This window comes from Triplophysa rosa, linkage group LG7 (assembly GCF_024868665.1).
Source record: "Triplophysa rosa linkage group LG7, Trosa_1v2, whole genome shotgun sequence".
In the NCBI taxonomy this organism is placed as follows: domain Eukaryota; kingdom Metazoa; phylum Chordata; class Actinopteri; order Cypriniformes; family Nemacheilidae; genus Triplophysa; species Triplophysa rosa.
The window spans coordinates 12,875,905-12,947,993 of NC_079896.1; the positions used below are offsets into that span (position 1 = coordinate 12,875,905).

The 72,089-nt window shown below is 39.5% G+C and overlaps 1 protein-coding gene across 2 annotated transcripts; it reads left to right on the forward strand.

The window, feature by feature from the left end:
* The first annotated feature begins 411 nt into the window (after positions 1 to 411).
* gabrb3 (gamma-aminobutyric acid type A receptor subunit beta3) lies at positions 412 to 48,464 on the forward strand. Of its 2 annotated transcripts, XM_057338144.1 has the most exons (10): positions 414 to 1,105; positions 1,195 to 1,286; positions 1,401 to 1,468; positions 19,513 to 19,733; positions 23,459 to 23,541; positions 24,390 to 24,527; positions 34,607 to 34,759; positions 43,015 to 43,259; positions 45,089 to 45,169; positions 46,404 to 48,464. In XM_057338144.1, exons 1-10 carry the CDS (start codon positions 1,026 to 1,028, stop codon positions 46,752 to 46,754), a joined length of 1,512 nt encoding a protein of 503 aa, XP_057194127.1. In that variant the 5' UTR covers positions 414 to 1,025; the 3' UTR covers positions 46,755 to 48,464. The 2 variants fall into 2 exon arrangements, with proteins under 2 accessions (XP_057194128.1, XP_057194127.1); XM_057338145.1 differs by lacking the exon at positions 34,607 to 34,759 and having other exon boundaries at positions 412 to 1,105.
* The last annotated feature ends 23,625 nt before the right edge of the window (positions 48,465 to 72,089 follow it).

Below are 72,089 nucleotides of genomic sequence, written 5' to 3' on the forward strand. Positions count from 1 at the left end.
GCATTCACGTAAAATACCACAGATATGACGCTAGTGTGTGAAGTAACATCTCTTAAAATGCCTACATTTCTTATAACATAAGAAAGTCGTGACTGTACTGCGGAGTTGTTGGCTGCTTTTTCCTCAGCGCTTTGAATTTATGTACACAGGTTGAATTAAAGTTCTGCACTAACAGCACAAAAATGGTACCCTTTTCTGAATGCCGTCGATCTCTTGAATACAAAGCTGAATCAAGCCACGACTAAAACGCAAACTTCTGCTCTTAAACTTAAACACACACATACTTTTTTCTTTTTTTCTCAATTTTGCTGACACCACAACAATTTCTCATGTGGGTGTGTCCTGCTTTTACTATTATAATGTTGACTAAAAGTAAACTCGGCGCTGTCCATAAAACTGCGTTCGCGCCATAGCTCGTGGAACATCAAGTCACGTGAACGCTTATAGCGAAACCCTCGTGCTCATATGCCAATTTCATCACACTCCTGGCTTGCGTGGTTATAGGTTACTGTTGCCGAACTCAATTTTCGAACTTTCAGTTTCAGTTTGGAATTCTCACGTTTTCCCGGAGTCATCAGTGAATTTAAAGAAAAACTAAAAATACGTCTATAATGTTGCGCAATATCCAGTTTGCCTAATCAACTAGTCAGACCTTCCTTTGCTTATAGCTCAAATCAAAAAGAGGCGTAAGACTGTGACTTCAACAGAGGGTGTAGATTCGGCACAGCGCAGCACCGGGCGTTATTATCGAAGGATGGAGATCTGGCTGAGCCCCAAACACCGACTCCCCTGCTGCAAGCTCCGGTAGTGTCTTGGGCAAAATGCATTGTATTTACCGAGAACCTATCCAAATAACACAGTCTCCGCGAGAGAGCGAAAACCCGGATTGCGGCGATTTGTTTCCGCGTGTTTGACAGTAATTGGGAGTCATCAATGACTTCTTTAGCAAAGACCTACTGATGGAATAACGTAACCTGTTACCTACGCTTTTGTCGCTCGATTCCTTTTCCGAAAGAGTTTAAGGAATGTTTGGGAAACAGAAACGAAGGCTGTTTGGTGTTCTTTCATTACCGGTAATTGTGGCAGTGATGTGCTGTGCTCAAAGGTAAGAAGAGCTGGCGGAGACGCGCGCGAGCATGGACCTCCCGGGCTCTCTAATATGATGGAATAACCGTCTTTATTGTTTCTTTTCAGCGCCAATGGACCAGGAAATATGTCTTTTGTCAAGGAGACGGTAGACAAGCTGTTGAAAGGGTACGACATTCGTCTGCGACCTGACTTTGGAGGTAAGATGTTGCTACTTTATTATAGCCTACCTAATTTTCAACGTTACGTAATACTTTAAAGATCCTAATATGCGGTCTCGGTGAACTTGAGGTTTAAGTTTTCTGTCGTTAAAGGTGCACCGGTGGCAGTTGGGATGAGCATCGATGTGGCGAGCATAGACATGGTGTCTGAGGTCAACATGGTATGTCTTCCTTCTTACTGTTTAATTGTTTTGTAAACTAATTAATTTGTAGTATATGTGCGCTCGTGCAGACCTGTTGAGAAACTTGATGGGGCTCATATAAAGTAGTGAAATGCTAACATGATTTATATTGTTGATGTGTTTATTAATCTGTGCTGGTCTTATCATGTTGCTGAAAAAACATAGTTTATTGTCTTTTACCTGATAGCAGAAGACTGAGTCTGCTCAATCAATGTAATAGACGATGTAAAATATTTGATTAGAAGATTCCTGTCAGTGGTGGAAGTTGTGTTTTCTCATCATGTCAGTGCTCTGGCAGTGCAGATCAGCACCAGCAAATCAAATTCAAAATTAGGTGATAGTGATTTCTCATGATCATGATGTGAAAACAAGTCGGGCTATTTCCCGCTTGTTTAGGGTTAGAAGTCCTTTTATTCAAAAGTTTGTAGGACTGGAGTAATAACTGCTATCTGAAGTGGTGTCAAAGAAAATGGGTTCACAACCGAATAGTGGATAGTTAGTATATGAATGTGTCTTTCACGACTGTTTTCATGTTTCTCACACAAGAAAAGTTTGATTTGGAGCATTACTTATTGTGTCACATTTGTCTATTCTATGTTTGCTGGCTGTGGAAGTCCTGTCAGATATGTAGCATCGAAAGTCATCAATGGTCAGTGTCCACATCAGCATATGAGACTGAGCTGTCTCCATGGTGACCGTGTCCATTTCACAGTCATGAATATGCAGATGGGTTAGCCCTCTCACCTGGGCACTGAATAGAGGATGCTCTCATCTTAGAGCCCCTCTTAGTAAACGAGGGGATGGACACATACGCTAAGGACACACAGCGAAGCCTATTAACTGTGACACAGGAGGTCACCAGGACCTGCATTTATTCCGATGACAGGCTGTTTAAGCCAATCATAAAGTTGACGCACATTGACATGATAACATTTGTCTGGTGTACGTCTTGATAGAGTGATAGAATTGATCTCAAACAAAATGAAAAATGTAGTTATAAAACGTAGTATTTTTGTGATTTTTGTGATTTTGATGCAGGGACCACGCAGAGATTAGACGTATACTGTATCACTTGTGGTCTTAGTTTTAAAGGTGCGAGTTAAACAAGGTGACTTAATACTGGATTACCCCCAGACACACCTATGCTCAGAAAAAATAAAGTAACAAAAATCATCTTAAAAATCAAACAAGCTAGAAATTGAATGTTGCCCACATCTGGCATAGTTTCTCATCTCAAATATTTGTCCCTGTTATCCAGGTCAACCTGTTACCGTGTTAATGAGCATTTTTGTGTCACTCAGTTTCGAAGTAGTTTTATTGCTGGGAAGAAAACTCCAGAACCATTATTACATCATTCTGATTGGAGCTGTCTGTAATGTTATACCACTCAGCTCAGCTGTTCCGCCCACATCTTTCACTCGCTTCTCCCACTCGCTGTAGTGATGCATCGATCAGCGCATTTTTGCAATATTAACATCATTAATAATTAAGCACAGCCACACTTAGTCTTATCAGGTATGTTAATTATTCACTATAGCCACATTTAATGTTTTTTCTCCCGTGGAGTAAAACTGACCCCATCAGCATGAAATATTAACTTAGTTTATAGCAGAAATCAACACCGCTGCAGATACAAGCCATTTGGTGGGGTTAGTCATGTGACTGAAGTCGGAGTGCCTGCACAGGAAGTCGAATGGTAAGGTAATCAAGCAGGCGCTAACAGGATTTTCCAGCCTAAGAATGGTGTTTGCTCTTTACAGATTAGTTATTTCTGTATAATGGATTTTCTTTCTTTAGAGGTACAAATTAGGATTACTTGGCCGGGTTGACCCATATTGTTAATAGCAGTGATCCAGGCGGAGGGAGGAAGCGAACGTGTGTGAGACGGGGAGGCTCAGTTCGGCAAAGCTCTGAGCGCAGTGGGGATATCAGGGAAACCTCTGTGCACAGTAGGGATTACAGTAGCCAATGTGATTATTATTCTGTGAGACAGTTAAGCATCCAGGGAATGACAAAAATAGAGAGCTATATGAAACATTACCAACACAGTCATATCCGTGCACACACACACAAATCTATAGCCTCTTTATATATGAACAAATGGTTCTAGTGGCTCATATCTCTTGAGATTATCTTTAAAGACTTTGGGATATAAGCGTGTTTTTGTGTATGGTAAAATGAAAATAAGAGTGTCTACGTATATGTATAAAAGTTGGATGACAAACTGTTTAGACCAGTAGTTCTCAAACTGGGGGCTCCCGAGATGGATCCAGGGGGGCCACAGATTTTGTGGGATTTTATGAAATATATAAATTGATCATAGATTTTATGCAATCAAACATCAGAAAAATAAGACCACCAGACAAAAGAATTGATGTTTCATCATTGCATAACCGAATATGTTTTTGTTTAAGTAAAAATGTTAAATTTAAGATTATAAGTCTTTATTTGGGGGACCGCAAAGCGATGCACTCTATACAAAGGGGGCCTTACAACGAAAAAGTTTGAGAACCGCTGGTTTAGGCAGTGCTTGTGTCGCTGTCCTTGGTCCTGAAAACCTGATTTTCATTGTATTTGTTTTAGCTTCAGAATATTGACTTGATTTGTTTGAACAATGTCACCATTTGGAATTTACTTCCAAAGATAACCGTGTCTCACACATGCTTGTGACAAAAACTGGTCATATTGTGCAGATTTGCTTCCTACAAACTTTAAGCAACACAAGGGGCAAACAACTCTCTGCTGGTCATTGAGGCTAATATGGCTATTATGGCACATAATACTGGTCAATGTAAACACAAAATATCTATATGGAAGTTATGTTTACCTGATATTTAACATACTAGTTAGGGTAAATGCTCACACAGCACATGTTTACAGCATGTCACTCTTAGCTGCACGTTACTCAATTTACCACATGAGATGTCCATGTTAATCTAATTTTACTATACACTCACCTAAAGGATTATTAGGAACACCATACTAATACGGTGTTTGACCCCCTTTCGCCTTCAGAACTGCCTTAATTCTACGTGGCATTGATTCAACAAGGTGCTGAAAGCATTCTTTAGAAATGTTGGCCCATATTGATAGGATAGCATCTTGCAGTTGATGGAGATTTGTGGGATGCACATCCAGGGCACGAAGCTCCCGTTCCACCACATCCCAAAGATGTTCTATCGGGTTGAGATCTGGTGACTGTGGGGGCCATTCTAGTACAGTGAACTCATTGTCATGTTCAAGAAACCAATTTGAAATGATTCGAGCTTTGTGACATGGTGCATTATCCTGCTGGAAGTAGCCATTAGAGGATGGGTACATGGTGGTCATAAAGGGATGGACATGGTCAGAAACAATGCTCAGGTAGGCCGTGGCATTTAAACGATGCCCAATTGGCACTAAGGGGCCTAAAGTGTGCCAAGAAAACATCCCCCACACCATTACACCACCACCACCAGCCTGCACAGTGGTAACAAGGCATGATGGATCCATGTTCTCATTCTGTTTACGCCAAATTCTGACTCTACCATTTGAATGTCTCAACAGAAATCGAGACTCATCAGACCAGGCAACATTTTTCCAGTCTTCAACTGTCCAATTTTGGTGAGCTCGTGCAAATTGTAGCCTCTTTTTCCTATTTGTAGTGGAGATGAGTGGTACCCGGTGGGGTCTTCTGCTGTTGTAGCCCATCTGCCTCAAGGTTGTGCGTGTTGTGGCTTCACAAATGCTTTGCTGCATACCTCGGTTGTAACGAGTGGTTATTTCAGTCAAAGTTGCTCTTCTATCAGCTTGAATCAGTCGGCCCATTCTCCTCTGACCTCTAGCATCAACAAGGCATTTTCGCCCACAGGACTGCCGCATACTGGATGTTTTTCCCTTTTCACACCATTCTTTGTAAACCCTAGAAATGGTTGTGCGTGAAAATCCCAGTAACTGAGCAGATTGTGAAATACTCAGACCGGCCCGTCTGGCACCAACAACCATGCCACGCTCAAAATTGCTTAAATCACCTTTCTTTCCCATTCTGACATTCAGTTTGGAGTTCAGGAGATTGTCTTGACCAGGACCACACCCCTAAATGCATTGAAGCAACTGCCATGTGATTGGTTGATTAGATAATTGCATTAATGAGAAATTGAACAGGTGTTCCTAATAATCCTTTAGGTGAGTGTATATACTAAACTCTACTGTTTGTTACTCTGATATATATAAAAGGGGACACGCATACACACATAGGAGGACCTAAAGCTGTCAATATGTCACACCGAGTGGCCTTCACTTTGTGTTTGGTTAATTCCAGTAAAAGGCCCCTGGAGTGTTGAATACAGGTTTTCCTGTAAGTGTTGCTGACAACACAAAAGTCTTTAAGAATTTAAATTATTTACAATTTCCTCGACCCCAGGTTGCCTTCAAAGGGTATTTGTTCTTAACATCCCTGCTTGAATAGGACTTTTGTATCAGAGCAGAGCTTTTTCAAACGTTTAAAGAAGTCTGAATGTGAAATAACTGCATTTAATGTTTGCTGACCTAAGCTGATGTTTGTGCCAAGTCTGGACTGAAGTGTAAAAGCATGTGATCCTAAAACAACTGTGGACAAAAATCTTGTGTGTAGATCTGAAGCTATATCACCCCCCAGAAATGTCATACCAGATTATAGCTAGTTATAAAATATTGCCTAAAATATATTAAAATAAATATACTTTGTAAATCATAAATTAATAAATGAAACATGCATGTTGGTTAGATCATTTTCAGCTTTTAAATGTGTTGTAATTTAATTGATACTGATTTAACAAACTTGAAGCATTTTTGCATCGCATATCATATGTCAAATTATTTACATGTAGCAGGTTATCCCGTATCGCATTTTTCATTAATATGATGCAACCCTACTGTCATCATTAGGAAAGAATGGTGAACCTCATTTTAACAAAGCGGTGGATGCTGTCTGTGTTGGATTATGTGTCTGTTTGGCACAATTCAGACTGCGAATTAGTAAAATGATGCAGGTTTTACAAAGAAACTCTTATTGAAAGATGGTGCAGTTAAAAACTATTGGACTTAAGAAGTAACCTGTTTAATTCTAGTGATTAATCTACTGATGACTATGATAATTATGGTTTAGGGTATTTGGGAGTGCACAGACTTTGATGAGTTTCCTCATTGTTATTTCAGAAGTGTTATGCTTAGGGTGTAGTATTCTTTGTGGTTGTGGTGCTGGTTCATTGTGTTTGGATTCTAGATCAGACTGTGGATCAAACATTATTGGGCCATTATTCTCAGTTGTGCATTTTTTTAAGGGGGGCAATTTCCATGTTAGCCAATTATAACAGTGGGTGTTTACATTGAAATCTTAAAGGGATACGTCACCCAAAAATGAAAAATCATTTACTTACATTCGAGTTGTTCCAAATCTGTAGAAATGTCTTTGGTCTGCTGAACACAGAGAAAGGTATTTGGAAGAATGCTTATAACAAGACAGATTTTACCCCCCATTGACTACCACAGTAGGAAAAAATAAAATGATAGTCAAAAGTGCCCCAGTACTGTTTGCTGTCCTACATTCTTCAAAATGTCTTCTTTTGTGTTCAACAGAACATAAAAATGTATAAGGTAATTTTTCCTATGGGAGTCAACGGGGGGCAAAATCTGTCTGGTTATAAGCATTCTTCCAAATATCTTTCTCTGTGTTCATCAGAACAAAGAAATTCATACAGATTTGGAACAACTCGAAAAATATTCCGAAATCAAGATTTTTTGAGAAAAGTCACACAGTCATACAGGCTTGGATTGATATGAGAGTGAGAAAATGATTAATTTAAATGAAAAATATTGCATGTCACAGGCCTGTGTTGTGTGTGATAGATTGATAGACGTAATATAATGACAGAATTGCACATACAGATGCCTGGTCCATCCTTGATGAGTCCAGCCTGTTAACTCTGGCCATTAGCCAGGGAGTCACAGAAAAATATGTCCTGATTGATTGACAGATCCTCGGCTTTTCTTACACCCCTGTTGACTGTGACAGGGCCTGATTGTGCGGCGTAGTGTATAAATAGCCAGCTACCATGGCAATGAGCCTCGCTCTAACAGAGTGTCAGGTGGGCAGGCAGCGTGTGCTTGTGTCTATGTGTGTATGCGTGTGTGTCAGACATTAAACTGTGGTACCTCATTAGCCAGACTGACGTGTCAGAGACAGACATGAAACACAATTGAGTTTTTGGTTAATGCGTATGTTTATAAAACCAAGAAGTGCAAGATCAATAGAGTATGTTTTCAGAACGACTTGCTGTCATATTATGTGACGAAAGTAGCGGTCCCAGAGGTTCTGTGGTGACATAGGTAGAAATTACAGGAGAATTTGAGCTTTTCCCACAGCAATCGAGTGCACAGGCTGAGACAAGACCGTTACACTGAGATGCACTTCAGATTTTTACCCCAGAGGGGGTTTCCTAGGAAAAAATGCCATAGTTTTTTGGTTGGTTGAATGAGTCATTGTCTTGAATTTACCTGTACACACTACCATTATTTTGTGCATTTAGTTTGTGAAAATTGTTTGCCATAATGTGTTGGAAGTTTTTAAAATAAGTCAGGTACATTTTACATTGCTTAATGTACATTGTTTGAAAACAAATTGTCTTTTAAAACAATTTTGAGAGAGAATGAGAAAAAATTTGGATGTTTATTTTGGTGTCTCTCATCGGACACTTAAATAGTAAGTGTATTACTGTAAACACTACTTTTTTATTTGTTTTAACACATAGAATGATGAGTGGAAAATGTTCAGCGGTAATCAGCATGTGATGGATGTTGTCAATAGAGCTTAATTTATATTGAGCCCTGAGCAATTACTTTAGTTGCTTTTTTGTACAAATACCTTCACATTAGCATTATTGTGGGATTCATAAACTGAATTATATTACATCATATCCACAATGATTCAGCTTTGATAGTTCACCCCAACAATGGAAATTCTGTCATCATTTACTCACCCTCTTGTCGGAAAAAAGAAAGTCACTGATGACAGAATTGTCCTTTTGGGGTGAACTATCACTTTAAAATGAGATACAAGTTTTCAGTATAATGTTATGTTCTGATATCAATGCAGGGGCGTAGCAAGAACTTTTTTTAGAGGTGGCCAGGTAAGACCCAGTGATTTTAGTAGGGTGACCAAAAAATCCTTACAGACAGAAATTCTTTAACTTCTACTGTAATTTACACCAGTTCTTCATTACACATAGTTTGCTGGTCAAAAACATACACAAAGAACGTAAAGTAAACAATTTATTTGCTATGCTTTCATGTGCTAACATTATTTTAAAATAATTTGCTAGCTATCATTTGCAGTAAGTTAGCATTGTTTCTAGAAAATAAACATTGCAGTACCCCAACTTAAACTTTCGCGAAAATGTAATTAATGAATGAAATCCAGTTAAACAAGACTGATTTTACTGACTCGATCCTTCTGCTCGCGATGAACTTCCATGGTACACAGACAGTACATTCTCACGAAGTGGTTAGCAACTGTTCAGCTATAGCGCTCGGACTGTTTGTGTCAGTGCGTCTGCGTATGATATCATATTAACGCGAGAGTAATGTTCTCGCGTTACTTTCAGTGCATACGCTAAATGATCTGCGCAGCACTCCGTTTAAACTCCGACACACATCTTAAAACGGCTTCGCACAACAGAGGTGGCCAGATAGGTGGCCATCCATCATTCAGGGGTAGCCGTGGCCACCCATGGCCATCATGTAGCTACGCCCCTGTGTCAATGCATATTACTGTCCATAAAACATAACACACAGAGGAAATGTCACTGTTTACTTTTATCCACATTGCTTGATTATTGGCTAAGACAGAGTATCTGAGTTGAGAACAACACTCTTTAAAAAAAGGTGCTTCAAAAGGTTCTTCGATGCCATAGAAGAACCTTTCGGTTCCATAAAGAACCTTTAACATCTTCTTATATTTATCATCTTCTTTATAGAACTTTTGGCTGAATGGTTCTTTGTGGAACCAAAAATGGTTCTTTGTGGAACCAAAAATGGTTCTTTGTGGAACCAAAAATGGTTCTTCTATGGCATCCATCGCTGCAAAGAACCTTTTAAGCACCTTTATTTTTAAGAGTGAATGTTACACACACACATTTTGACTCACAGAGATGAGCAGTAACACAAGAATTATGGCATGAAATCTCATTTCAGGAAAAGTGTGCAAGTTGTTGAAAATTTAACGCTCTTTCATAAAAATGAATTAAATACAATCTGCATCTAACGGACCATGCTGCTTACACAGCCAATCCTGATAGGGGCCCAGCACAGGCAATATTAAATTACACTGTCAAAATGTGCTGTTAGCGAGCAGAATAGTTCTCAGAAATCAGGAGCATGCAAACATAATCAATATACCGCTGCTGTTTTTTTCTACGCAGGGGAGGGAAACCTGTCGAGATCATATCCTAGTCAACAGTATTTCAGCACAAAATCGAAATTTCGAAATTTATTTCCCTAAAAAAACATCCTATTAAGCCTATTATATATATATATATATATATATATATATATATATATATATATAATATATATATATATATGATTTGTGTGACAATTATGCATGCCAGATTTCATTATATCTTAATGCAAAAAACATAATCTTAAAGGAATAGTTCACCAAAAAATGAAAATTCTGTCATCATTTACTCACCCCCTTGTCATTTTAAAACTTGTGTGACTGACTTTTATCTGCAAAACACAAAATAAGATATTTTGAAGAATGTTGGTAACCAAAAACCATTGGTCCACATTGACTTCTATTGTATGGACACAAAACCAATGCAAGTCAACATTTTTTTATATCTTCTTTTGTGTTCTGCAGAAGAAAGAAAGCCATAGAGGTTTGAAATGACAAGAGGGCGTGTATAATGTCAGAGATTAAATTTTTGGGGTAAATATCACTTTAAGAATATACTTTGTGGTAATATTTGCCTTTAATTAATATGCTGATTCAAGTAAACATCCTTGTATTACAGTATTTTTTATAGTAATGAGAATGTAATGAGAATTACCATTGAGCTTAATAGAAATGATCATATTCTGTAAAGTAATGAAGCTGCTGATATTCTCTCTGCCTGAAAGAGACTTTTTCTTGACAGCAGCTGAAGTCAGGGAACATTTCATAACTGCTACTGACGCAGAGGACTGAAATTCTCAAGTCTGAAATTCTGTCTGTGCACAAACACAAAAGCGAAACATATTCAGTGTGAGCTCTGCATGGATACACAGCAGATGATCGCTCTGGCACAATGTGTGTGGCAAGTATAAGTGGTTGCCCTGGAAACCAATATCATCTTTAGTCAGGATTTGAAGATGTTTGTGGTACTTACCCAGGTGAACAGCGAGGTGGGGGTGGTTTTATGAAATTACTGTTTTTAAAGCATGAAACGCTGAAAATATAATCATATCTACAAAAGGCTCCAGTCGTGCCTGCTGTGCTTCGGTCAAGCTGTATGTTTAAGAAAATGCCTAAATGATCTATTGATCTATGTGGCTTGGAACTCAAAGAAGCTTTCAGAAACATTATTTGGTTATTGATGATGAATGATGGTGATTTCCTTTAACTCAAAACATGACCGTTGAGTCGCATGCTCGTTTTTTTACAGAACCTTCTAAGTACAGTAAAAGAAGAAAAAGCACTGAAAATGAAGGCAGAAGCCTGAGAAACCTTAGAATCGCACAAGGTATCGGCCCAAATCTCAGCACGCCTGTGTGGGCGTTCTGCAGAGAGAGAAAGCGTTGTCAAGGAGACTGGAATTATTAATATATTTAGTCTTTTGTTTGCTCTCACCCCCTTTATTTTTAGCCTGATAGTCGGCTTTGTGGCCTGTAATTGTTCAATCAGGCATAATATCAGTGTATAGAAGTGTTAACTCTAAACTTCAGTAAGTGCCTATTATCTCCACCTTTGGGATAAATAGGTGTGCTTGCCTTTCAGTGGCTGGTGTCTGTTGGAATGACCTGGAGGCAAATGGAGCAGGGAACTCTCTAACCCAGAGTGGAATTTTATTTCTCAAAGATTGCTCTTTAATAACTCCGAAGACTTGAGTCCTGCATTGTGTCTCATGAAGAATCAAATTTGTCTCAGATGTTTCAGTTAGGCTATATTTTCTAGGATGAAATAGAAGGGCAGTTCCAGCGTTATGGATGTGACATTTGCAGTCAAAACTTGAAATATAATCTTTCAGAGAATGTATTTTTTAGCAATATATTGAAGCATCGGTTTATAATTTTCTAAATGGTTGTTGGTTGAGTCCAGGCACTTTAGAAAAAAATCACTCTATATGCATATGTTTTCTGTTTAATATTAGGGAAATATTCATGAGTTATGGATGTGACAACAAAGACACAACTTATGAGTGATGACATTGTAGGATTTCTGTGAATTAAAATGTACAAATCAGAATACCCAAAAAATGGATAAGGGATGGCTCTTCATAATTATTATATTTGAATTGTTATGTGCCTATTTATTAATCAGTATGGATGTGGCAATTCTGATAGTGACTATGGAAAAACACCATTCTTTTTTTAAAGCATAAGGTTTGCAATTTCCCAGAAATAGATGTTTAAGTTTAGTAAAATTCTGGTGACACTTTACAATAAGTACTATAAGTGAACATTTGTAAATGCATTTGCAAACATTATCTAACAATGAACAATTTAGTTTTTCAGCATTTATTAATCCTTGACAGTGTTAGTTCATGTCAATACAGTTATTGTCACGACTGGCGTGCAAGAACCCAAGCGCAGGCAGGCAGTGAAGAGGTTAACTCAACAAAAGATATTTATTACAATCAAACACAAAACAAAGACCCACGGTGGGGTATAACAAGACAAGCGGGGTAATGACAGGACATAGACTAACTATCACTAAACTGAAATAAACAACATTTGACATAAACTAGACTGAAAAAACTTACTAACATGACTGGGGTTTTCACAGCAAACAGGAACACAGCAGTACACAGGAACTTCACACACCAACACATACAAACGTAATCCACGAACACAAGACAAAGAAACAAGAGGGTATTTATAGAGAGAGACAAACGAGGGATAATGACACGGGGCAGGTGTGGGTAATTAAACACTCAGGGGAAGATAACGAGGAAACGAGAGGAATGGGGTGAATGACAAGACACTGGAGAGAACGTATATTATTGTCAAACGGACAATAATATGTTTCTCTCCACACATAACCAAAAGCTTTGCCATGGCTCTGCTACAGGACCAAGAAAAACATGACTAAGGAAGCAGAGCCATGACAGTTATTCATATTAGTTCATGGTGCATTAACGAATGTTAATATGTCACCTTAACAGTGACAACATTTGATTTTAATAATCTATTAGTAAATGCTGAAATTAACATGAATTAATATTAATTAATGCTGTAGAAGTATTGTTCATTGTTAGTTCATGTTAGCTAATGCATTAACTAATTGTTAACAAATAGCACCTTATTGTAAAGTGTTACCAAAATTATAAAGGTATAAAATTAGAGATGCACCACCGATAGCCGATTATACAGAGTGATATCTGCCGATACCAAAGTTTATATTTCTTAATGAAAGAAACCCATAGAGTCATTGATGTCATTGATTCATATAATGACTATTAATATTGAACATCAAACTGGTGATGTTTCTATACATTTTGTATATATAGAGCACAAATTCACTGCTTTTTCCTGTCCTATTTTGATTTACAGGATATCGGCCCTGACCATCGTATGCTTTCAACCATCGGTAGCCGATAGTGTGAAAAATTGCTTTTATCGACTGATTCCGATTATTGTCGACATATCGTTGCATCATAATGAATGTGGAGAGTATAGCGCAGATAATTTAGTCTGTTGAGATTTAAATACTGATTCTAAAACTCTTCAGGGGCCACATGTGAGATTATCACAGGCTGTTTTAAAGGAGAAAAACAGGAGCTTTCCATCTACTCATTGTTATCCAAGAGAAACTATTGAGACATTCAAGAGATCCTATTTGTGTTTTTTCACTCCTGTGGGAAGTGCCTTCCAAAACTGGGTAAACTATGAGGTGACATCCAGCTCCACTTCAATTATAGACGGAACCCTGTGTTAAGAGGACATCCCACTGTTGAAATCATGCCAAAATGCCCTGTGGGATACTGTCAAGCTCCTGTTGAAAGTCTTAGTAGGCGCAATAGACACGGGAACATTTGCACACACACATACACAATACGCCGCAAAGCCCCTGGGCTTATCCCCGCAGAGCACTCGCAGGCAGCGGAGACGACAACCAGCAAGTTCACGCTGTGACATCAGCCTCTTTGAACACCATGTTAACTACAGCCTGTTGCGTTTCAGAGCTCCGGATATGAGCATCTCTCTCCGCTCCCCGGAATTCATCCGCTGTTACCAGGAAGTTTTTCCTATGCTCTACAGTAGCTGTTTCTCCCAGCGCACTTGTTTGCATGGGAAGAAGCACGTTGGTGTCAGGAGAAAAATCTATATAAAATGAAAGAATTTTTTAAGTGTTGTACGCTTTGGATAAAGCCCTACAGCAAAATAGTCTGTATTTTATATTTGTTTTTAGTTCAGTGTTCAAAGTAGACGTTATGCAAGTAAGTTGATATAAATGCTCTTTGACTGGCATACATCTTTGTGTGAGAGCATATGCCCCCCGACCACCAGTGGATCTAATTGATTGATTTTTCAGACATTTTGACACTCATATTTTTCTGTTTTTGATCCTCATCATGACTGGAAAATAATAAAATACAAAAAAACAAAAAAACAATTAAAAGACCCAAATTATTACAAATTAAAATATTCAAAATGAATGATTCCTATTCAATTCTATCCAATCAAAAAGGATGTGGGGGCTGTGTTGGAAATACAGTAGCATACTTCCATAGTATGTCAGTATGTAGTACGTGTTCAAGCACAGTTGCAAATTAATCTGCATTGATTGTGTTGTATACTATAAAGCACACTGCACATATTGACCAGCAGTGTATTCAATTTGTGTCAACATACCCAAACGTTATACCAGCCACAATGTTTAAAATATCTTACCTGATTCATGGTTTAGTCAGGCTGGTTAAGACCTTTTCTCACTACGTTATAAAAATGTTGCATATCACTTCTGTTCTTCTGAAACCTTGTATCACCAACCATATTTAGTGATGTTTATTTTTTGCCATAAATCACTATTATTAGTCACCCTTGATGAGTTTTGCAAATATCTAACCTATAAAAAGTATTATAAAGTGATTGTCAACTTTGACAACACAGAATGTAATCATTTAAAAAGTACTGTGTTTTTCACATTTCCTGAAAAACAGCGAATTTGGACATACAAGGTTTCAGAAGAACAGCGACGATATTAAGCATATTACTATTAAATAACATGTATTGTGTCATTTTTTTACAATTAATACATTTAAAAACAACAAGCAGCATACAGCAATACACTGGTAATCCGTTTTGAACACAGCCGCTCGACCTGATTTTGCCAAGTCGTTGATGTCCTCAGGACAACATTTTTATAAATAAGACCTAAACCCACACCAAACCCCAACCCTAACCATAAGTTACCCCTAAAATTAGAGGGAAATGATAAGTGAAAAACAATGGTCTAGAAGCACCTAATCCTGGTTGGAAGATTAAATTTAAAATAAACTGTAAACTTATTTCTGAAATCTGATTGGTTGATTTAAATGTTGTCCCAGGGCAGAGCATGTGAGCGGAGCTGAGCGGTGAGAATTTCTGCTCCCCGCTCACGTGGGTGTTCGCTCCCCCGCTCTACCTCTCAAAGTCGCACCAGACCGCTCTGCTCAATTCCGCTCCCCGCTCACCTACAATTTCATCCCGCTCCGGTGAAATCGCTCCACGCTCGCTCAAATTTAAAATTCCTCTGCATGCCTAACACCTGCCGTTTTCAACCGAAGCCTTACCCCTCGTTTACACCGCATGCATCCTCGGCACGTTACGGCTCCGACGTGGCTACCGGAACTGATCGCGGTCATTCTAGTCTATGCTTGTGTTTACACCAGATGCGCCGCAGCGCTAAAAATAGGCGCCTAGTCTATTTTTGGCGAACCGGAGCGAGACAGAGCGATCGCTCCGGCCTTTGGATAAAAACCCGCTCCGCGGTCCGACTATATTTCTCTGTCCCAGGGTCAACATGATGTTGTCCTAAGGATATCAACCACTTGGCAAAAACAGGAGAGCCAACACAGCCCATGCCACAGTTCCATTGTCAGTTCAAGGTCCCATGTGTTTCATATCAGCCCCACACTAATGGCTTGTCGGTTTCCCATTTGAAGTGATCTCCCTCTGTTTGTTTCTCTAGCACTTCATCTGTTATTTTTATCTGGGGGACAGGGAAACTTGTGTAGTTGTCAGAACGTGGTGTCACTTTATCATAAGGGGATCCCTCTCTTGTATCTCTCAGTGGGAAACTGCAACAATAATTTACTGAGTCATACCCTGAGATGTAGCTAGCAGCATCCTTGGATGCTTTTTTTTGTTGTTGCTGTCACTGACATATACTGCTATAATTTTAGTTTGAAATATATGTGTAGATATAATATGAAATATGTATAATATTTAGAGATATACATCATGGATGTAAGTACTTTGATATATTTGAGATCTGGTGACACCTTTATGTAAGGGATAATGTACAGGCAGCCGGTTGTTATCGCAGATGTATCACACTGAAGGGGCTTATTTCGCATAATTTTCACATAAAATGTGAATTTGAAATATTTTATTAACTCATTTTTACCGAATGCAGACCTTCCGCGAGGAAAAGCTGTTTAGTTTCGGTTTTAAAGTAAGAAACGACGTTCAAACGTCACGAACAGGCAAGTTGGTTTAATCATTTGTAAATATATGTTATTAAAAGACATATTTATAATTCATTTTTGTGTTAAATTAAACTGCCCCTCTCAAAATGATTTGCAGCATCCGGGTTACAGGGTGTTATTAGTTTTGAGCGGTTGTTATTTGAAAATAACAACCCTTGGAATGTCGCAACTGGCCAATCAGAATCAAGCATTCAAATGAGCCGTGTAATAAGCATGTATACTGGGGTTGAACGACCCCAGATTTTTTGAAGTCGACTGTTATGTGATAAAAGTCACGTTGACGTCGACTAGTCGATGACGTCATTAATAAGTAAAATAAGAGATAGGGAATGTTTTGCAACAAGATTTGATGGGTTTACCTGCGAGCTTTTGCGGCGTCAGAACAAAACGTGAATGTAGCGGACGAAAACAGGACACATTGTGAATGATGCGTGCGGAAGCAGGACAAGATATATATTATATATAATATAATAAAAATATATATGACATATATTACTACCGGGAGAGTGACAGAATCCCGCTGCAGCGGGTGGGAATGGCATACGTCCTGCGCGCAGGTCTCTTGGAACAGTCAGCCATCTTCTTAAAGGTACAGTGTCAAAAAATTCACATAACCCGCGACTAGTCGACATCAAGCTTTAAATGTCACATCAGAGCATTAATGTCGTGCAACCCCTAAGGTATACACACACACATATACAGATGTATGAACATGCATGAATGTGACACAGGTTTTACAGTTTTCAAAATGATTCTGGCTTTGCTGGTTTGTCTGGATCAGGTTGTGTAACAGCAGTGATCCACAAAGCCCACACAGCGAAACCCTGGGAAGTCACCATAACAAGAGCTTCGAGACACATCGCCGCAGAACATGCTATACGCACACACACGTCGAGAAACAGTGATGGAGGCACAGAGAGAAAAAGTGACAGATGGAGAGACTCGTGATTGACACGCATGACTAAAGCTCACGCTTGGTATTTACACACTTCACTCAACCCATACATTCCTAAACGCTATACCAGATCAAATAACCAGCTGTACATGACAGTGGTGTCCTATGCATATATAGAGACCATTCCAAATTTACATTTAATCAACATTTCTGGATGTATTGTGGCCATTCCAGTTTTAAACAAAAGGCAAAATAAAGGAGATACACAAGTAGTAAAGACGAACTATTTCCCATTTTTGCAAAATCTGTTTTATGAAACCAAGCGGAAACATCCAGCAGTACAGTTAATACTGTATGCTTAGCTAACGTTGACTAATCCTCTACGATAACAGAGTGCACGATTATGCATATTTATTCATAACTAAATATTATGACTGTGTTATTTGTGATAGAAGTGCCTCTGCGCAGTGAACGATACTATATATTGTAAAATAACCGCTTATGATTGATGTTCTCCCGGAACAGTCATTTCACAAATCCACCCTGCACCTTAATCAATTAAACAGAGTCATTAAAAACAACGCCCTATCAAAATAGGACTACATCACTATTGAGAAATGTAGATGAACTGCCTGTAATGGCACTGCTGACCAACACTGCATTTGTCTGGGACATCAAGCACTCTTGAATACTCTAATAAGCATCTACACTTTCAGTAGTGCATTAATGTATTGCGGAAAAAGATTTGTATCTATAAGTGTCATTTAGGGTGTAATTAAAACAAAAGCATTACAGAAAAAGATGAAGGAAGGAGAGAAAAACAGGAGGGAGGAGAGGAGTGGAATTAAAAAAAGATGAAGAGAGAGAATCACAAACAATAGTTATCATAAGGAAGGTGTCCGTGTCACACCGTCCTCTCTCGTCTCTCTTTAGCTAATGAACTCGCTGTATCGCACAGCCTCTGTATTCACAGATCTGTGTCTGAAGTCCACCTCAGGGGTCTGAGCCTAGAAGGGACCCTCTAGCATATGTTTCTAAGTGAATTATCGCTTATTACATCAACAGGTTAAGCACATTGTAGGCGACAGGATGTCAGGTCTTCATTTTACCTATGAGTACCTCATACAGTAGTTTGTGCCTCCTATTGGTTTCCGACTAGATTCGGCACTGGCCCAGGAGGCGAATAGACTCCATAAATTCTACAACTTCAACCCTTTTAAAATTCATTGAGTCTGCGAGACAGCTCAAATATAAGGTCCATCATGCCGATGCTTTCGTTTGATTGAATTTCTATACCGTGTATTGCTATGGTCATATAGTATAGCTCTACAAGCTGATGTATTCTACGGAGAGACTGCAATGGTAATAGAAATCTATAGTCTGTGCAGCGCAGACCAGACTGCCTCGCGGAGACAGCCACGCAGCGTCTTCATGGCAGACAGGCTTGAAAAATGGAGGCCAAAGGCAGCTTGTTTCCAATCCAAGTTGTTTGATGCATCTATAAATATCACACGGACAACAGAAAATCTATTTATCGAAGGCCACAGCCTTTGGATTTCAAAATCCAACCTTGGCACTTTTGAGTCTTAGGGAAAAACAGAATGTTTTGTTTGTGCATCCTTTTAAAGCTCACAAAGAATTAAATTGTATAGAATGGTAATGCACTATACATTATAGATCTTGTGGTAAATATTGTGGATAGACTATTATTGGTATTCAATAATGCCACTTACTGTGATAATTTGTTTGTACATTATTGTTATCATTGGTTATTTAAAATATCATAAATTATTGTAGATAACTATTTTTGAATATGTTATTCTTGAATGAAGATGAAACTGAGGTTTAAAAGCTTTGGAGGTGTTGATCAATGCATTCATGTAAAGCACTGTGAATTTTGTGTTAGGTCAGTTCGTTTGTCATAGTAAATGTGATTGACGGTTTTATTATTGTATTATAGTTTATTGTTATTACTATATTTTTTATCTATGTATTGTTTTTCTACTTATTTATCTCTTTATTTTTGTTGCAGTTTTCCTGTTTGTCTTATAACATATGTAGTATAATTGTTTGTATTTCTCCTAAATATATTTATATTTATCAAATATACATTTAAATTATAATAAAAAATAATTTAAATAAATATATTTATTTCTGTATTTATTAATAATCATGCCTGGTAAATTAAATACTGATGCTTTTGTTTTACTTTTCTATAGGACTACACGCTGACCATGTATTTCCAGCAGTACTGGAGGGACAAGCGGCTAGCATATTCTGGAATTCCTCTTAATCTCACGCTGGATAACAGGGTGGCCGACCAGCTCTGGGTTCCTGACACATATTTCCTAAATGACAAGAAGTCATTCGTCCATGGTGTCACGGTGAAGAACCGCATGATCCGTCTGCACCCAGATGGCACAGTCCTTTATGGATTAAGGTAAGAACTGGTTGCTAAAGTCCCATATCCTCTGCTTTTCACATGTGTATTGCCATCCCTTAGTGAAATAATAAAGTAAAGATTAGTAGAATGCTCCTCTAAACAAAATCATTTTACAACATTTATTTGCTAATTCAGGCTGTGTTATGGTTTAACTCTTTTCTGGTTGTGGCTATTACCAGGCTTGTGATGCTTGTCAATTTTTTTAAAGAATGTTCTGGATTTTATAACTAAGATTACATTAACATTGCTTTTAAAATCTTATCAAATGGACTCATATTTACAGTGCACCTCTACCAAACACTTTAATTGTTCAAGTAAATCTGCCGGTCAGATGATTTGCTTTTATTTGACTTATAACTGTTGAGGAGCAAGCATGACACCTAAGCGGACACCCTGATGTATTGTGAGAACGGGCGCTATTCTGGTCAGTGCACTCGGCTACTAAATTACATAAGTGCTAATGTGTGCCTTTATCTTGTTAAAACCCTTTAGTGTTATCAGAGTCTGATCTTAAAGGAGCCGCTCGGCTCATTCCCATACCAAAGAGCTCGGGCACGTCTTCATCCCATGTTCCAGCTAAAGCTCTACTTCTTGAGCCCCGAGCCAGGAACCGTAGCCTAATTTAGCTTCTCACTTCGTTCCAAATGAGATCCCGTGGACTGATGTAGCCATATGCTAATGTACTCCATGGTGCATGCAAGGAAAGTTTATTGAACCACTTCCAACTTTCACGGTTTATCGCATCACGCCTGAACGTAACGTCGGCTAGCCATTGAACATCATTTCACAGTTCAACTAGGGAGGTCCATGATCATGTAATGCATCCAGCTGTATGTAGGGATGGTGGGGATGGAAAGCTTTTATTTGTTTTTCTTAGAACTGGGAGCCATTAAAGAGGTTGCATATTTATGGTAAGGCATATGTGTGTGCTTTCATTAAAATGGCTTTTTTAAGGTTTCCTCTTTAATTTACCCACTGCAGGAAGCAGGGACCATATGAATCGTAGTAATATAACCCACTCCATAGCAATGTTATATGCTGCTATGTCAAAATGCTAATTTGATGATTCTTTAATCTAAATGGATGGATGGGAATCGCACATGCTGCGAGGGCACAAGCACTAAAGAGACAATGAAAAAATCGAATGACTGCTTTAGTACGCTGTTTCTTGTATGTGTTGCTGAAGGGATTAAAAAACTAATTAAAAATGTGATTAAATGCATGATAGGGGACCACACGTTTTAAACGAACTTTCAAATATGTCCACTTGTTTAGTAATGATTGTTTCTAGGGCCATTGCTTTAATTCAAAGGCCTGGCACTAAAATGGGTCCCAAAATTGTAAGCTATTACATTTCACATTTACAATTATGCATTTGGCAGAAGCTTTTATCCAAAGTGACTTCCAGAGCATTCAAGGTATACCTTTTTATCAGAATGGGCAACCCGGTCTCATGGTAGTTCGTGACATAGTCACAAAATTTTTAATCTATTGATTTGTGTTCGTGGACACGAATTTCATCTTTTTTCATGTCAGTCAGCGAGACTTTATATTTATATATTTTTAGAGGTGGCTAAGCCACCCCACCCCACCCCACCCCAAATTAAAACGAGTATTGGAATGAGCCACCTTGTAAACATATACCAATTCCGGTCAGATTGTGTTCGTATATATATTTATTCATACATACACAGGAAAGATACTTCCTGTTGAAATACATTAGATTGAAAGTTGTGCTGAGTGACACGTAAAAGTTCAAATTCGTGTCCATGAACACAAATCAATAGATACAATTTTGTGACTATATGTCACGAATTCCTGTGAGACTGTATTGGAATGTGTGTTCCCTGGCAATTTAAATATCCAGTGCGTAGTTTTTTGGAGGATTTATTGACAGAAATGCATTATAGTATACATAACTATGTCTTCAGAGGTGTATAACGACCTTAGAATCGGAACTAAAGCATGTGCGCACCCATTGCCAACAAAACACAGACATATGACTCAGTTTCACTTACCATTTGCGGTTCATGTTCGGCATCTTTTAGCACTGGGACCGCTCCATCTATCAGTTTCAAACAATCTACAAATCCAGCGTTATATTCACCGTTTATATAACATTCCTCGCTGAAATGCAGTGAACAAACAAACACAGCTGAACTTCGTGAACACATGTTGCTCTGGCGGATTGTGCGCATGTTCCTTCTCCTGCTCTCCTTGGTTGACGCGTGGGCGTGCTCTTTCTTCTCGCTCTGGCGGATTGACGCGTGGGCGTGCTTTTCCGGGAGAATTGTCCAATAAGGGACCAAGAAAAGTTGTTATGAAACAGATTTTCATGTTCGAAAAAACGTTACGAAACCTATACGAATGCTGGGGGAGTGTATCGAGCACAGAATACTACATCATACGTCCAACTCATTTTTTGTCAAATTGACCATGTCAAGCATGAGAAGCCAGCACGTTTAACATAGTAAAGAAGTCAGAATGCATGAAACACCATTGCACATCCCCTTTAAAAATGAAAAAAAAAACGAATGTCAAATGAAAGAAATACATTAATATGAATTATATAATCGGCGTTGTTAGGATAGTAAAATAAATGGGTTTAGCGGATTAAAAAAATCATGTTCTTCTTGACATTAAAGGTTCTGCGACCAAACTCCATCTGTCACTTGGTAGAATCTAGCCAAACTGGGCAGATGCCAGAATGGACAGGCCAACTTGGACATGCCCTTATCCTTTAAAACCGTGAACAAAACTAAAGAACAACCCAGATTACATCATTTACAGGTTTACTTACAACAATCAATCAACAATCATTATTTGGTTATGAGAAACCAAACCATACTTTCAATAATCATTGGTATTATCTTAAACATGACTTGTCGTCATAGTTGAAGTTCATACTGTGGTTTCCAGTTATGTCTGGCACCTTTCAGTACTTTTATTCAAGATTAGCAAACACTTCGATGTGGCACAAAATACACTTTAATGTCATATTGAAATCTCTGTTTTGTTCATGCCCACTCATGCACGATCTTGCATATTCATGGTCTGCGCTATATTTGGTTCAAAAGCCTTTTGAATGAGCCATTTTTATGTTCCATCCTGTTTCACTGCTCCATTTATATTTCAGTGTTTTAACATAATCGAAACAGTCTTTTTAACATGTTTTGCTGTTTACTTATTCAGATAACATATCTAATCACTGTGATGCTTTATAAATAATAATATGGTAACAATTTATCTTTTCTTTCTTGGTAATGTGGCACCTTCGTATGTTAAGAACTGATAAGCAACACAGCACTGACATCAAAATGTAGTTCACCTGAATAATATCCACAATAAATATTAAATAATTAGTTTTACAGTATTGTTGAGCATGTGTGACACTGTCTTTTATATACTACCATATAAGTGTAACCACTTGAATTTGTAGAACTGTATTTGACTGTGTTTGTCTGTTTGACTTATCTGACCTGTGTATGTTTGTGTGGGTCAGGTTTTTCTATATTGTTAGGACCAAATATCTCCACAATGGAACTAAATCGCCTACATTGTGGGCACCAGCCACCTTGGCTGGGAAATAGAAAATGGCTTTATAAAGATACTAAATAATGTAAATCAAAAAATGGGTTGTGTGAGGATTAGAGGATAGAAAATATCATTGGCTCAGTGTAAAAGCAATTGAAAGCCATAAACATGTTGGTCTGTGTTTCTAGAATCACCACCACAGCTGCTTGCATGATGGATCTGAGAAGGTATCCATTAGATGAACAGAACTGCACTCTGGAGATAGAGAGTTGTAAGTTTTATCTCACCTTGCACATGTACACACACACTCTCTTCTTCTCCCAAAAAAACCCATCTTATACCAGGCAGCATAAATATTCTTCATGGTCCATGTTGGTTAATACTGGTTAGAGCTAGTCTGGAGATGGTCTATTTGGTGGATCAGCCAAACGCTGATAAACCTGTTACCTTTGAAAACAAAACATGTGACATTTCGAACCTAAGATGCGATGTTATTGTTATTAAACTCTAATCAAACTTTATTCAAAACCATATTACTGTAAGCTGTGTACGTGGCCCAAATGTTAATTTCAAACAGTATTGTTTACCTACAAATGCATGCTAATAAAATCACAAAGCTCATCATGGTTTACGAACACTACAATGCCGGTACGATACGGAACGGTCTGTGGCACAGTGGGATAACTGACCCCTAACAGCTTCGCACACTTGTGCATAACAGATGCTCATATGCATGATTATGCTAACAATGCACTTGTTCTGTTTTTTCTATTTTTCAGCATATGTTCCACGTACTAATTATGGAAAAGAAATACTATTTTAAGGAACAGCATCATCAGAATTGAAAATGAGGGAGAAGCTTTTCTGAACAAACATTATTTATTCAACATAAATTAAACCTCTCTGATTTGCGAGTTTAAGGAAAGCGTCAGAAAACTGGGACAGAGATCTTAAAACATTTAGTTATTGCTGTTCCTTGGAATAAACTGTATAAAAAGATAGTAGAAAGATATTTTTGAAATATGATTGTTAATAAATATTAATAAAACATAAATCATGAGGTATTTACTTGAGGTTTTATTCATGCTTTGATTAATTTGATGTATATTTGTTCTATAGATGGATACACAACAGATGATATCGAGTTTTACTGGAAGGGAGGAGAAAATGCGGTGACTGGTGTGTCACGAATCGAGCTCCCACAGTTCTCCATTGTGGACTACAAACTCGTCTCCAGAAATGTCGTCTTTTCCACAGGTAAAGAAAGGAGCAAGACAGGCTGAAATTACAATCAAAAAGGCTTAAAACACACTAACCGTGTAATACGTAATGCATCATTGAAAGAGAGCATTTTCCTTTAAATAGGGTTTTAGGAGCACACTTCCCCTGTGGTGCACACTACGAAGAGGTTTCTAAATCTAGCCTGATTTTATTTAAACATTGTTAATGAATAAATAATAGCTTGTCTTGTTTTTAAGTTTCTTTATACAGTTCATCTAAAAATGAGTATCTCTCCATCACCCCAGAGCCTTTGAGAGAGAGAGTCACGTCAACTCCGTTCACCTCATAAAACAGTTTTTTCACAGCAATGGAGGTTCATGGAGCCTCAGTAGTTCTTGGAAGTTACTAGCAACGCATGGAGCTGCAGCAGAACAGACCAATTGAGATTAACTTTTAACATGTTTAACGACATTTAAAAAATTTAAGAATTAATGGAACTCTGAAGTCTACATGAATCATGTGACGCTCGAGCATTTCGAACTTCTGTTGTTGCCACTCTCTCTCTCTCTCTCTCAACTGCTCTGCATCACTCCAACTGTTCTAATTATGCCTATTACACTGTATATTAAATATTATATTAGCTTGTTTAAATAGTCTAGGGAAAAATATTAGATCCTTCTTCAAAGCCCTTCACAACAACGCAGGTCTTTTTTCAAACACTTAGCTCACCTCACCTCTTAGTAGCACAAAGAAAAAATACAGACATAGAATGTGTGTAGACAACAAGTAAAGCTCTTCAATGCAACTAAAGATCATAAAGTTATGAGAGTTACTGCTTTAATTCCAAAATGTATTTTTTTGGGCTAGCCTTTAGTGTACTTTGTGTAACCGTATTCTGTGTGTGCGAGTTTAGAGAGATGGTTTTTGTTTCCCCATAAAGGATATTTAATAATAGCCAACACAGTTTTTTTCACGACACAGAAGTAGCGGACGACCGATGGGTTTTTTAATGGCCGATGCCGATACTGATATTAAGAAAGCATTGTGGCTGATTGGCCGATAAGAGGCCGATATAACACAAATGCAATTAAATAAGTAAATACAGTAACATTCAGAAAATTGGTGAAACTGAATGAACAATTATTGTGTATTACATGCGTAGTTAGTAACAGATTTGAACACATGAAAAGGTCCACACACGACATTACATTAATTGTGAGCAACTAAACATAGTTAAACATAAACATAGTTATGAGTAAAATATACCAATTTAAACATATTACTCTTACTTACCATACCAAGATTGTATCTCATCAACCTTTCACAACCCATTTTTCTGTGGTCGTAATAAATTACTAAGTTGCAAATGCCTGCTTTACATCTTAGTGGCATTTTTATGAATAAAATTCTAATGTAATGTAAAAAACACGGAAATTTTCTGGCAGCTGGGGTGCCAGAAATAAACCGTAAAATAAGAGGTATTTTCCTGTAAAATTGGATGTTTTCCGCATTTTTCTTGTAAATGTTTGGTCTTTTCTGTAAGTTTACGTTATTTTGACCGTATTTTAATAATACGTGAAAAATCTGTAAAATACCGTAAAAAAATTTTTTTTTACAAAATTTGTCAAATCTGTGAACACTGCAGATAATGGTTGTTTTTGCGCAGTTCTTCTGTTTGTTCTGTTTTCTGCCAATGCAGAAAGAGTGAGAGTGATAAGCTCATTTGAAAAGCTGCCTAATTGCGGCCTTTGCATCAAATGCATTTTCTCCTCGTGATAGAACAGGCCCGTAATAATGGTGAAGCAATTATCTGTCTATTTCCTCAAGCTTCTAAAGAGAATAACAGAGATAGAAGAGGGGAGAGTTTGAGAGATAGAGTCAGACATAAAAAAGAGGCACTTGATACAAACATCACATATTCATGAGGTAGAAGAGCCACTGTATAAATTATTCTCTTCTTGAACAAAGGCACTCATGAAGGCAGCGCTGGTAATGATTTTTTCCATCCTGAATTAATGACACAGAAAGAACTGGCTGTCTTCTGCACACAGTAAAGGGATCATGGGAATAGTAGGTTTATTTTTGAAGAGGATGTAGCTACCTTACTGCTACTAACTTGTAGTCAGACCTATACATACAGTTCTGCTTATGGAAATGTATATTCCATAAGGCTTATTTCATGCTTATTTCAAACATTTCTGTCATTATTTACTCACCCTCATTCCATTCAAGCATATAACGACTTTCTTTGTTCTTCAGAACCAAAATACAGTTTTTGTAAAATTGTTTTGTATTTCTTGTTTACAATGGGAGTGGATAATGAACACTTCTTCTTAAGCTTTGATGACTTGCGACTCGACTCAACAAAATCAGAGAAGAGTTGCGACTTGACTTAAGGTCTTTGCACATACAGTCCGAAATTTTCGTATGCGTTTTTTCGTATTTGACACTCGTTTGTACGGTGTCTCTGAATTGTCAAAACTCCTCTCAAAATACTTGCTACGGGTGCGAAAAATGCAGAAAATCGAACCCAGTCCAGTTTTTTATGACGGACGAAAATATCGGAGGCAGTGTGTAAATGTGATTGACACAACGTGAGGTCGTATTTATTTTTTAACATGCGGAAATTTTGGACGCAAATTTCGGACTCAATGTGCAATGGCCTTTAGACTTGGGCACCAATGACTCGTGACTTGACTTAGACTTGAACACTATGCACTAGGGGTGTAACGGTTCTCGGTAAAAAATTGAACCGCACAGTTCTCCACCAACGGTTCGGCTGTGAGAAGATCCGAAGCGCACATAAGGAAAGTCTCAGACATGGCGCAAATATTGAGTTGTCTTTGAAGCGCTTAAATGGACAAATTCACACACAAAGTAGGTCAACATGCCCCTCTTGTCGAGTATCTTAACAAACATAGTAGGTTATGTCTTAAGTGAACGGACGAAACAGACGGTAAACAACACATGTGTACAGTATCAGTGTACTGGATCGGTTTCATTCCTCTTAAAGCGACAGCAGCATATTCCTGCTGTCTGTTCAAAGTCAAGGAAATCACTCACTGCTTGTGACTCGATAGCTTCTGTAACTTCAATTATGATTCATCTTTATTTAATTTGTACATATGCAATGTTATGTTTTATTTGATTACTTTAATCCATTTCTACCTTGAAAGATATACAGTATACACAGTATCTTATTATATTATCTGCTTTGCTCTGTTGTTTTATTGGTGCTGGTACTTGTAGCTTGATTATTTGTTCTTATTTTTATTTGTCAGTAGTCCCTTTTCCTTGAACATAGCACAAACCGAACCGAAACGTGACCCTCAAACCATGACACAAACCGAACCATGAGTAATTTGAACTGTTACACCCCTACTATGCACACTAACACTCGGCAAGTTTTTATGTTTTAAAACCAAAAATCAAAGTTGTGATCACGGTCGGCTGTTCTCTGGAGCGGATCACACAGGTAAGAGCTACGTGCTGTGTTTGGCACTGTACAAGAGAAAGCCTCGCCCATGGCGCTTGTCATTTATTAAAACTGTTCAGTGTTTTAAACCACATAATGTTTATTTCATATTTCGGACAATTAGTGCATAAATTAGACACAAGTGCTAGTAAACTGTAAACAAAAATTTAAAAATAATTTAACTTCTTTGGAGGCAGCAATTATAACCCTTTCAACCTTAAATTTAAGACGTTTTATTCATCTTAAACGCATCCAATTGTGTAGGAAAAATAAAGCTCACTATCCTCCCAGGTCTCCCTCACGCTCCTGTCCCAGCCATTCATTTTCATGTTGGGAGAAATGGGTGAGCTTGCATGTTGTAAATCCGCCTGATTTAGCCCTAATAATCTGGCATCAAATGATCGTCTACCTTAAAACGCAAAATAGATGTACATATGTTTAAGCAAAAATATCAGAAAATCCACATTTCTGCGCATGCGTGGTAGCCCTTTGTAAGCATGAGGTGGTCAGTTGTTTCATGAATGGAAGAACGTCAAACGGAGCGGGAGGCGGCAAACTCAAAATCTGTTTTATGAAACATGCCATTTAGAAGCTCATAGAAGGTATTTTTGTGATGATTTCAACTTGTTTGCTAGCCTGCCTAAATGCATTCCATGTACACAATATCTAAGATAATTGCTCTCTCAAACTAGCTAACGGTTGCTATCATGCTTATAATTCACGATCACTTGCTCATTCTGTGCAATCCGAAGCATACAGCATTACATTTTTAGTTGATGATCATAACACATTTCTCGAATACAAGCTCTGTATTTTTGCCTGTAACTAGCTAACAGACATAAAAGCTAACATAAAGCATGATTGTAGAATGTAGTGTTGAAATTTAGAAATTGTGTATACCACACATAAATCAGGTGGAGCCTAAACAACATTTAAAGATATGTTTGTATTTTTATAGTTAGACAGACTGAAGGACACCGAGTTAGAGAAAGGTATAAGAGATCATGAAGAAAAGCGTGAACCATTTCTTACAACTAAAACACATTGCCCAGTCATTAGTATGCCAGAAAATATTTTCTTACTTTCTATAGTCTTACAAAAATGATGTTCAAATATTTTTCATAGTCAATGCATTATTTAACATGAAAATTAATCCCAAAAATAAAAATCCTGACATTATTTATTCACCTTCATGTTGTTCAATAACATTTTGATTTATGTTGTATTCTTAAATTTTATTATTAAAACGTTTATAATTTAAATTATTTATTGTTATAATTTATACAATGTATAGTTTAATGAAAATTGCATTCCGTTTGTGATAAAATAACATGTTAGTATTCCTACTAGAAACCTTGAATACTATTCAAGACAAAAGAACAACAATTGTATAACTTTGTAAATACCTAAATTCCATTTTCTACAGTATATTTATCACGATCGGTGGCGGACAGAACCCAGGCGCAGACAGAAGGAGGGGGTAAACAAAACAGACTTTAATAACAAAATAAAAACCCACGATGGGGGACAAACACAATAACCAAAAATGCTTTAAAAGACAAAGAAAAACTTCCCGCAATGGGGCAAAACAGAAACCAAGGAACACTAAAACAACTCACTTATATAAACATGTTCACGGACAAGGCAAGACTGAGACGCGGGAACAAGGGGTCACACAAAACATACCAAACACAACGAAGCGCCCAGGACAATGAAACATGAGGCATTTTAAAGGGAACACAAACGAGGGATAATGACACAGGGCAGGTGAGAAACATTAGACACGGCAGGGAAGCAATACTGGAAACGAGAGGGGCGGGGCCAGTGACGAGACACGAGAAAGCACATGAGATGTAAAAACGTAAACAACTCATGGCTTTCTCACATAAAACCTAAGGGCTCTGTCCCGATCCTGCCACACGACTAGAAATTCAGAAACAAGAGGGCAGGACAGTGACAATATTATAATATAAACTGAGTATACAGTAATATTACAGTTATAGAGGTCAGACCCAAATTTGAATGGTTAGTGTCATGAATGGTGAGGGAACAAGGACACAGTACAGAGGACCCAGACGCAGACAGCGGATAAGGGGTTAACAAGACATTTAATAAAATATAAATACAAAACAAAGACCCACGTGGGGGTAACAAAACAAAACAGGGGAATCTCCAACAGGACAGGACTAAGACTAAATACACCTAACAAGACTAAGATAAACATAACATGACATGACATGAACTACAAATGACTACACTAGACTAGACTAACACAGAACAGGCACTCACCAGACAAACGACAATGAACCAGCACGAGACAGAAGACACAAGGGCATAATAAAGGGGATAAATCAAGAGGGGACAGGTGCAGGACATGAACTAATTAACAAACAATAACGAGGAGACGAAAGGGCGGGAACAGAGACGCCACACCGGAGAGAGGGAGTATATGGAATGCCAAAACTGACTCTCTCCACATAAAACAAGAGGTTCTATCATGGTTCTGCCACTAGGTCAAGAAAAGCAAGACAAGGTGGGACAGAACCATGACAGGTTAGAATAGTTGGTGTGTCCCATACAGCTATTATCTCCAAGCTATATCTTCAGTCAGGTGTGTGAAGTAAATTTCTACCACAGTGCCCTTAATTATCTCATATAAAATATTGTAAAGCCTTTCTGACATAAATTAATATAAATCTACTATACTATTTAATACAGTGAAACTGATTTGGGGAAAGAGAACTAATGACTTGTTAAAGGCTTGAAGTTTAAACTTGAGGAAGACTTGGACTTGACTTGGACTTATCTGTCTTAACTCGGGACTTGACTCGAGACTTGCATGCAAAGACTTGAGACGTACTTGTGACTTGCAAAGCAATGACTTGGTCCCACCTCTGGTATTTTGTAAACACGTATTTTTGTATTTTTTTACTATGTCTTTCTATGTGCTATGTATGATATATTTCTGTATTTCTACGTGCACTTCTGGAATTCAGCCAATCGGATTAGAGCATGCCAAATCGAGAAAGCACTTTCCAGTTTTGTGTGCAATATGCAGTGGTGGAAAGATTACTGGAAATTTGTACTTAAGTAAAAGTACTGTTACATTGCTGAAATTGTACTCAATTAAAAGTAAATGTACTGGTGTTAAAAAAGTAATTGATTAAAAGTAAAAATTACTCTTCTCAAAAACTACTCAGAGTACTAGTTACTTGTTACTTTTTAGGTGTTATTTAATGAATTAAGAATAATTATTAATAATCAAATTTGGAGATTTATATAGAAAATAGCTACTTTTAACAAAACACATCTTTACCTTACTGATAAAGCATATAACTGGATACAACTCAGACAAAATAACCATTCAATGTATTGTTCTGTCTGTCTGTCTGTCTGTCTGTCTGTCTATAATGAGGTCAGTTTTCCAGTTGAAACCATTTATGCACTTCCAACACTGTTCAATCATGTGTACTAGGCCCCACAATGCAGAACTTAATAAATAAGAGTACTTATTTATCACTTATAGTACTTATTTTATTTTAGTACTGCATGCAAAAAATGCTAAACATTTGTAACCTAAATTGCATTGGATTAGCATTAACAGTCATATCTGTAGAGGAACTGGCTGATCAATTACTCAACCTCAAGTCATTCAAGATGTATGTGACATTATTTCTTAGGTAGAACAATAAAGATTTTACCTGGAGTTGTGGTCCATGGTTTTTCATAAATTGCAAGTCCACAGGTTCATGTCTTTAAAAGTTCAAAATACAGATAGAGGCAACATAAAAGTAATCCCTGCGGCTTCTTTCGATGTATTAATGACGTCTTATTTAAGCAAATCGATCGAACTGTGCAAGAAACTGAACATTATTTACAACATTATAACTGGTAATGCACAGTTTGTGAAACTGCTTCGCATGCGTTCCAATCGCATATGTTCCCTACTCACTTATAAGGGCAGAGTACTTGATGTAGAGACTTTAGAGAGAGATGGACAATTTTATCTCATGAAATAGCTGTTTGGATGAAACTTGGCGAACGGAGTGATACAGGAAATCAATATTTCTCACAATACGAAGAGCCTTCGTATTGTGTCCCTTTCCCGCAGTGACTTTCAAGTGCGCAAAACCGCCGTTTGATACGCGCCCTGCCTGCCACACACGTTCGTCCTCCTCCATGATTAAACTAAATAGGCCGTTTTCACAATGACTTCACTTAACTTCCGCCTTTTCGAAAAGCAGTGTATCATAACATCCGTCTTGCAACAAACAAGAAGAAGAAGAACTTCCGTTTTGCCGTCGCGCTGGAATTTAACAACAGTGGAAAAAAACTGACAGAACACGTATTCAAGTACTTATTCTAGCACCTTCGCTAACACAAAAAGAAAACAAAACACTTACCTTCATAATCAAACAGGTACTGTTCAACGAAGAATTTGTATCCTTTCTCTAGCTTTGATCTTGTCGTTAGCGAAAATTTGTCTGCAAGACGTTGTACATCATCTAGCCGTATTTGTGGCAGATGTGCAAGGGACTTGGTAAACTCCATTCTGAGGCGCTAGCGGAAGTAACTTCTTGAGTTTTACTGGCGGTTGGCAAACCAGCTTATAGGTGCATTACCGCCACCTTATGAACTGGAGTGCTAGCGGAAGTAATGATACACTGCTTCGCGGCAGAACGGAAGATGCGTGACGTCATGTGAAAAGGGCGTATTGGCGGCAGATGTCTTGAAATCTGTGTGACGCAAGTTTTCTATGTGCGATTTGAGTGGACGGGGTCACGTGACGGGACTGATTATTCTCCTTAGCCAATCACATGAAAATTAAACATATAAAGTAGCGACGACAACATGAGGAAAAATAGCGCAGTAAAAGTACCGATACAGCACTAAAAATTTACTCAAGTAAAAGTACACTGTTTTTAAACTACTTAAAAAAGTACATTTCCTGAAAAAAACTACTCAATTACAGTAATTTGAGTATTTGTAATTTGTTACTTTACACCACTGGCAATATGCATCAGATGGGCAGTGAATAGATTGTGGGCAGTCCATGGGCGTGATGTCTGAGAATGAGGCTTTCTACTGCCATGAGTTATTTTCTAAAGAAGGAATTCACATTAACACAGACCTGACCATGATGTGCGTGGATCATTCACGTACATTACATAGATAGATGCATGTGCTTGTATCTGTGTAAGTGTGTACAGCACTACATGTACTGAATGATGGTGACTGGTTTGTGTGTGTTGTGTGGGAAGGTTGTGTGAAGTGTAAAAGTAATTAGTCTGAAGTATGTGTAGGTAGCGTAAGTTCATCATGTAGGTTATGTAGCACGTTTTAATAGATTGTGTGATTTGTGTACAGCTTTCATAATGTGCATCTGTAGGTTGTGTTATGTGCAAGTAGGATGTGTGATTTATTCATAGGTTGGGTGTGTGCGTGTCTATCTGGGCTGAATGCTTGTTAGTCTTATTTTTTCACCTCCATAAATAACTAAGAACAGATTTATCTTCACAAAAGCGCCATGGTTCAGTGTCAGATCACTCGCGTGTATTTTTGCATCGCAGCAGTGTTGTTAGGCGGCGTTTTGCGGTGATGTTATATCGCCAGCCCCTGCTGTCCATTGCCGTACATTAAATGTAATGTGGTTCGCTTTAAAATCTATAATTATTTCTACACACTTAGATGTTAAGTTTTAAAACAAAGGCATAACACAAATTATAAAACGGTCAATTCTGGTCCTTGATTCTGATTGGCTGACCCGAGTTCTAAGCCGTATAAAATACCCTGATTTATAATGGCTGACTGCCTTACATAGCCTAAATATCACTTTATTTACTTTATTTTATTATATTACTTTATTTATTTTACTTTATTTCTTCCGCAGAACACACACACAAAATATATTTTGAAGAATGTCGGTAACCAACAATGGCGGTACCCATTCGCTTCTATTTTATGGATACAAAACCAATGCAAGTCAATGGGTACTGCTGCCGTTGTTCAGTTACTAACGTTCTTTAAAAATCTTCTTTTGTGTTCTGCAGAAGAAAGTAATACAGATTTAAAATGACAAGAGGGTGAGCAAATGATGACAGAATTTTCATTTTCGGGTAACCTATCCCTGTAAGTCATATCTAAAGGCTAAAATATAATAAACAGAGTGTTGGGTTTTCAAAATGCAAAAAAAAACACTGGTACAATATTCTGGTATTCATCATGGATACCCTAGCTTTATAGTTGTTGGTTTCTCACAAACAAGCAAGACTTAAATATTCTTTAGAAAATGTAAAATGTGTTCACGTCACATGTATGTATCCTGTATCTTCATGGCAGTTTAACATTTAATGTTTACTAACTGTTTGCTTTTTTCTTCTTTTTCATTACGGTGTTTGTCCTCAAGGCTATGCTACAAACAAATTGCATTTTTTTGTCCATGCTTGCCTGTTGCCATAGCAACTAAAGCTATCTGTTCTGCCAATGCTATTGATGTAAAGTCATAAAATCACTCCAAGCGCTTGGAAATAAATATCCATCTTCTCTCTCCCTCTTGTCTCTCCTATCTGCTATCACTCACTCACTCACTCTTCCTCCTTTCTTTTCACTTCTATTTCTTTCGCTCGTATTGCTATACCAGGTGCCTACCCTCGACTGTCTTTGAGCTTCAAGCTGAAGAGAAACATCGGTTACTTCATTTTACAGACCTACATGCCCTCGATCCTGATCACAATCCTGTCCTGGGTATCCTTCTGGATTAACTATGATGCCTCAGCAGCCAGAGTGGCATTAGGTATGCTCTATAGCACACCCTGCATGGGCTATCCTGTTTACAGCTGACAGCAACAGGGCAGAGATTTCCGTGTCCTCTTTCCCTTTCACTGTAGAAGCGCATGCTTTATTGAACAGTACATTGTTGGATGTTCCAGTAACTACAATGCCAACATTCAATATTCTATTTGAATTGTAACTCATTCTGGATGCACTCTAGGCCTCCTCGGAGTTCACTCCTTCCCTTTGGTTTACCTTTTCTCAGATCTCGCCTCCAGACAAACACACACTCGTACACATGCACAGACAGATATTGTTGGGGCGCATGCATCATTTAACAAAGAACAAGACCCATCGCTCTGAGGTAGCCACAGACCCATTGCCTTTGACACACTACGGCTCATAAAGACAGTTCTCATGTGTGTGTGTGTGTGTGTGTGTGTGTGTGGGTGTGTGTGTGTGTGTGTGTGTGTGTGAGAGAGAGTGTGTGCGTGTGTGCGCGTGTGTGCGTCTTTCCACTGCAAATTGTTCTGATGTTACTCAAGTATGAGGAGTGACTCAGTTTGCCCCGAAAGGCTGCAGAATCTCACCAGTTGCTTTGAGTAGCGGGACACAATAGCTCTTTTCCAAAAACCTAGTGAGCTTGGTGATCTTACAGGGGTAGTTCACCCAAACATGTGTTCACCCTCATGACATTCCAAACCTGAATAAGTATGTTTCTTCTGCAGAACAAGATATTTTGAAGAACGTTGGTAACTGAAACACATTGGCCCTCGTTGACTTTCATTGTATGGACATTTCTCAAAATATCTTCTTTTGTGTTCCACAGAAAAAAGAGTCATATACAGGTTAACACCATGAGGGTGATAAATTATGAGAGAATTTTTATTTCTTCAAAGATACCTCATTTGCCCCAAAGCTTAAGCATATCCCAGAATGCGCTATGGTGATTCAAGAAAATGACATTGAAATAAAAACATTTCATTCACTACAAAAGTATAGAAATGTTGAATTGTTGCTTATGTAAAGCGTTCCAGATCACTCACTCATGTGATTTAGCTGACAGCAAGGCAGTTCACTAAAAACCTCTGAACCCAACTTCTGCCTCATTGCTTCCAGCCTACTCGCTTGCCATTTTGGACAGAGCAACCCGGTGTGTAGTCGGTCTATTTTGCACGTACAGTAGTGGCATCTGGGTTTTTGTTTTAAATCATAGATTACAAACGACAGCTGAATGTTTTTTTTACACGTGTGTTTTATGCATGTGAGTGTGTGTTTGCACACGCACCCAGGTGCAGTTAGTCATCTCTCTGAGATGAATATGATGTGTTGGATGTGGACCTGCTTTAGGAAAACTGTCCTCATTAACCATGTTAAGTGGAGAAATTAGAACGCTTTACACAGGGAGGGAGCGGCCTCATGGGTTTCCACAAGCACACAATCTATATCACCTGCCCCCATGCCGGTTGGAAATCGCTTTGCAAGGCTGCACCATTTTTAACCTGAAAATATGGATAAAAATGTGAGAATGTCATTTATCTCTGTATGACTGTGATTCGATATTTTAGCGAATTGAAGTGTAAATATTTCCAGACTGTTTATTTTTTGTTTTAATGTACATTAGTCTGTGTGTAGGATTCCCAGAGAACCTTTGAAAATACCTGTCGCGTTGTTTTTAATTGTGCAAAGATTAATGTATGCTGGGTAAGAGACTGTAAACACAGACGCCGTACTTCACTGAGAAAGCAGCATGAGAGCTATTTGCATTAGAAAAAATGGACTCTGGTTGACTCATTTGGGCTTTCAGTCATTGTAAATCGTTTTTGTACCGTCTGGAAGCTAGCTTCCCTATACAAGAATAAGCATGCTCTAAAGTAGGTGGGATTTTTTAAATAAACAGCCAATTGAAAAAGTGACGTACATACAGTAGAAATGTGAAAAATGTGGGGCGTTTAGAGATTTTAGTTAAGGAAAATTGTACAACTGCTTAGTGTTTAAGATTCAGCATTTAGAAGCAATATTACAGTTGCAAAAATTAAAGTACACACTTCAAATTTGGCCATTGATATGGAGCATCTGTGCTTCTCCCTCCCTTTAAAAGCACCAGCTGCTGGTGATCCATGCAGCTTTATGAACTCCTCCTCCTATCCTTCTACTATGTAACTCTCTCCATCCTTCCTCTCTCTTTTCGTTCCTCTTTTTTCTTTGTTTGTCTTTTGTTGCTGTCCTCCCACAGCTAGGCAGCCAACTGAAAACAAAGGGATCAATGCAGCTAGAAAACAATTACATTTAACTTCCATTTCAATCCCAGGGTATGCAGCAGCACAAATGAATCTCAGCCTTAAATGCCCCAGTCTCACCGCCTCTCACTGCCTCACTGACTCCATTCATCCTCTACAGCCACATCCGGCCCGGCCCGACCTCATACTGTATCTCACTCTGCATTACTGCAGCACACTTAAGGGCTCAAGTCATTTCAGAAAGGAAGTTATCAACTGATACAAGAAGCAAGCCTATCAAATGATGTAGATGATGTTTCGTTGATGCGTCTTTCGATTCGATGGTTTTGCTGACGTGGTCGATCGCGTGGATCCTTTCTCTGGAGGTTGTTAGAATCTAAAGACTGCTTAATGACTCGAGCAGAGAGCGTTTTGAAAGTGAGTTACGTTTGCAGTCTAGTCTGTATGTGAACAACTGTTATTAGGAAGCATATCTTAAAGGGGTGATATGACACGGCTGAAACGAATATTATCGTTTGTTTCAGATGTAATGCAAGGTGTATACACGATTTAAGGTTAAAAAACGCTGTATTTTCCACATATCGTGCATGTTTGTATCTCCTCCTCTGAAAAGCGCAGATTTTTTACAAAGCTCATCGCTCTGAAAAGCGAGGTGTGCTGTGATTGGCCAGTTAACCAGTGTGTAGTGATTGGTCGAATACTGCAAGCGTGTGACGGTAATGTAACGCCTCTTACCATATTTGGAACAGGTTCCAAAGCAATTGTACTGACAGGTACGCCCACCTTACTTGCGTATACATTTGGGCGGTCTTAGTCAAATCATACCACGAACTGACGTAGATTTGTGGGGGTGTGGTTACACGAGGCGTTTCAGGCAGGTCTGGGTGAGCATTCACTTTTACATAGAATGCATCTTTTCTTCCGACACTTTAATTTTTGCAATTTTACATGTCTAATAAATGCATGGGCAGCTTATAACACACCAAAGACAGAAAAACACGTATTCGCGCCATATGACCCCTTTAATTCTACCAGAAATATCAGGGAGTAGGAGATGGGCCACTGTTGTTGTGGCCTTTTTTGTTTAACACGCTTCCTCTGGTGTTTTATTAAGTTCCCCTAAATTCCAAAAAGATGCAAATATTTCCAAAGATAAAGATATAATTTATTAAAAAAACAATTTGGGAAAAGGATATAATCTGGTCACCCTAGGCAGAAGTGCAGGTTGATTTCTTAATAAATTGTATTATAGTTTCTGTTCCTTTATGTGTGATTTAACTTCATAGATTTTATTGTTGATTTGAGTGTTTGTTATAAGTAATCTCAATAGACGGTTTCATCTGGGCCCGAAGTTATAATTTAACAATTTAGTTTAGATTTAATTTACAGTAAAATTTATTTACATGAATATTTTATTGCATATTAATTGTATTAAATTAAAACGACTTAACAGTTATTGATTCTTTGCGGAGGTCTACTGGAAGTAAAGTTTGGGCCACACAATGTGTACTGAAGGTCTGGAACTTATCGCCGCTTTCTTTGGCCAAGGCCCGCCCATGACTGACAGGTAAAGAAACCAATCACGTTTCGTTTTGTGCCGCGTCATGTTTAGAGGCGTGGAAATGTCCCCGCAGTAACAGAGCGGTGTACATTCACAAACGTGTCAAAAGTTAACAGCAACAAAATGATTATAAGTTTATGCCATAAATCGTTTGCACCTTGGATACTTTTGAGAATTAAGCGTTTAGTCCATCGTGATGAATTCTTATGGCAACCGCTGTAAACACGACAGCTTACTTCTTAGATCAGACGGCTTTGTTGTTTCCAGGCGGACCATTAAAGAACGCGACACGCACGTCTCCCAGAAATCCTGTGAAATTCAACCAGATGACGACTTCGAACATGCTGAAGTGTTTCCAGAAAAGTGTGCCTTATGCATCAGACGTTTAGCCAACGGTCCGCAGGCGTGACGTCTGAAGCTGAGACGATGTCTAATATAGAAGTATGTCTATTATTTACATAAAAATGGTTACAAGATGGCATCCGATTGCATGTGTCTGGTCAGGGTGCTTCAAAGTACAAGCAAATGCATTTTTTTGTTGTTCAAAAATGTACCAAAAAAGAAACTACATGCCTCATTGTGCACTACAGACAAGTCTATCTGAAAGCAGAAGCATTTGATCCTCCATTAGCGTGACACGGTCATACGCGAATCAATGCAACATGCTCCATGTGCATCCCTCTTCACACCAGAACGCTGCTTTTGAGTTTATGTAAGCTAGGACAGGCATCCATCTGCCCACACACGTCCTCTTTCACTCTGGAGACTCGGGGCTTTATGGCTGAAACGCTGTGGGAGTGAAGTGACAATCCCATTTCCTTTAATCTCTATGGATGTTATATCCTACATTGTAATACTCTTCTCTGGTAATACCGCTTGAGAATAGGTTTGAAGTCTAGACATGTACATTTTGGATTGTCAATTATGTATTTCTGTGACAACTCACCTGTCAAGGGTTTGGATTCTGTCCATGTTGGAACATACTGCTCAGGATGGTTGCTGTGGTCCAAGCTGGTTGATGTGCTATACAGTACATGTTCCAAAGACCAGCTTGACCACCCTAAGCTGATATGACCTGCTGCTAGCTGGGTTTTTGCTGGTCCAATATGTTCTACCAGCTTGCACTGGCCATCTTAGACTTCTAGTGCCCCTTTACTTCCTGCCTCCCTATAGTGTCCCATGAAAAACCCATAAACATAAAACATTGATTGAATAGCATATGCATATGCATTACGTCAAAGAAAATATGTGTTCACATCATAGTGTCGGACAGAAATCACTTTGCTCGCTTTGGAAACCTGTTCACTGTAGCATTAGGGTGAACACCCACATTAAATTATTAAAGGCCATTTAAATAGTCAGGAGACTGAAAAGCTTGTACATTCTTTTGAAATCCACTGTCTGAGATGTTCTGGGCATTTAAAGTCATGGTCGCAAAGTGCCTGGATTGTAATTCCAGGATTTGTGTTAAATGTAACTTTAAATGTTAATGCAGTGCTGCTCGGGGTGGAAAGTAGGACATTCCCGCTTTGCAGTCAGCAGACGAGACCTCTTTCTTGTTAAGGAGGTAATGACATTCCTACGAGAGTGCGAATGTGACGGAGACATGGTCCCCTGTAAAGCCCCCTGCCCTGCTCTTATTACACTTTAATTAGAGGAAAAACCCAACGTTACGCTCCGCAGCTTTAGTTGTGAAGATCTAAGCTAAGATCAGGCTTGATCAGGATATACTGTACAGCCGGAAAAAATTAAGAGACCCTTTCAGAGGCAGTTTTTCTGATATTTAAATTTACTATTTATAGGTATGTGTTTAGGGAAATGATCCTGAAGTTTGATTTTGTTGAAATTCAACAGACACTAGAATGGAATGGTCACAATACATCTAGAAATGCTGATTAAAGGAAAATTTGGAAAGGCATCTTATTCTTTTCCACGGATCTATATTTATATGTACAGTATATAGTAGGGGTGTAACGGTTCAAATTACTCACGGTTCGGTTTGTGTCACGGTTTCGGTTCGGTTCGGTTTGTGCTATGTTCAGGGAAAAGGGACTACTGACAAATAAAAATAAGAACAAATAATCAAGCTACAAGTAACAGCACCAATAAAACAAAAGAGCAAAGCAGAAAATAAAATAAGATACTGTATATATACCTTTTAAGGTAGAAGTGGATTAAAGTAATCAAATAAAACATAACATTGCATATGTACAAATTAAATAAAGATGAATCATAATTGAAGTTACAGAAGCTATTGAGTCACAAGCAGTGAGTGATTTCCTTGACTTTGAACAGACAGCAGGAATATGCTGCTGTCGCTTTAAGAGGAATGAAACCGATCCAGTACACTGATACTGTACACATGCGTTGTTTTTCGTCTGTTTCGTCCGTTCACTTAAGACATAACCTACTATGTTTGTTAAGATACTCGACAAGAGGGGCATGTTGACCTACTTCGTGTGTGAATTTGTCCATTTAAGCGCTTCAAAGACAACTCAATATTTGCGCCATGTCTGAGACTTTCCTTATGCACGCTTCGGATCTTCTCACACCACGCAAGCGAGTTTTCTTGTGCATCATCTTGCACTTAAATGTTTAAATTGACAAGGCTTGAATGAGTGTAGTTTAAACAGCAACATGTGCTCTTCATGTCTCATCTGCACTCGCGCGCTCACAACACCCGGGTGATGAAAGCATAAATGACTGTACAGCATACGTCAATCCTATTGAAATTTGTCTACGTTATTTGATTTGTTGTAGGTATTAAATGTGTATCCATCGACAAACATATACATTAGCTGAACTTTGTCTGTTTTCCGCATTATAATTTTTAACGAACCACATTATAAATGCATCGTCAGATTTAAGATGAGCCGCGGTGGACCGTGGCTCATCTTAAATCTGACGACAGTGCCGAACCGTTGGTGGAGAACCGTGTGGTTCAATTTTTTACCGAGAACCATTACACCACTAGTATATATAAATTTGCACCTCTGAATCCCTGGCCATCCCTATAAAATTCCAGTCTTTGAACACTTTTCAATGCTAAAGCAACAACATGTTTCGCTTGTATTCAATTGAAATTAGACAGTTAGGCCAAAAACTCATTTCATACTGGACAATATGGCATTGTTTGTGTATTTTTCATAGTAGACCTAATTGCATTTTCCACAAAGGCCATTTATGAAGAAACCTTCTTGAAAGTGACAAGTTACATAATAACGTGTCACTTCACAACTTTATTTGATGTCGACTGCCATTATTTCCCAAATGCCAACACGTTTGTGGATACCAACACTTTAAATAATGGCAGATTGCTGGTGTTAAGAAAAGTTTGGAGAAACAATGGCGACGTTTCTAGAGTGGGAGTTTGAGCAGTATGTTTGCGTTATCTTCTCTGCGTGTGTGTGTTTTTGTACATTTCAGAGTGGGTGTTTGACCAGTTGGAATATTGCTCCTCTTTGAACTCAGACGCCAGTGACTCAGGATTGACTCACAGTATAAACAGCATAGGGTATCACAGCGTAGAATCCAAACGAAAATGCACAAGCTGTCAAATATTCAGCTTATATAATGCAATCTATAATATAAGACTATTAAATTTGAATTTGACATTTGAGGAGGAAAGCGAACATTTGGGATAGCGAGGAAAGGGGAAGATGCCAGGAACAGTTCTGCAAGTGTGCTGTGGCCAAGTTTGTTGATCAGTCATGCTGTTTTATATACTTTATGTTTTTCCCACTGTCTCAGACCTGGCTTCAGTACAAATGAATGGAATATTATCAACTAATTGGGTCGGTCTTCACATAATGCATAATATACAAAAATTCCTTTTTAGCATTATAGGTTTAGAGGCAGTCGGCTATCGGATAAAACAGCATTTTATTTGATATTGAAATGAATGATGTAGTTTACTGTGATTCTGCCATCATAAGTGGATTATTCATATCTAGATTCGACAGTGTTGTTTTTGTATAATTCAGTTTAGTAAGCAGCGCTCAGATCTGGCATTTTAAACATTCTCAGAGTCCAGATTTGTGGTGGGCGGCAGAACAGAGGTGTCAGAGGAGAGCGCTTTCATCCCTGGCTGAGTCTCTTCCTGAATTTTCAGTGTCAGTGTGTTCTCCCTTCCATAAGCTCGTACTTTGGAATGAGTTACACTTGGTCGAATTAACTCTGACTTTCTGTGTAAGTTTAAAGTTGGCTTATAGAAAGTACTTTATGGAGCTATGTCAAAAGCTCATTATAGTCAATATGAACAGGTATATTTTTGATCACTGCTATGCCTACACTATTATATTATCAAGGTTGAATAGAAATGCTGGACTATACTTCAATGTATTGCAAATAGTTTATAGAAATCATTGTTATCCTATTGGTCATTGGTCATGTGTGCAGTATTTTCTGTATGCTTTTATTCCGTTTTTGTTATTCTAAATTGCACAACGTTAAAATACATTGCATACAATTCCACAGGTATCACCACTGTGCTGACCATGACCACCATCAACACCCACCTGAGGGAAACACTTCCAAAGATCCCATACGTCAAGGCCATAGACATGTATCTGATGGGCTGCTTCGTCTTTGTCTTCTTGGCTCTGCTGGAATATGCTTTTGTCAACTACATTTTCTTTGGCCGAGGCCCTCAGATGCAAAAGAAACTGGCTGAGAAAGCTGAAAAAGCCAATAATGACCGCAACAAATACGACGGCAACAAGGTAAAAGTAATTATCTATTGTCGTGCTGCTGTAGATTGTGGTCCAAAGAAAGGCATGAATGAAGTGAAAAATATACACTATAGCTACACAATATACACAAAGGCAAAAGGTTATTTACACTAAGGTGACCAGACATGCCTGTTCCCGGGGACACTGCCTGCACAGGATTTCGGCTGCGTCCTCCTGAGGTCGCGTTTCCGGGATGCAGGAATACTGTATGTGTTTGACACGTCATGTGAACTTATGTGCGTCGCGCATCATGTCAAAATACGTGCTGAAAAAGTAATTAATTACTAGTTACTAATTACATATTCAATAGTGTAATTAGATTACTGTACAAATTACTCTCTCCAAAAAGTATTTAATTACTTATTACTAATTACTTTCTATATCCTATATCAACCTCGATTAGTTAAGTGATTCAAGGATAGACATGAAACGGCCCTTTTAATTCATTCAAATAAATAATATAAAACTGCATTTTTTAAAATGCATTTTAAAGTTAGACTTTGAATTTTGATGTCAATTCCACTATTGTAAATAGTTCAATTACATCAGAAGTAACTTTAAAATTACAGAATAAAATTACAGAAAATAAGAGTAAAACCTTACTTTACTTTTCAAGGGAAAAGTAATTAAATTACAGCAACTAATTACTTAGTAACTAGTTACACCCAACACTGCTCGCAAGACACGCACGTAACACTTAACTCTGATTACACATGAGACTAAGCGAGCATCTAGCAAACGCAAGCATCTCTTTTATCATAAACCCAAGCAACACATCTGCAGGAGACACATATTTTGACATGATGCACGTAGATTCACATGATGTGCCAAACACATATTTTGCATTCCTGCATCCCGGAAACGCGAACTCTGGAGAATGCAACCGAAATCCTGTGCAAGCAGTGTCCCCGGGAACAGGCACGTCTGGTTACCTTAATTTACACAGTGTATACGGGTCAAAGACGAAAAGGGTTTAAGCATAAAAACAATAAGTGCAATACTGCTTTAAATTGTTGTTGTTAAAAAATATATTTTGAAAAAAATTATATTTTGATGGGGACATCTTCAAGTCTTTGACCCATACACATACAAGTTTTAATAACAAAACAAATTCACTCTTACTGTAACTTTTTTTACACATTTTTACGTACTGTACAACTAGTTGCAAATTTTGTTGTTTTCCAGCAAAAAAAAATTTTTTGGCATTCTAATAATTCAAATAATCCCTATTATGAAGCATATTAACCAACATACACTATAGCAGTGGTTCTGAATCTGGGGGGGGGTTGGGCCAAGATGGATCCCGGTGGGGCCACATATTTTGTGGCATTATATGAAATATAGAAATTTATCATAGATTTTATGCAATTAAACGTTGGAAAAATAAGATCACCAAGCAAAAGTACTGATGTTCAAGCATTGTATAACTGAATATGGTGTTGGTTTAATTAAAATTCTAAATTTAAGATTCTACGTTTTTATTTTGGGCCGCAAACAATGCACTCTACACAAAGAGGGCCTTACAACAAAAAACTTTGAGAATGACTGCACTATAGGGACAAAAGTATTGTCTTTCCTTCTTCTAATGCGTCCCAATACTTTTGTATTTCTGTTTAAAGGAATTTTTGTGAAAGCTGTGTAAGGGTTCTTCAAAATGATTTTATAAACCGCAAAAAGATTTGAACAATTTTTGGGGGGAGTTAACTGTTCATTTAAGCAGCAATGATTGGAAATCAGAAATGTTGTGAAGAATGTGCGATCTGTCCTTTTAATCAAAAGAAAAATCTAGAATTTTTTTTTTTTGTGCTCTTTCTGACCAGCCTGTTCAAGATGGAGGGAACTGCAAGCCATCAGCCGTTAAACAATCCAATCAGGTACAAGGCCATCGTCATTCACGAGGGGTGAGTGTATGTAATCATGCCAGTTTTTATAAAAATACCTTCAGAAATTCTTCAACTTTTCAATCTAGCGACACTGTTGTGCGGAAAACATACATAAGGCTGTTTATCAAGTTGTGTGCTTTGGTGAAGCTATATTATATTTGTCTATATTTGTTTTCATTTCATGATTGTGTGAGTCGCAAGCAACATTACCATAATTTCTATTTCGTACGTCCTTCACTGAGAGGACCATTCTGGTTCAGTACACTTCATCTCATACGACAATACGCCATGCCTATGTTCTGTTGTTTGATACTATCACAAACACTGATCCAGATTATGACTCGGGGTAGAGCTGTAATGATATTTCTGCTAGAATGTATTTCTGAATTATTTATTACTGCAGAGACTCCTGATGGTGGGGCAGCGAGAGAGGTAATAGTAAATAGACAATTAATCTGATAGAGTTACTTTCTCCTGAGAAATAACCTGAATATTGAATGTGGATGTTGTTTAGAGAAATACCGATTATTTAGTGTAAGGGTTTTTTATCGATTTTGAATTTATTCTTTATAACTGTCAAACTGTTAAACAAACATTGTAACGAATTTATTTTAAAAAGTTAAAGTTCAGTAATTTGTTTTTTTACTCAAGTGTTCCCAGAAGTCCCCACATTATGTATATTCTACTATATACTACCCTGTACAATGTCTCTTATATGTTATTATCCCCCATTTTCTGTAAAATAGTCTTTATTTTATACAAAGTATATGCATATTTGAGACTCTTTTAGACTGTAAATCTTAGTATATTGTATTGTCATTGTGTTGAATGTCTGTACTAGAAGTTTCCAACACCAAAGAAAATTCCTTGTGTGTGCAAGCACACTTGGCAATAAAGCTCTTCTGATTCTGATTAGCATCAATTCAGCTTATTAACAGCATACAACCATTTATAAGAATATAATTTTATTTTTGTGTTTTGCAATCAAACAGGAAATGGAGGATGATTCAATCCAACAATTTAAGATTACTGAAAAACCTTCATATTATATTCTTCCAAGTGACATTTTCATATTGTTACTGCATTTGCAAGTTTCATTTCTGATGGATTTGATTTTTATAGTATTAGAAATTAAAATGATTGTGTACTTTAAAAGTGTATATACTTAAATGTAATAACAGTTATTAGAGATGAATACACAAATCTTAGTTTTGTAGATACGTGCAGTGACCTGGATTACCTGTGCTTGCAGGTGGACTCCCAGGGAAATATCCTTCTGACCACCCTTGAGATCCACAACGAGGTGGCCGGGAACGAGATCACCACCAGCGTCAGCGAGGCCCGAAACTCCACTTCAATGGTGTTTGATAACTCAGGGATCCAATATCGAAAGCAGAGCACAGCACGGCCCGAAACGGCACGCCACAGTCTGGACAGGAACGCGCAGCTGAAGAAGCCGCGGCTGCGCAGACGTTCTTCGCAGCTCAAAATCAAAATTCCTGACCTCACGGACGTGAACTCCATCGATCGATGGTCACGGATAATATTTCCCGCCGCGTTCTCCCTTTTCAACTTGATCTACTGGCTGTACTATGTGAATTAGGCTTCAGATGTCAATGGGCTTTCCCCCTTCGCAGTTATTTTTCATGTTGCCAAGTGGAAAATGGAGACTTTTTTGCTCCGACTAATGGACGTACTTATACGCCATATATATATATATGTATATATATATATATATATATATATATATATATATCAAGGTTTTTCTACATTTAAACCCTTCCAGGGGTTCAGAGGAAATAGTACCTGCACTAAAAGGGGCTATCTCATCACAAGCCCATGCCCACACGACATACTCAAACATTCCCATTCACAAACACACAAATCAATTTTCTAAAGACTCTTTCTGTATATAGGTATTGAATTTTTTGAAGCCACGGGACTTCCGCATGATGCACTGTTTTTAAATCGTACAATCTGGATATGAAGTCATGGATTGCTGTATGTTATCCCGATTGAAGGATGCTGTTTGCGAATGTTTCATGCCAATAAACCTTTGTTTGTTTGTTTGTTTGGAGCGCAGGAGATTGATATTAAAAGAATATTATATTATGATATTATAATGTTATTAAAGAAGAATGTGGAAGCGCAATATAGAGAGAAATGTAGGTGGAATTACATCTTCTACATCAGCTGTTCTAAACTTTACACTTTGCTGTTTTGATCTTATTTAGACAAAGTTTTTATATAATCATGTTATGATATGCTTTTGGAACGTGATTTCCATCTGCCTTGGGTTGATATGATTATATGCCACTTTTTGCAATCATCATGTAAAGTGCTACGGTACATGTAAGATAAGATTGTACACTTATCTGGAATATGTGGAATATCTGAATCAGGGCCTGCAGAGGATTTCCATCATGCCATCATAAACATCAGTAGACAAACAATTCTGACATTGTGTTTCAGATTTGTCGCTTTTTGTTAGTGTATGTGTAGTCAACAATCGTATGATTTTCAAGTGAGTGATCCCCTCCTTCTTTAGGAACGCTTGAGTCATTGTTTTATTAAGATATTATTGTAGGCCTTATGTAAACAGTGTGGCCCATATTTGAGACGCATTGCATTTTATTTCCTTCACCATAGGAGGTGAAGGTTACTTTCAGTGAATGAAAACGCTGCATTTGAGAGGATTGTACGTTGACATCGATACACAACTTGTCTCAGGTTCTCCTCTAATATAATAATCACCCATATTTCTCAGAGTCTTATTTGTTGTAATTAATTTGTATTATATCCTCTTGTACAGCGCCATTACAGATTTTTCTTGACGTAGAGACCGCATGATATCGTTTGCATATAGAGATTGTATTTGATTTTGTTCAAGACGTTTCTTTACCAACGATCATTATTAGCACTTACTCTGTTTCACGGGCCTGTCTGGTTAGGGAGTAATGCTGTATACTTAAGTCATGCTTGCAAACCGTCTAAATATATTTATAAATCTCTTTAAAATATTCTGTGTGTGCTGATAACATGCCATTTTAACAGGTTGCTCTGTGTCAGTAGATGCTCATTATTCTTTAATTGCTTTTTTCCTCTTCTATTGTATGTTGTACATATTTAACCCACAATCCACATGTGTGACCCATCTTTTTTTGTAATATTCAGTTTTGAAGGTTTATTCTGTACAGTCCACCCCCAAATAATCACCAGATCTCTATTTATGAAATGTGTTAAAATGATTAGATAATGAGGGGGTGAATGTGCAGGGGGCAATACGAAGAAACGGAATAAAGTTTACTCTTTATAAAGTATATATTTTGTCTCATTTCTAATGTAATATTATTACTAATTTTAAAACATAAAGGGTGTAATAATCAAAGTTATTACCTGCCTTTCTGGAATACTTTATTCAGATTTTACTAAAAAAAAAGCTGTGTGCAATTTTTTTTATTTAAATTTATTTAAAAAAACGGTGTGAAAAAACTTTAGTAAAATTTACTAGCAAAACTTGCAAATTAACACAAAAATTAAGTAAATCCTAGTAGTTGTTTTTACAGTGTATTTTGTAATAACTGCTAAACTGTATAATTGTCCCCGGCAACCATAAACTATTCACTCATATAACTTCAGAAAACATAAAATCATTTCATACTGGTTCAATTTTTCATGTCTGTGCATTTCTTTATATATGTAAACTCAACCAGCTTTGTAACATCATTCACAATTACACAACACAAGTTGCCTTTTTTCTAAGGATTAAGTGGAATAGATATGCCTGTTAGTAACTAAACTAGCAAAAACTTGATAAAGAGAACAGAAAAAAAACACCTCAAATGAAGATAAAATCAGCATGATTTCTTAAAATATGTAATTAAAAACATCAAACTTTGTCCTACATTTCTCGAGAAAACAGATGAGCATGCCATGAATGTCAGAATCCCTCCCCCAACGGTCATGCTTGCGTCTAAAGCAGGCCAAGTTTAACATAATGAGTTCGGCATCATAAAAATGACAAATGTTATTTGTGGCTCATGTGAGGGATATAATTTAATAGATGGTGTGTTAATCAGTGGCTCCGCTGTAGCTGGGGTGCTGCTGTTGAGATTGTATCTTGCCAATGCAGCTGAATAAGTTTTTAACTATAGTGTGATTCATTGGTTCTTCATCAGTTATTTCAAGGACACTGTGTTTGTGTGCGTGCGTGTGCGTGTGTGTGTGCAGGGCCGTGCACAGAACCTTTGAGGGGCATGTGCTGAAACTGAAAAAGGGCACTTTTCCCCCCCATGGTCACTTTTAATGACAAATGAAATCAAACAAAATAATAGTCTTAAAAGCTTTAGATTTACTTACTGTTAATAACAGAGAATCTAACAGGTAGAAAATATAAAGAAATTGAATGAAGTTCTAAAACACTTAACAGTCTTGCTAAATTATAAATTAAACACAGAAGAATACTCATTAAAGCTACAAAAAACATTGTTTCTTCTTTTCCTTTGTTCTTAGATTATCATTAGTGACAGGAGTCACAGCAGCAAGTTTAAGAATGCGGCCCCTTTAAGAGCTGACGCTCTGCGCAGATCTGACACGTTCCCCAATTTGCTTTGTGCTTACAAAAAATACTAAACAAAATGTGCTTTAAGTCATTTTAAGCTTTTTTGTTCATTCAAGTACGAAGGAGAACGTAATACTGGCGTGCTGTCTGACACATTCTGACAGAGATCAGTGACGCAGCCTTTAGCCCATGTATACTTCAGGAGGCACCGCTGTAGTGTTGCGTTAAATATTTTTAAAGCGTTATTCTGAAAATGTGATGCCATCTGGGAAAACCCATCACATGGTGAAATTGTACATATTACAAGTTTTGATTAAATATAAAAAAGCTGGTTTCAAGCTGCTTCCAAATCCAAGTTTTTACAGCGTGAACATGAATTAACCATGCAACCATACGATTTATTAATAAATTAAGTGTATCATCAATCATAGCTTAAAAAAGAAATTTTATAGATATATTTTACCAAGGTGACGTGGATCACTCAGTGGCTTTGCGTCAAACTCAAATGCAGTTAACGTTACAAGGTTTTTGACCAGCGAATGTGTGCAAATGTGCGCAAATGTGCTTTTTGTCCGTCATCACAAAAACACAGACATCACCGTTTTAATCAACGGGTTACAACGTTGTTGTATATGGGTGCTCAGTTCCCTTTCTGTTGGTCTCTCGATGTTGTTTTGAGCCGACAGATGGGGTTCGTCCTTGAGAACCAATCGCTTCCGACTTGGAATGAAATTGGTGAATGAAATTTGCATGCTGGACTACGCCCCCGGATATCCGGGTATAAAAGGGAGACGGCGTGCTGCATTCATTCACCTTTTGTTCTTCGGAGCCTTCGCTCATGATCAACAGACTTCCCCTGGGCATCTCGGCGGTTCCAGAGGTGTTCGAGACTTCTTAAAGAGCAAATTTCTCCAGCGTGGCATGTCCCGCTGTTCTCGTGGGTGCAACACACTCATCGAGAAGGAGGACGGACACAACGTCTGCTTCCAGTACGCTGGGGCAGCCCTTGTGGATACGTCCTGCCCGCACTGCGGGCGGTTGACGATTCATATGTTGCATCACGGGTGGCTGTGTTCCATGACAGCAGTGGCTATGGCCCTGCCATCCCCTACGGCGAGCAGCGAGGGTGATATGAGGTTTACTGTGAGCGCTAATCCATCAGCCACCGGCTCGCGGACCGTTCGCACCTCGTCTCGCTCGTCTGACCGTTTCCCATGAGACGGTCCCACTGTCTTGTTCCTCAACCACGTATTCGGAAACGGTGCGTGATGATGAGATGTCCGTTGCAGCATCGGATGGTGACTTACTGGCATCTGACTCCAACGATTTCTTGGAGCTCCCTCCCTCGGGGGGTCGAGCCCAGGAAGAAGCGGACATCGAAATGTCAGCCATGCTTTCCCAGGCCGCCGGCATTGGGTTGCAGTGCACCGCACTGCCTCTCCCAACGCTCGCGGCTGGATACATGGTACCTCAGGTTTGAGAGCGGCTCCAAGCCGCACTTGCCCCCAGTGCCGTGTTTTCCCGGAAGTGCATAAGGAACTTAGTATGACCTGGAACGCCCCCTTTCGGCGCGTGCACATCAACTAGTTCCATCGCCCTTTCTTCCCTCGATGGTGGGGCAGCTAGAGGATACGTCGATGTCCCCCAGGGGCTCGACCTAGACTCCCGTCCAAAGCATGTAGGTTTTTTCGGCATCTTAGGTGTCGAGAGCGTACTCTGCTGCGGGCCAAGCTGTCCCCTCTCTCCACGCTATGGCCACCAAGGTGACCGCGCGGGCCCTGGGTCAGGTGATGTCCACACTTGTGGTCCAGGAGAGACACCTCTTGCTGAACCTTGCACAGATGAGTAATGCCGAGAAAGTCCGCTTTGTCGACGCACCCATCTCGCAAGGGGGGGCTGTTTGGTGATACTGTCGAGCCGCAGTTCTCGACAGTAAAGAAGCAGACAGAGGATATCAAGCATATCCTCCCCCGCTACAATTCGGCCGCCCTCTGGCCGTCGAGATCCGGTGCACCATCTGCTTCCCAGCAGCCCTGGTCCTCTTCGACGCCTTCTGGTTTCGGTGCCCCCCACTCAGGCGGCCCCCCGGAAGAAGACATCGAAGAGGAGACCCCCAGCCCTTCAGCCCGGAAGCCGAAGCGGCCCTCATGGGAAGACCCCAGGTAGTTCGAGAATACCTTCGGGCCCGACCCCAGCCATTCCATCGCTGGTTGGTCAATCCAAAACGGTTCCTGCCCCGTCCTAACAGCCCACTTCTAAGAGTTTTCTCTCTCTCTGGGTGTTTATCACAACCGCTCTCACCCTCTACACGACGGTGTTCAGCAACTCGACGTTGCATCACGGCGAGACCCAATGTCGAGGATAATCAGCAACCTAAGCACTCTCAATCGACGGTGCGTTGTGCTACATCATCGTCTGGGTATTATCACAGCCGCTCTCACCCTCTACACGACGGTGTTCGGCAACTCAACGTTGAGGCGAGACCCAATGTCGAGGATAATCATCAGCCTAAGCACTCTCAATCGATGGTGCGTTGTGCTACTTCATCGCCAGGCAGGTAAAACAGCAGAGCCAATCTCCGGGGGCCCCCCCACGGCGAGGGATCCACACTGCCAGCCATTGAACCACCCCCCGGGAGGTCGATGAAGCAGAATGTACCCCTAGCCTCCCTGTCTCGGTCCCTGGGAGCCTGACAAGAGCTTCCCAAACCATCACGGTGACTACAGGATATGATCCGTCTCGGCTACGCGGTCCAACTCCCCAATCGCCCGCCCAAGTTTTGGGGCATCCTCTCAAACCTCGGTCAGAGGCAAGGATGCTTCCGTGCTTTGGGCCGAGGTCGCCACCCCTCTGGAGAGCAAGCGATCGTGCTCGTCCCTCTAGCCGAGATGTTCAACGGGTTTTACAGCCCGTACTTCATCGTCCCGAAAAAGGGGGTTGCTAGATCTGCGTACCCTGAACAGGCACCTACTCAAGCTGCCATTATGGATGCTCACACAGAAGCGCATCCTGGCATCTATCAGATGTCAAGATTGGTTCATGGCAATCGACCTGAAGGACGCTTACTTTCATGTCTCGATTTTCCCTTGTCATCGCCCGTTCCTACGGTTCGCTTTCGAGGGTAGGGCATATTAGTACAGAGTCCTCCCTTTTGGTCTGTCCCTGTCCCCACGAGTCTTCACTAAGATCGTGGAAGCCGCCCTCACTCCCCTCAGGGAGAGAGGTGTGCGGGTACTAAACCATCTCGACGACTGGCTCATTTTGACACACTCGCAAGATCTGTTATATACACACAGGGACCTAGTGTTTCGGCACCTAGATCGATTGGGACCACATGTCAACCGAGAAAAGAGCAAGCTCTCCCCTGTGCAGACCATCCTCTTTCTTGGTATGGAACTCAACTCTGTCTCCATTACAGCACGACTGACTACAGAGCGCGCCCAGTCAGTGTTGAACTGCCTGGAATATTTCAAGCAGTCAGCGGGCCCCCTGAAACAATTTCAGAGGCTCCTGGGCACATGGCATCCTCGGTGGTGGTGATACCCCACGGGTTGATGCACATGAGACCGCTCCAACACTGGCTACAGAGTCGAGTTCCCTGGAGAGCGTGGCACACAGGCAGCAGGTGATTATGCCTCTCTGCCGACGCACCCTAACCCTTTGGTCTTCAATGACCTTTCTACGGATGGGGGTCCCTCTCGGGCAGGTCACGAGGCGCGTCGTGGTGAAGACAGATGCCTCCCTGCAGGGTTGGGGTGCCGTGTGCAACGGGCACGCAGTGTCGGGGCGATGGACGGGCCCCCGCCTGCGCAGGCATATCAACTGCCTAGAGTTGTTGGATGTGCTACAAGCACTGAAGGGGCTACAACCTCTCGTGCAGGACAAGCACGTTCTGATCTGGTCGGACAGCACAACTGCCATAGCGTATATCAACCGCCAGGGTGGCGTTCGCTCACGGCAGCTAACACGACTCGCCCGATGCCTCCTCCTGTGGAGTCCACAGGTGAGCAGATCCCTGTGAGCCACACATATCCCAGGCGACCTCAACCAGACAGCCGATGCGCTCTCTCGTCAGTTGACGCCTCGCAGAGAGTGGCGACTCCACCCCCACGCAGTCCAGCTCATTGGGTACAGTTCGAGCGGGCTCAGGTAGACCTGTTCACCTCCCTGGACACCACCCATTGCCCGCTATGGTACTTCCCATCCTAGGTCCCCCTCGGCACGGATGCTCTAGCACACAGCTGGACGTGGGACAAGCGGAAGTACGCCTTCCCCCCAGTGAGCCTCATTGCACAGACCCTGTGCAAGGTCAGGGAAGAGGAGCATTTAAGTGTACTAGTTGCGCCATACTGGCGCAACCGGACTTGGTTCTCGGAGCTACTGCTCTTGACGACAGCTCCCCCCTGGCCGATTCCCCTAACAAAGGACCTGCTTTCCCAGGGGAAGGGCACGTTATGGCATCCCAGGCCAGACCTCTGGAACCTCCATGTCTGACCCCAGGACGGGACGAGGAGATCCTAAGTGGCCTACCCCCTGCGGCGGTTAAGACCATCACTCAGGCTAGGGCCCTGGCCACTAGGCGGCTATACGCCTGTAAGTGGTGCCTCTTCTCATCCTGGTGCTCTTCTCGAAGAGAAGACCTGCGGAGTTGCTCGATTGGGAACGTGCTGTCCTTCCAGAGACTCGAGAGTAATCTCTCCCCTTCCACACTGAACGTGTATGTAGCCGCTATTGCTGCTCATCACGACCCAGTTACTGGTAAGTCTCTAGGACAGCACAACCTGATCAATTGGTTCCTAAGGGGTGCGGGAAGGCTACCGCCTCACCCGCGCTCCATACCCTCTTGCGACCTTGATGCGGTCCTGGAGCCCCTTGGAGATGCCGCTCTTTCTCACCTCACGATGAAGACGGCTCTCCAGTGGCGCTCAAGAGGGTAGCGGACCTCCGTGTCCACAGATTGCCTAGAACTCGGGCCCTGTGATTCTCACGCTATCCTGAGACCCCGGCCCGGCTACGTGCCCAAAGTTCCCACCACTCCCCCTAGACACCAGGTGGTGAACTTACAGGCGCTCCCCACCGGGGAGGAAGACCCAATCCCATCCGTGTTGTGTCCAGTATGCGCATTGCGCCTCTACTTGGACCGCACGCAGAGCCGCAGGAGCTCTGAGCAGCTCTTTGTCTGTTTTGGAGATCAGCAGAAGGGGAGGGCTGTCTCAAACAGAGATTGGAGCACTGGATCATGGACGCTGCCACTACGGCGTACCTGTCCTAAGATCGCCCGTGCCCACTAGCAGAGGCGCCTCTCTGGCAGACATCTGCAGAGCTGTGGGTTGGGCTACACTTAACACCTTCACAAGGTCCTACAGCAGTGGTCACCAACCCTGTTCCTGGAGATCGACCGTCCTGCAGACTGCAGCTCCAACCCTGTTTCAGCACACCTGTCTGTAATTATCAAGCAAACCTGAACACCTTGATTAGATAGTTCAGGTGTGTTTGATTGGGGTTGGAGCTGAAATCTTCAGGACGGTCGATCTCCAGGAGCAGGGTTGGTGACCACTGTCCTACAGCCTCCACGTAAAACCGGTATCAGCTCGAGTCTTGCAGAGCATCAGGTAAGACAGACGGCCAGTAGGGTGTACACCTATGACAGTACCTTCCCCCCTTTTTTCTAGGTGGGTCAACGTACTAATTCAGCCTCCCTTCTTTCCCCACTGGGTGAAGAACAGGCACTCCATCCATCACTAAGCAAGCACCTCCTGCGGGCAGGCTAGACAGAGCAGCCCTGCCCCTTAGGCCAGGTACCAACTGAGTTATCTACAACATAGCTCTAACCGGACCTAGTGCTACCGGACGTTGTAACCCCCCAGCAGGGCGGTTCTGTCTGATGTATCCTCATGATTGGTTCCCACCTTGGTAACCCATGACCTTCCCTAGGTGGACCTCTCCCCTAACGGCGAGACCATGTTGGTATCTCCACTAAACTCCTCCCTACGGTAGGAAGTGGTCTCTGTAGTGCATCCCCCATTTGAGGAAGTAGCGCTTACCCAGTGGAGAAACAAGGCCACCGCCTGTGAGGCTGAAGGCAGGGGCCTTCCCACCTTTCAAGAAAGCTCTGGGACCCCCTACCTACCCACTGGTAGGTTACAATTTCGCGGTAGTGCTCACGGCTGACACGCCTAGGCCAGTCACCGTCGCTTCGCTAGAGATTGTGACAGGGCACAGCGTTGTGGTGTTTTCCATAGGAACCCCATCTGTCGGCTCGACACAACGTCGAGAGACCGACAGAAAGGGAACGTCTTGGTTACGGATGTAACCTCAGTTCCCTGATGGAGGGAACGAGACGTTGTGTCCTTCTTGCCACAACACGTGCTGCCCGTTGCAGCAGCCGTGAGAGGTCTCAGGCTCCTCAGAACTAAGGTGAATGAATGCAGCATGCCATCTCCCTTTTATACCCGGATATCCGGGGGCGGAGTCCGGCATGCAAATTTCATTAGCCAATTTCATTGGCCTGTGTCGGAAGCGATTGGTTCTCAAGGACGAACCCCATCTGTCGGCTCGACACATCTAGTTCCCTCCATCAGGGAACTGGGGTTACATCCGTAACCAAGACGTTTTCCTGTTGTAAAATACGTTTGGCCAAAATCTGATTTATAAAAGATTAAATGTTACTGTGTGCACAAGCTATTGTGCAGGCAAATGCTAGCCCTCTCTAGTCCCAAATGTCTCAGACCTCAAATACATAAAAATGAACATTTTAGACAATGTTTCTTGCGTAAAGAAAACGCTCTACTTGTTCAAACAACAAGATCTTTATTTAATGACAACATTGCCCTTGCAAGACGTTCAGCTGTTGTGGAAAGAACTGCAGTTCAGTCAAGAGTGGTGGAGTCATGAGGTTTTACTGACAGTTTGAGCGTATGCGTATCCAACAAGATTTAGTCACAAGCTCTTTTTAACCTATCATTGGCTAAATATTTGTAAAACAGGCAGACAGACGTAAAGGGTGACCAACAACACTGATTTAATGTCTCAGTGTTTGCTGCTGTCTACTAAGGTGAAACGAGAAAATAAACTGTTTAAACTTAAATTAATCTACATAAATTCTAGCTAAGACCTTAAAGCATGGTTCAATTCATTCACTTCAATACATAAAAATTCATTAAAAACATTACATAATGCATTCTGACATGAACTAACAATAAATCTCTTTGTACAGCATTTATTAATTTGTTTATGTAACTTAATACAAATTTAGTTGTTTATTCATATTAGTTCATTGATCAATGTTAACAAATACAACCGTTAAAATTTAAAATTGATTGAAATATTTATTAAATATTTAAATATTTATTAAATCCATTGAAATGAACCATTACGATGAATAAATGCTGTAGAAGTATTAGTAGGCTACCCATTATTAGTTCATGTTAGCTAACTAATGTTTAGAAATGGAACCATAGTTGTAAAGCGTTATCAATAATGTTGGCCTGTCACAAAATAAATCATAAAGCATTATTCAGGCTATTGTTATCATTCACATACGCTACCTGTCAATTTTAAAGTTCTTTAAACGGGTCGGGATGTCTGTTGGTGAAATGCTTTGCCAAGCTGATCATGTTGGCCCTTTAGGTCCGCAGATTTTGCACAGACGGACTTCGTCTTTAACTCGGCTATGGCGTTATTATAATGCCCCTTTGCGCATCTGCTTCACTGACAAGTCGTGAACAGACGGAAAAGGCACTTATGGTTTCCGCCATGACTTTCATTTCGTCGTCACCCCGAAATCTGCAGCACAAATATGAGGAAAGAAAGTTGTACGCGTCCACTGACTGAAGAGAGCGCTGAGAGCATATGCGCGTGCACATACGGCTGCCGCAAATGGACGCATTTCAGGATGTGTTTTCTCTGAAACGCGCGCGTCATTAAAGTACAGGAACCAAATAAATGAGAAATTGGTATCATTTTAACAGAAGGGTATTGCGGTTATTTTCTAGTACCGGTGTATCGTGCAACACTAACACAGGCCTTGATTTATTCTCATAACTAATTTGAAAAATGGATACCTTAGTTTTGGCAGGTATTACTAATTAAGGTAGCAATTGCACTTGCAAGCAGAACAATTTCTTCTCTAATGAATCCCACGAGTTGGCAACTAATAGATTTTTAATCTGATCCTCCCCCTGTCACCCAACTAATGCGAATACGAAACAGGATCATTCAGGTGTATCGTTTTATCTTTATCAAAAAATAACACCAGCTTTGGGCAGCAAATATTGGGTTATTGATTCTTCGTTTCCATATTGATCTTTTAAGATGATTAATCAGAATCAGAAAAGGGCTTTATTGCCAAGTGTGCTTTACACACACAAGGAATTTGTCTTAGTGAAAGAAGCTTCCAGTGCACATATAGTTGAAAGTGACAAGACGTAACTAAAAAAGTGAAAAATAAATATGTAATGACAGTACACTTTGACAAAGGACAATATATGACAAAAGCACAACAGAGTAACTGTGTTTATTGTATGTACAGATGTGCTATATACAAATTATGTAAGGGAATTGTATTAAATCACTAGCCTAAGTATAACAAATAGATAGATATGAGTATAAGGTATTGCACATATTTTATTGCACAGTGGGGGAGAAAATGTAACTGTTAATGAGGTACAGTAGATGACCTTAGGAAAGAAACTTTTCTATGTCAGACGGCATCAGTTCAAATAGAAAGTGTGCTGGGTGTGAGGGCTCCAGAGTGATTTTGCGATCCCTTTTACTCACTCTGGATGAGTACAGTTCATGGAGAGTGGGGAGGGTAGTGCCAGTGTCCAGACTATCCGTTATCATCTTCGGAGTTCGGTTTTGGCAGCTGAGCCGAACCAGACAGTAATGGAAGTGCAGAGGACGATTCAATGACAGCTGAGTAGAATTGTATGAGCAGGTTGAACTTCCTCAGCTGGCGAAGGAAGTACAGCCTCTGCTGGACCTTTTTGACATTAGAGTTAATGTGAATGTCCCATTTCAGATCCTGAGAGATGCTGGTGCCCAGGAACCTGAATGACTCTACTGCAGCTACAGTTCTGTTCATGATGGTGAGTGTGGTGAGTGCTGGGGGGTTTCTCCTCAAGTCCACTATCATCTACACTGTTTTTAGCGTGTTCAGCTCCAGGTTGTTATGATTGCACCAGCTGCTCAACCTCCTGTCTGTACGCAGACTTGTCACCATCCCAGATGAGGCCGATAACAGTAGTGTTGTCTGCAAACTTCAGGAGCTTGACAGAGGAGTCAGTAGAGATGCAGTCGTTGGTGTACAGGGAGAAGAGCAGTGGGGAGAGCACACATCCCTGGGGGGCACCAGTGCTGATGTTACGGCTGTTGGATGTAATTTGAACAATTCCAACTAGCTGTTGTCTGTCTGTCAGAAAGCTGGTGATCCAATGACAGATAGAGTTAGTTAGTTAGATAGTTTGGTCTGGAGGAGTGTTGGGACGATGATTCCTCACAGAAACTGATGTATGATGTTACAGTCTCTGTGAGCTCATCCAAATTGTGGCAGCAGCCTCAAAAATACTCCAATCAGTGCACTCGAAACAGGCTTTTAGGGCCCGCTCTGTTTCGTTGCTCCATCTCTATACAGTCCTTACTAATGGCTTAGCAGTTTTAAGTTTTTGCATGTATGTTGGTAGAAGAACCAGGCAGTGGTCAGAGAGTCATAGAGCTGCTCTGGAGATGGAGCGATATCTTTTATTGTAGTGTAGCAGTGGTCCAGAAAGGTATTGTCTCTGATAGGGCATGTAATATGTTGTTTGAATTTTGGCAGTTCACTGTGATTGATGGCCAAAAACTGCAGTTTGTTCATTTTTTTCATGCTTTTCCCCATGTTTACTAGCTATTGTTACAATTACACTGGACCTTGAAATATGAAGTTCAGCTGCAAACTGCTGATTTACTTTGTTATCAGTCACAATGAAGAATGGGTTATTAGGATCACAATCAAGCTACAGTTACCTGTACATTATAGCGCTAAAAGTGGTTCTTTGCTTGTAACCACGATTTCAGTTTGTGAGATTATTAGAGTCTCAGGTCTCTTAAGAGAAAAAATCTGAGAGGCAATGGTGTTCATTCCACTCTATTTAACTGTATTGCTACTGTATCTAGGAGAAAATAACATCAAATTAGTGTTGTCACGGTACCAAAATTTCAGTAGTCGGTACCAATACCAGTAAAATTCCACGGTTCTCGGTACCAATTTCGGTACCAAAGCAAAACACCAGTACATGCTAATTGAAACACAATTTTATTACTAAAGCTCATTGGTAATATAAATGTATAGAAAGCAATGCCATTTTGTGTACATGAAGTATACAAGTTAATTGTTGCTGAAACGGTTGTGTGCTCACTGGGGTCTTTCATGCTGATGAACATCCTCCTCAGTCTGCTGCTGTATAAGACAAATAGAATAAACTTAAGTAAGTCAACTGACTGAACAAACATGCATGTGCAATATTAAAACAAACATCAGTTTTTATACTGCATTTACACAAGATTACTTGCATTAAGGTAACTGTATATTAAAATAATAAATGCAACAGATATATTTTTCTTTAATTTAAATGTGGCTTTTTAAACCTAATAGAGTTAACGTTATCTATCCAAGACATACACATTGCTAGTCATACAGTTAGTATGCTAGTTTTCTAGCACATAAATTTCAGATAGGCCTATATAAAATAGGTACTGTAAACCCCATCCTGTCCTCCCATTTATTTTACCACATTACAGTTATAAAAGCATTAAATGGTTAATAAAGACACTTGACTGGATTAGCATTGGCGCTAACAAATTAACACGCAAACAGGGACGTTAATTTTAATGTAACCTTTAACTTAACGCTACAACATTCATAATGCAAACGCGAACAGAATTTGAAACTTACCGCTTGAACTTATTAACTTAAATCCGGATGCTTCCTCTGAAACTTCGTTTTCTTCGTGATATGACTTGAATCTGAAGTATTTCTGCGCGCATCTCTTGTGGATCGGAGCCGCGTTTATCCGCTCATCACGTCTTATTGCGTCTATAAAAAGTTTCCGACTGACAACCTGTCAGACAGAGCATCAGTACCCGGTTGACCCGGTACGTCGGTGGTACCGGGTCTTATGAAAATTAGGTACCGACAACTTTTTTATTTTTAGGTACCGACTTGGACCCGAAGTACCGGTACTTTTGACAACACTGCATCAAATATTAAAGAAACCTCTTTCTTGGCTATGGAAAAATGACCAAAGTTCATTTACAAATGTACAGCATACAAAACCAAATAAAATTATTCGTATTCTTTCTTAACACTGTCATTTGAATACAGCAGTACTGCACTGTATATACACCATTACATAGTATTGCAGCATATTACTATATTTACGTTCTAAGAGACTATCTTAAAATAAGCTCAATGTCTAATCCTTCAAAGAGGACATTTCATGTCAAAAAAAATGTAATGCAACACAAAAATTACATTTTAGGTTTTGTGAATAAGAGCGTCTCCTTCCAACTGCTTAATAAGTTTCATGCTTGGACAGGAATCTTATTAGAGTCTGATATTCACAGTTTCAGTTACTTGCCTGCACACATTTTCCTTGTTTACTTACATTTCTGACTAAACTCTTTGGGTATTTGTTCAAATCAAAGCTCTTGAAGGTATAATAGTGTCACAAAGCAATGTTGGATTGAAACTGTAGCTTGCCATGGTACTCTTAATTTATAGCTGTTGAAGCTGTCCTTGTGATAAAGTTACTGTATCCACACTACCAAAAATAGCTAATTTTCATTGAAACTGTTGAGAAGAAGAATGTCTATCGTGTTAAACTTGAGCAGGTAACTTTAGGATACTAGGAATTATGATTCAGTAACTTAAATATTTTGATTCAATTCACCAAAAAGTTAGGGGCTAGTTCAACCCGTTCTCACTCCCGACTCGTCACATATTTACGCTAGGTCAGCGCCCCACTGCGTCACTTTTGAACGTGCAGGGTACCCTTTTGGCGTCGTTTTTCGAGGAACAGGGAACTGCATTGCTGTTTTCTAAATGCTCCAGGCCGACATGCGTGCAATTCTTAGCATTTCATAATTATTTATGGTTTTAATATTTTGTAGCACCTCACCCCAACCTCACTCTCACCCTAACCACTTCTCAGCCATGTAAAACACAACACATTATCAGGAGATGAATCATGTTTAAAACGCGCATCTGCATGAGGTGATGCGTCCTCTCCCTCACTGGCTCCAATGATTTTTTTAATATTAAAAAAAAGGGAACAGCACCGCATTTCAATAATATAAAGAACAAGAATGAAAGGACAAGAAAAAAAAATAAGGAAAATAAGAAGACAGGAAAATCTCAATTAGTAAGAAAATGTTATCATACATATTGAAAAACTTGTTATTCTTATTGCTATAAATAAGAATAAGAGATTTTACAATGAGTGAAATCTCAGCAAGAAAGACATCAAACAAAATCTTATTAAAAAAAATCTAGGCTATAACGCAAAATGAAAAAATTAACAGCAAGATCGATAGCATGGTCACTGCAAAAAACAAAGAAATATGTCTTTTAATCGCTACCTCATGTGGATCTCTTTTAATGGATTGTCAACATGTTAAGTGTTAAGGCGAAAGTACCCAAATGCAGGCAGGCGTGAAGGGGTTAATAAAAGAAGACTTTAATAATTCAAAACAAAACACCCACAATGGGGAAAAAACGGACACGGAAACAAAACAAGGATACAAACAAAAGACTTCCCACGATGGGGCAAAACTAGAAAAATAACAAAACAAACTCACGACACAACGTCCAGGGGCAGGGAAAGGAAAACCAAAAAAGCAAACAAGACAAGGTAACTAACTAGGCAAAGCAAGCGACGAGGTACACTTCACAAGCACGTACACAACATGAGGGCATTAAATAGGGAAGACAAACGAAGGATAACGACACAGGGCAGGTGAGGGTAATCAAACACGGCCGGAAAACAATACAGGAAACGAGAGGGGCGGGGCCAATGACGAGACACTGGAGAGAACGCATATTATTGTCAAAAGGACAATAATATGTTTCTCTCCACACATAACCAAAGACTTTGTCATGGCTCTGCACCAGGAAATCCAAGACTAGGTGAGGCAGAACCATGACACTTAAGATTTAGATTCAATTTATTGTCATTGCACATGTACGAAGGTACAAGGCAACGAAATGTGACCTCTGCATTTAACCCATCCAGAGAGTAGTGAACACACGTACCCCCGGAGCAGTGGGCAGCTATCACTGCAGCGCCCGGGGAGCAAGTAGGGTGCCTTGCTCAAGGGCACCTCAGTTGTTACCCGCCGGCCCTGGGAATCGAACAGGCAACCTTCTGGTCACGAGTCCAACTCTCTAACCATTAGGCCACAACTGTCATGTGATTGATGCTTGTACTGCTCCGTCTGTTTTTTGTTTCTTTTGAAGACTAGTTAGGGGACCCCCCAAGAGCCTTAACACAATTCGAACACTGGCCAATACCGTTTCACGTTCAAAGCCAACGAAATGACGCGATCGGTCACGAGACACGGGAGAGCCAATGGCATCGAAGCTGACGTAACTTCCTCTGGCAGCAAATTTTTAACGTCGTTCCTTCACTGAATTTGAGATTTACGGCTGACGGTGATCGCTTTCGCATCTGTTTCTCATACAAATCGATCGTTTTGCGTTGGTACCCTTGGAATATCTGTATTTTTGAAAGACATTGTGACTGCTTGTATTATGTGTTTTATATTACGACAAATAAACTGTTACATTACTTGCTCAAACTGTAAAACTGTCTGAATAGTGTCATGTAAACGCAATTATCATGGCCATTAAACTTAAATTAAACCCCGAAACATCATCATTTCAAATTAACGTTATATCTAATATACATTTTCACAATGACGGTGAAATTCGCGTGACCTTCACGTCGAAAAACGACGCCAAAGGGGTACCCTGCGCGTTCAAAAGTGACGCCGAAGGGCGCTGACCGAGCGTAAATATGTGAGGAGTCGGGAGTGAGAATGTGTTGGCTAGTTCACCCAAGAATTTTTTAAATTATTATTTATTCACTCACATGTCATTCCAAACCTGCATGACTTTCTTTCTTCTGTAGAACACAAAAGAAGATATTTTGAAGAATGTTGGTAACCAAACAACAAACAATTTTCCCTATTGACGTCCATTGTATTTGGGATGAACTATCCCTTTATTGTCCGTGTGTATTCCCTTTCAGTTACTTTCTCAAAAAATAAAATTCTGTCATAATTTACTCACCCTTCGATTGTTCCAAACCTATATAAATTTCTTTGTTCTACTAAACACAAATAAAAATATTTGAATGAATGTCAATTACAAATTTCTTCCCCCATTGACTCCCTTAGTATTTATTTTCCCTACTATGGCAGTAAATGGGGGGTGAGATTTTGCTTGTAAAACATATTTTAAGTTACCCAATAAAATATTTTACTTACTGTAGAATTCAGCCTGAATCTAGTAATGCTCTGATTTTATTTTATTATTAAGTTGATAGATGTGGTCCTTGATGCTACTCAGCCTATAACATCTAGCTAATACAGTCCAGTATAGTTGCATAAGTAAATCATCTGAAAATCGTTTTTACAACCAATGGATAGAAAAGGCACTTTAAAGCGTCAGTAAACTATTTTAAAAAATCTCAGCGTGGTGTATATTGCTGAATTTCATTATGCACCGATGAGCACAGTAGATTCTCCTCTAAAAACATATGCTCCATATGTCTCTCTCAGCTGTAATGGGTGTAATGGAAAATGTCATGGGATGCATAATTACCACACATGATTAATTATAAAGCATTATCAATCCTCAGCCCCTGAGCTGCAAAGAATATGTTAAAAGGTCGAAATCTATTATTAGTTTATTTGGAGTAAAACAGATATGAGTGAACAAACAGCGCTTGACTGGCTTCATTAACATGATTATTTTACACGCCTATTTGGTTAATAATTGGCATATAAATGAAGGATCTGATATTCGGCAATGACGGGAAGTGCTCTCCAGAGGAGGAGCAATGGAAAATGGAACTCCTGTGGTATTACAGAGCTCAAACTACAGGAGAGCAAGCATTATTTATGTATTTAAACGTTATTATTTTCTACTCACATGAATAATAATCTAAACAGAAATTAACCAGAGTTCAAAGCCACAGAAAAATCACATACTGTAGAATGTGACAAAAATGTCTAAGATAGAATTAACATAGGATGCGTGGATCCCATATTTAGCCAAAACAAAAATGTAAAAAACGATTCATTATGATGTAAATGCCTTGGGCAACATGCTAAAGTGAGATGTGTGGCATAGCTGTACAGTTACAAAAAGATCTGCTGACTGAATACATTTTTTCTTTTCTGTCCCTGCTGAAAAAACATAGAAACCATCACAGAAATTCGTATAGTTTCCAAGTACGATTTAATGTCCCACCAACAGAATCCATCACATACAGACACCATTATAGTTTCCATTAAAACAATGCAGTTCTCATTATAACCATTATAACCGTTAAATGTTAAAAGTGTTTTGAGCACGGTTCGATTGTTTTTTTATTATTCAGGATTTTAAGTACAAATCAATTCCAGGGTTCAAATAGTGCCCCCAAATAACAAACAAAAGTTCATCCTGACACAGAATACATGAGTGGATTGTTGATATGACAGGTTACTGTATGAAAACCTTGTTCCAAGGTTACCACAGCGAGCAGGATGCAGTTCATGGCCTGACCTGATGGTAGATCGGAGAATGGGAAGTGGGGACCTGACAAGAGCTGAGATGATAGAGCTGGATAAAGAAGGACGCGGTCTCTTGACATGTCTTCACCACAAAATTTCAAATGCTATTAGATTATTAATGATAATCTTAAACTATAATTTATTTTATTATTAAGTTTATTTATTTTATTTAGCCTTGTTGTGCAAGTTCTCTGGAGCTTGTGCAGAGGCAGCAGCTTTTGCCAGAGGGGAACTGGAATCCCCTGGTTGGGCCTGGGTTCTCCTGAGGTTTTTTTTCTCGATTAGAGTTTTGGGTTCCTCACCACCGTTTGCATACTGTTTTTGCACTATCTGCCTGACCGGGGGGGCTGCTTTAGAATTTTAAAGTTTTACTTAATTAATATTGCATATAGGAATTTATAGTCTGTTATATTTGACCTGTGCTTCTCTCTTCTTTATCCTAAATGTGTGCTCTCACTGAGCGTGTGTGTGTGTGCGTACTTGTCCGTACTTGTCTGTGTACGTACGTGTGTGTGTGTGTGTTGTGTGTGTGTGCGTGCGCATCCGTGTGTGTGTGTGTGTCTCTGTGTCTGTGTGTGTTGGTGCGTGTGCGTGTTGTGTGTGTGGAGTGTTTTGTGTGTGGGTCTGTCTGTCTTCTGTGTTTTCAACCTTTTCTTGTTTTTGCAGGTACAACTTTGATTGTTTTGCTTGTAGTCAATGTGTCTCATGTGCAGCTGCTTTGTAACAATGAAAATTGTAAAAGCGCTATATAAATAAAGTTGAGTTGAGTTGAGTTGAAAACTTTGTGCGATTCTGCTTTCTCTTGCTTGCTTTCACACCTCTCTTTTACACAAAAAAAGATTGCACCTCTGGGTAATAGAGAGGAGACGGGGAAGCTCATATTATATGTGGTAGGAGGGCAAGGTGAAGAGAACTGTAGGGAGGGCAATAATGTATATTTTGGACTAAATAACAGACGCGGCATGAACATTTGCACTGAAGATGTGTAATTAATCTAAATTAGCCATGTTAGAGAGAGGAAATAGAAACTCTAGTGGTGGGGAATTCACAATGAGACCTGAGGGGAAAGGGATGCACGGCAACAGAGGCAGTTCATTAAAGAAGGTCATTAATCACAAACAGGGGTCAAGCAGAATGCTGCGTCCGCTTGCTCTCGTAAACACTATTGTACATGTAGCTATGGCGCACACCTCAGCTGTTACTTTGATATGCTCACACAAAGAAACAAAGTCTTGTTAAAGTAATATTGCTGTACTGGTAAATCAACGCTTGAAAACAGTTTAACCTTTGGTTGCCTGGGTAACACTTTGCAATATGAACCATATAAGGTTGCAATGAAACAGTTAATACTAAAGACATAACTTGTATAAACCTGTTCTTTTCTCACACTACAATGTTGTAGTCACTTTTTGTTCCTCAATCAAATTTTTGTTCCACAAAAAAACAAGTTTCAAGTTGATTTTTATTTTTAATAAAAGCTGTACAGAAAAAAAACATGAAGAACAAACAGAAAAAATACAGGTGTGGTTCTAATAAATAATACAACATAGAAAATGTGTTTTTAATCAAATCAAAAACAAGTAAAACATGAAAAATGTTTGGTATTTGTTAGTGTGGAAACCTCATTTTAAAACGGTCATAAAATTTATGTTATTACATTATAATGACAGATTTCTTTAAGGGGTTAAATTGTGCATCAGCGCACTGGATATGATTGCTGTGGATGTAAATGCAATGAATGCAGCCAATTTGAGAATATTGAAGTTATATGTGATGTTACACCACATTCAGAAGGGGTGCCAGCCAATCACACTGGACCGCAACACAACACAACACAAGTAAGGAGGCTTTTGACAGCCAGTTTAGGGGTTCCACTATGAATTCAATATGTATAAAGATTCGTCGTAAAGAACGGTGTGATTACACACCACAACAATTGGCCTTTCTTCCATTTTATGTTACTCCGTTTTCTCTGTTGTATGAACACAATTGACAAGCGCCTGTGCTAGGGCATTTGAATAAGGTGATCTGATTGGCTGATGTCTGTGTTTGCGCTTGAAAAGTTGAGAAATGTTAAACTTCTGCAGCGAGCAACACCATAGCATTGTTTTGCAAAAAAAAAAAACATAACACAGCGAAACAAATTTTATAAAAAGTTGTTTCTTTGTGAAGTTTAACATTAGGAATACGAAAATCACATATTATTTTTTACCATCGAAGGTACTCACAAAAAATATTTTCACACATTTAGTATAAGGTACATTTAATATAATACAAGGTACTGGCATAACACTGAGCTCAAAACAACAGTTTAACATAACAGTTGCTAAAAATGAGTCGTCCAAAACTAACCAAGTTCCAGACGTAGTCACCCATCAATGTTCAAACATGTTCTTCTGAATGACTTCTAATATACTGTAGTGTGTAAGTTCCTTTGGCCACTTTTCTGATACCTTTATCATACTTTTTTTTGGTTTTGTATTTTGTATTACACAGAAGAAAGACAAGGGTGAGTATTAGCAGAATGGTACTTTTCCAAGATGGCTTTGATGGTAGACCCCAGAGAGTACGAGCATGTTGTCTCTCATGATCAGATTACATTTTCCCTCCAATAAAGTTAGAGTTATGGCATCTAAGAGGTATCCATGCTCTTGTGTTGACCGGTGGGCTACTCAGAAGATATACAGTAACCAGGCGGACAGAAAGCTGTTTGGGGCTGATAAGGACCATGTTACGGTGGAGCTCAATACTCTTTAGAGAAGCACTTCTCCATCAAGAGACTAGCCAGGCACGGTGTGATGAATGAGCTCCTGAAGGGAACAACTGCACTCACTATTATAATAAAAAAAAAATTTAGTGGAAGAGCTCATTTCTGGACATTAAATGTAAAGTGGGATCCATTTCCAATACGCTGGCACGAATAAGCGTTTACCATTAAACATATTTATCCCTGAAGCTAAACTGACAAATATTCCGTTGAAAATTGTCATCAAATGTCCGAGGTAATCAAGATGATAAAAATTGGTAATGAGAGATGAGTTATAGCTATTTATGCACAATTTGGCAGGCAGTGTGCCATCAGTATTATTTCAGAGGTTTTATGGCTTGGTACACTATATGTTTAATTCATGAAAATGTAAATTGTAGTATTATGTGTACAATTATGTTTCCCAAACTCTGCCAAAGTCATTTCTCCAAGAAAGGGGGTTTAAAGTACACTGTGATGGTGCATAAGATACATAAATAATGAATGACTACACCGTAAATTATTGGAAAACTATCTGAGCCAAATTACAAAACAAAATACAAACAAATGTGTGACTGCTCTGTGTACATACACTCACATACTGATGCATCTTTGGTTTATTTGAATATAATTTTACATCAGAGTACATTAAAAGAAGTTGAAGAACACATTGCACTGCGAAAATATACAGGTAAACCCAATAAAAGTGCAGTAAGGTTATATTACTGCAAAAATGTTTATGTCTTGGATGGTAATCTTAGGTTTTGAAAATGTGTTGGGGTTAAGCATTCAATCACCTCCTTCATTCATCCCCTAACCACACAGACTGAATCACCGCCCAATTGATCAGTCCACCTGCCACAATGATAAATCGGTCTGTCACGAAGAGCCACCCTTTAGATATGAAGCCATGGCAGAGGCAGTCCACAGCACAACCTTCACAGAACAGCAATGAATCTTTGACTTATGGGGAATAAAGGAGACCTTCTTGACCAATGGGCTCCACGGGCAGTTGGGAGCTAAACGGTCCATGACAACCTCAACTCTAATTCATCACCCAGAACATTCTAGGACAAGCATTCACTCTCCGAAATATCATCCACATCCTCTCTCTGATCTCCACTCCTGTGATGGAAAACTTAGGAATTTGAAAATCTATAAATGCACACTAGATCAACCAATGATTTTCTGCCATGGTAGCATTGGGACTGCCAATCCCATGCTACAGGCTGCACCCTACCCCCCCATTGCCTCAATGCCCCTTTTTGTCAATATTGTCCTTGATTTTACACTTACACTTAAAATTGCGGTGGGCGCAATTTTCTGGAAACATGTTTATTTGGTATACAATATAAGTAAACATAAAGATAGAGATTAATTTTACTACTTAAATTTGAGCAATTCCCTAATTTATGTTCCCAGGTGTTTATGAGATTTGTATTATTCTAGATTATTGTGAGTATTATGTTTTTTTAAACTGATTGTTCTTTACTAACAATATAAATGACTACAAAAATACACTCTTAAAAAGGTGCTAAACAAAAGAAAATGATTCAAAAACAATATAATAATAATAATAATAATACAACATTTTATTTGTAATGCGCTTTTCTAATACCCAAAACGCTACAGACAATACAATATAGAATATGATAAAAGTATATATAAAAAAACAACAAGCAAAAATAATCATGACAAAGTTACAATAAAATACTACTCATAAAAGTCAGCATAAGCTAGTTTAAAAATATGAGTTTTTAACAATTTCCTGAAACTGACTACTGTGGGTGCATTTCTGAGAGTGACTGGAAGAGCGTTCCATAACCTGCGTGCAACGACAGAGAAGGCTCTTTCTCCCATAGATTTTAATCTACACGGAGTCTGCTGAAGAGTTAAGGAGTCAGGTTAGAGATGGCCTAATGGTTAGAGAGTCGGACTCGTGACCAGAAGGTTCGATTCCCAGGGCCGGCGGGTAACAACTGAGGTGCCCTTGAGCAAGGCACCTTACTTGCTCCCTGGGCACTGCAGTGATAGCTGCCCACTGCTCCGGGGGTACGTGTGTTCACCACTTGCTGTGCGTGTGTTCACTACTCTCTGGATGGGTTAAATGCAGAGGTCACATTTCGTTGCCTTGTACTTGTACATGTGCAATGACAATAAAGTTGAATCTAATCTAACAGTGCATTACAGTAGTCAATCCTGGAGGTAACAAATGCATGGATGAGCCTTTCGGCATCAGGTAGAGTAAGATAGGGCCTAATTTTTACAATATTTCTTAGGTGATGAAATGCAGATTTTGTAATAGCCTTAATATGAGAGTCAAGTGTCAGATGAGTGTCAAAAATCACACCAAGGTTGCGTGCTTGAACAGATGGTACTACAACACTATCATCCACAGTCAGTTTGAAATTGTGACTTTTGTAAATAGCCACTGGTGTGCCGATAAGAATAACATCTGCCTTGGAGCAGTTTAATTTGAGAAACTTTTGGTGCATCCACGTTTGTATTTCCTGCACACGCTCGGAGGCAGCAAGATCGGATCTAGAGCTGATGTAGATTTGGGTATCATCAGCGTAAAAGTGATACCCCAATCCATATTTCCTAATAATATGCCCTAAAGGAAGCATATAGACACTAAACAAAATGGGACCCAAAACTGATCCCTGAGGAACACCATGGGACACCTGTCCAATTGCAGATTTGTTGTTTCCCAGGGCAACATATTGAGAGCGATCGGTGAGGTAGGATTTAAACCAATTTAGCACTTTACCAGCGATGCCAACCCATCCTTCCAGCCTATCTAGCAAAATAGAGTGGCACACTGTGTCAAATGCTGCACTGAGATATAACTGTCACGGTATATATGGATATAGGACTCAGATGCGGGAGAAGGTCAAAAAATAATAGTTTATTAATACACGCAAAATCAAGCAAACAAAAGTGTCAGGGAACTCCCGGACACAGCTCAGAAAAATATGTGTAATCCTTGTCTGGGCAGGGAGCCAGCTATGGTGAGGAAAAGCTGAGCCAGAGACTAGTCGAAAACCAGCGCTTAGAAAAAGTCCCCACTGACCGAATATCCGCGATCTGGAAGAAATGTAGAAAGGGAAACACACAGCTAGAATCCAGACCCGAGTTACAAACAATACATTGCTGCGGGGACTGAAAGAAAAGGGGAATGTTAAATAGCGGCATGAGAAACAATAACCAGGTGTGAGTAATGAGCAAAATCAGCCTCGTGAGTAGCCTAATGGGTAAACGGGAAAAACCAGCGAATAAAGAAAAGAGCTCTAACAACAAAAAACCAAGACAACAAGCATGACACTAACAAGACCAAGATGCTAGAGGCCCCAGTGTCAGCGGACACAAGCAAATCATTCATGACTCGGACCAAGGCTGTCTCTGTGCTGTGTCCCTTTCTAAACCCTGATTGAAAAGGTTCAAAAAGCTCATTTAATGACAAGTGCGAGTGGAGTGCCACAACAACACACTCCAGAACCATAGCAAGGAAGGGTAGATTTGAAATAGGCCTGTAGTTTGATATGTCTGACTTATCGCAACCAGGCTTTTTGAGGACTGGTGTAATAACTGCAACCTTGAGGCCTTTGGAACAATACCCGTAGAGAGGGAGGTATTCACAATGTTTAAAATGAGGGGACTAATTGAAGGGAGACAGCCCTAATATAGTTAATAATTTGTGAAAATGTAAAAATTTAATGAAAGTATTAATTCAAATTAGCAATAAATTAAATCACCTTTATTTCAGGAAGTGGAAAAATGTATTGATCCTTCCTTATAAGGTCAAAGCCAAG

Excerpts from the sequence above, each read along its gene's own strand:
- gabrb3 (XM_057338144.1), top strand. The coding sequence starts at position 1,026 with ATGTTTGGGAAACAGAAACGAAGGCTGTTTGGTGTTCTTTCATTACCG. Across the intron at positions 43,260-45,088 it reads ACAAATACGACGGCAACAAG|CCTGTTCAAGATGGAGGGAA; the intron begins GTAAAAGTAATT and ends CTTTCTGACCAG. Across the intron at positions 45,170-46,403 it reads GCCATCGTCATTCACGAGGG|GTGGACTCCCAGGGAAATAT; the intron begins GTGAGTGTATGT and ends CTGTGCTTGCAG.